The 72089-nt window shown below is 37.2% G+C and overlaps 2 pseudogenes; both read left to right on the plus strand.

Annotated features, from left to right (window-relative positions):
* Positions 1-29136: 29136 nt before the first annotated feature.
* LOC124989174 (proline-rich nuclear receptor coactivator 1-like) lies at positions 29137-30028 on the plus strand (annotated as a pseudogene).
* Positions 30029-30375: 347 nt separating this feature from the next.
* LOC124988794 (ubiquitin-conjugating enzyme E2 D4-like) lies at positions 30376-30818 on the plus strand (annotated as a pseudogene).
* The last annotated feature ends 41271 nt before the right edge of the window (positions 30819-72089 follow it).

A 72089-nucleotide genomic window follows, 5' to 3' on the forward strand; every position in this document is an offset into this window, starting at 1 on the left:
CATTACTACTCTAAAAACATAAAATGAGGGTTTGTTTTTTTTTTTTGTCCCAATCAGTTTAAGACCAGCATTTGGTTTCTGAAATAGAAAATATACAGGCTCAATATTGGCTCATTAAAGATTGTATTTTATACATATATAGTCTATAAGACTAATCTGATAGCATATATGTTTATTTACATTTGGGCAACTGGTACGTAATGATACTAACTCACCCAATAACAAATAGTAAGAGAACAGATTGTTAGCACAAGTATTTTCCACTGAATATTTGTCTAAATTTCTGTTTTTACAAGTTTATTCACTGTTTATAATCAATCTTCATGACTGAGGTACTGCCAGCTGTTATTGGGACAGACACTGGATAAGGCTATAGGCTTTCTTTTTTTATTATGAAATGTATACACAGGTAGAAGAGTGCATAAAGCATGTTTATTTACTAAATGTAAAAGGAACATTCATATACCTACAGAAAATACAACTTCCAAAAGAATGTGACCAGCTTCTTGAGAAGCATTGTTCAAAATTTAATAAATCTTTGTTATCCCCACAAAGACAGTACCATCCGTAGATTGCATTAATTTTAAAGGTAATGTAGAAAAGTAATTAAAGGTGAGTCTTGAGTGGCTCTGATTGCTACACTGTTGCTGTCACTGAAATTCCATGACCTTCACTGGAAGGGCTTGCACCTCTCAGCTTTTCTTATCTGTATGTAGTACAATTTGTACTACATAACTCCTGAGGGTTGTTGTGAAGATGAAATGGTGTACCTGTGATATAAAGCACAATGTTTGGCACATAAAACATAATAGGGTTTACCTTTCTTCTGTTTTAAATCAAAGCCCTGTTAACTGAGTGTGGGGGCACATGCCTATAATCTCAGTGACTGGAGGCTGAGGCAGGAGAACCTCAAGTTCAAGGTGACTCTTGAAAAAATACTGATACCCTGTCCCCCCCCCAAAAAAAAAAAACAAAAAACTGAGAATGTAGTTCCATAGTAAAGGACTTCTCAGTTCAAAAACTACTAATAACATATATGCATAGATTATTATATATAATTTACATTATATAAAAAAATATATATATATATATCCTGTGCTAGGAATATGAAATTAAAAATTACCTATGAAGAAAGATCAACTGAATGAAAAATTTCTTCTTACAGGACTACAAATAACACCCTTCAATATAATTTTGTGAAAACAGTTGATTTTTAAGGAGCTGATGGTAAGTGATGGATTTTTTAAAATGTTCAGTAAGTGTAAAGATGTATTTCAGTTATAGAATGAGGCATGGCAGAGTGAGACATAGATGTAATTCAGGTAGAGTGCCCCCTGCTAGATTTTGGATTAATATTAATTATAATTTACCAGTTTTTTTTTTTTTTTTTCTACTGAGGGCTTGGATCCCCTCATCATGGTTACATGTGCAACCTTAAACATGGACTTCTTCAGCACAAGGAAATGTAGCTCAGCAAACTGCAATGGAAAATCAGTGCACAAATCCACACCATGGCATTGAGGTATTTCTAAAACACCGTTTCCAGTTCAGTTTCAAGATAGCATTATGGGGACAGCCCTTTATTGTTGGAACCATGTTGCACTAGTCCCTACTCTGCACACTGCAGGAGTGATCAAACTGCATAAATTGGGAATAAAGAAATGTTAGGTTAATGAAAATATGATCATGTATCATGGGACTGGGTTTGTAGCTCAGTGGTAGAGTACCTGCCTAGCCCTTGTGAGGCACTGGATTTGATCCTCAGCACTAAATGAAAATAAATAAATATAAAAAGTATTGGGGCTGGGGAGATAGCTCAGTTGGTAAAGTGCTTGCCCTGCAGGCACAGGGCCCTGGGTTAGATCCCCAGCACCGCCAAAAAAAAAAAAGTATTCATTTACAACTAAAAAAAGATTAGATACCACTTTGGGTCAAATATCATAAATAGATTAAGCTAAAAAAAAATGTGACAGGTACAGTTTTGCCTCTCAATTTCAAGTTAGGAGGAAAATATTTTCATTTTTATCTACATACTTTTGATATTTCTATGATCAGCGGAAAATAATTAAAGGCCTACTCTGGTCACACATGAGGACACTGGAGATAAAGTAATTTAATAAGTAACTCAATAATAACTAAAATGACTCTAAAATAATAAGAAATGACTCTTGTATTGATACATGCTAATATCTTATATTGCCACAAAATGAACTCAATGTGGTATGTAAAATATTATGTAAAGATGTTTTTTACTTATTTAATTAATATACATTGGAATTCACCTTAGGTGTACCTTTAAATGTATACAGTGAAACATTTTAAAAATAATTTGTTTTCATTGTCTAGTAAATAATAGTAATAGTATTCATGCTATTAAAAACAAACTTGGTACATTTGAAGAATTAGGAAAAAGAAAATTCTTGAATCTACCACTGTGAATATCTTTTGAAATTCTACTAGTTTTTTATGTGTCCTTGTTCAGTTCCTTAACCATTATCATCAGAGTACATAAACTTCATTTTTAAAAATAATGTTTACAAATAATAACAGAGATGAGAGGAAGAGAGTTGTATTTGGGGGGGCAGGGACCTGGAAAAATATCATTATTTTCAGCTATCAATTTTTCATTTATAACCTTTATATTTCATTGCACAAATATCTCTGTTTATGTAAAGTGTTCAGTAGGTTTGTCTGATATCTTGATTTTCATAAGTAACAAGTTAAAATGGGTAACTTCTTTATATCACATTTTCCCACTGAAGAATAATCCTAGAAGAAATACATATTACACTTAACCATTTCATAGAAGCCAACACTATATTGATTGTTTGACCACCTAGAAAAATGAGTGGATTAGTGCATTTAATGACATCCTTACTTTTGTCTATTTAACTAATATAAGTCACATGAAGTAAAAGACATTTGGATTCATTTTACTTTAAATTTATGAGTGCTCATTATCTATATGACAATTTTGGCACCATGTACATGACTTATAAACAGAAGCATGTATGCAGATGTAAGATACAATACACAGGTATGCACACATGTATGTAAATCTGAGAGAAAACAAAAATTAAAGAACAATTTTAAAATTTTAAAAAATTTCAATGGCACCTATGTTTTTACCTTAATTATGTTAACAGTTTCAAGGTGATAACTCCAAGTGGACAAATCATGGAAAACTTAAAAACATTTCCATAACCAAAGTATGGAATTGTCCTGAGGTAATAAAATATTTTATTATTCAGTTCCTTGAAGCCTATTTATAGTGACAGGTGGTTCATAACAAGTGAATGTTTACTTGATAGTAAAATAAATGTAAATGATATATCTGGATTCAGGAGAGAAATAGTGATTTAGATCAACAATTGAATCTGATTTTAAAACAGAGATAAAGAAGCACAAAATTGGAAAATTCTTCATGGAAACTAGTATGGGGAGAACAGCAATGGCCAGATTATAAAGTGACTTCCAGATTATAATAGAGAAATAAAATAAATGCCGTTTGTAGATTTAGAAAACTGACAAAAGTTGTTTCTACACCTGACACAAGAAAATTGATGAGAAACTAAAAATAAGTGCTGGGATGTAGCTCAGTGATAGAATGTTTTCCTACCATACATGATATTCTGGGTTTTATCACCAGCACTGCAAAAGAAAACCTAAACTATGAATAAGTGACAATGTTTTACTAAGCTCACCAGACAAAAAATATTAGAAGATAGTCAAAAAGCTTGTACTAGAGGACACAGGAACCTAAAAATGATATATGTCCCAAATAATTTATCCCTGAAAACTGTGTTAAATTAGTAAAATTAAACCAATATTTTTGCATCATTTCCTGAAATACATGTGTGGGTTAGTGAATGTGAAAGTGAAATCCTTGAGTTTGCAGATATAGTGTCCCCACCATCATGCATACTTTTCCTCAGGAATCTCAGAAGTATGGAGGAGATGGGGTGGAAGCCTGATAATGCTTTCCACCTAAAGCTCATGTGGAGATACCACAATTCACTGCTGGAACTCAAGATAGTTCTCACATTAGACCTATAGAACAAAAGACATAAAGTGCAATAAAATAATATATAAGCCTGGGACATAGAAAAAAACACTACAGTTGAGATCATGGAAATGAAGTTCCTGAATCTCTGCACACTTCATTTTACCCATAAATCAAATCTGCAACATACAAGACTGTTTAAAATACACTTCAGCTAGTGTAAAGAGCAGGAGCAAAGTTCTCCCAAAATGGATGAAGGGATTGCATCCAATCCCTTGGACTAGCTACAGTACTGCATATGCAATCGGTATATCTCTAAATTCAACATCCCTGATACACATTGGCATAGAGCACGGTGAAATGTGAGAGAGACAGCAGTTCTGTAAAGAACAAAGGGAAGATATAGAAAATCTGGAAGAAAACATACATATCATGCAAGGAGTTTAGAATTTTCTAGTGCTCAGATTTCATTCCAGTGACAAATGTTAATCCCAACTTTATTCTTGTCTAGGATGACACAACCCCATACTTTTAGGCTTAGAGAATACTGTCCATCGGTACTGCGAATTTTAGTTGTTGAACGCAATATTTTGCAATATATATAAAAAGTATTAATAAATTATGTCAGACACATGTCTTCTTCAGGCTTCTGTAATTATATGTAGTATAAAGATAATAAATTTAACATATACATCAGAAAATATTATATATATATATATATATTGTCATTTTAATAGAACCTACTGTTTAATCCTTAAAAGTTTCAGAAAAGCAAGCAAATCACTTATACAAAGAAGGCACTGATGGCTTATTCCTTAATGGTAGCAAAAATGTGAAAATTAAAAAAAAATGTGAAGTAGGTTTCAACTGACTGAATACAGATGAGAAAGAAGACTCTTAAAAAAGAAAAAAGGAGTCCTCTTTATCATCTGAACTCAGGGATACTTTGTCAATAAGCCAAATCCTCAGCTGCTGGGGTCCAGCCCTAACAGGAGTCCATGGGTTCCACACAGGTAACGGGGCGGGTAATGGATGGAGAATGAAAGACACAGACTCTAGTTCTGGTGAAATCACTCCCACTTTATTCTGGGGAAGGCTGGGTTTATATACATTTTTCTTCAGGCTATAATGGCAGTCTTGTGGTTAATGAAATAAAGAAGTTTCCAAAGCATAGGCAGAAATTGTTCTTAACAAGGAACCAAAAAATTATGAGAAAACAGTAACCTTACAGATTATCCTTACCTAATCACAATTATTTTAAGAATATCTAAGTCAATGAGCTAATACAATGTTTATTTCCTTAATATCTAAACTCTATGTGACCTAAGACTATTCTTATTACTCTCATGGTTAAAGCGATAGACAAGTAATCTCATGTGACCATCTCTACTAGGTCCATTTGGTTAATATCTAAATTGCTGAGTTAAGGGCTACAGGAGGGCAGAGGTCGCAGTGGTTCTCGTGGCCAAGTTTTTTTACTGAATAGATTACATTGTCTTATGTAGCTCTTTTTTCCAGAACAGGGCATTTTGCACCAACGTTTATTATAGGGGTGACCTATTCTTTGTAGGAAAGAAGGAATGTTGTGAAACCTTATTCTTTTACCCCACCACCACACATAAACAAAACCATCATTAGGATTTAACCAGCCTGTTGGAGACAAAGGCAGATCTATAACTGTTTTCTCCAGAGGCTTTCAGGGACTCATTGCACGGTTGCAAAATTATTTTTAACTTTGTTAGTGGTAAAGACCCATTATCTTTCAGATTGTAGGTAATATTTTCTGGAATTTTTGTTGTATTCCCCGCATCCCCTTAAGCAATCCGTTCAGACTGAAATGAGTAATATATTATCAGAAAAATACAGCAGAAAAAATACCATGCTCCAGAGCAAAACATCCGACAACTCCCTTTAGGATGAGCCTTTGCAAACATCCTCCAGAGGATCTTTGTCAAGCACTGGATGGAATTCCAGACGCCCCCGCACTCAGCCCTTTTTTATTTTGAGGCAGGGTCTCACCAAATTGAAACCCTTGATAAATACCAAGAGACATGGCATCTATGGGGAGTAGTGTCTAATCACATGGTATTGAATGTACTCTTTGCAACATTCATTCAAAAGAGACGGGAAACACATAAAAGCAGTAACAACAAACACCAATTAGATGGGAGAATATGAATTCCAGAGTTCTCATGTGTAAAAATCAAAAGAAATTTCTGATCTCATGATATGTAGAGAATACAATGATGGTTACCTGAGTGCAGGGAGTAGAAAAGTGAAATTCAAAGGGAGTAAGATGTATCTAAAAAAATTAGCTGTGGGGATCTATTACATATTAGTATGACTACAGCTGTTAATAATATTGTAACATAAGTACAGGTATTCTTGATGTTTTAACCAAAGCAATGAAAGTATTTGTGGCAAAGCATATGTAACTTATTGATTTGATTACATTATAACAAAATTACTTTATTATATAATTAATGATGTATATGATTATATATTATTTAAACATGTAAATTATATAAATTTATTATAAATATGATATACAATGTATAATATGTTCATGTATGGAAAATTAACTCTTCCAAAATTATAATTTCCCAAATTTCTTAATTTGAACCTGGTTTTAACACATTGTATAATGAACCTTGAAATACAATTTATACTTGCTTCAATAAAATTTCAACCCACACACAAATGGTTAAAAATAAATCTGTATGATGACATGGATTGACCAAAGTGAAAATGCTAACGTCCTAAAACTGGTAATAAAGAACAATTGTTTTCTTCCCTGTAACAATATATAACTCCTTATTTGAAGTTTGTGAAACATTGTTTATATGATCTGGTTAGATATGCCAAGAAAGGTATTAGTGACATTTAGAGGTATTCAAAAACTAGTCTGGAAATATTGGTTCACAGTGAACATGTTATACATTTTATTTTATTAGCATACTTCGTTATTTCTTTCTCTAAGGAAGTCATTTAAAGTTTATTGCTTCAACTTCTATGACATCTTGAAATTTAGTGAACCAGTTTAGGTGAAATCAATATAGGTGTTTAGGTGAAATCAATATAGGTGTCACAAATCTTGATTCTTTTTGAGTTTCTATGAAATTTTTAAAAAAATCACAAAACAATGGTAGGTATTGAAGAGACGCTCCTTAACTGGGAGAAAAACAAAGGTCGTTTTGTGATGAACTAATTGCACCATTAAGGAGAATGAACATTCAGGAAAAATGAATGACATTAACACTTCATACAGAGGGAGGCATTCTTTTCCAATCTGCACAAGTGACTTTGAATTTAAAAGAAAGTTTTGTACTTCTAAAATATCTCCAATTTCTCATTGAATCTTCAATTTTCATCTACACAGGCCTTACAACTACTTTTAGACAAATTAAATTTATTTCAAACTGACAAAGCAAACATATAGGGGTAAACACACAAAAATATGGTGTTGCATGAGTAACAAGGAAGTAGAGAATGAATTGGCACGCTGAGATTTTAAGTCAGGAACCATGATATTTTGGAGAAATTAGTTTTTAAAAAGGTATTCAAGGTTTCTAGTTTCCTAGAAATTCTTGAGCAATCATGAAATTCTCCTTCAGTTAAATAATTTCCTGTTCTCCTAAAGAGAACATAAGGCATAAGGAAACATGCATTCACATACACACACACACAATTGCTACTTCCATGGTTCTTACCCCTAAAATTTACAATAAAGTTCACAACATTTGCATAAACAAATTATTTTAAATCAAATCCAACATTTGTGAAATGAAGGGGTGTCAACAAAACACCTATGATTATAGGATAAATTTTTGAAGTAGTAATTTAAGATTCATAAATTTGGGTTTATTATATTTATAAAGTTCTTATAGCTGTATTAATTTCCCAGTAAGTACAAAAAGGGGAAATGACTAAAGTATAATTTATGGAAATAATAATCTCCATGTAATTTAAGTTTAATTTCACTGCCTTAAAGATTAAGAAAAATGTCATTACAAAATTTATCCAACAGTATCTTTACACTATCTTTTACCTAGAACCTTTAATCATATGTGATTTAATACCTGACAGTTAATACTTTCAGAAACATTCACTGTTACTTGGTAACAAAATCATACATAATATCAACAAGGTAGTTCGAATTCAATTGTGATGTCTTCCTTCAGAGAAAAATGTAGATTAATATGGCTGGGAACTTGACTGCTAAAATTTTCCTAACATACATGAGGCCCTGTGATCAATTTCCAGCACTGAAACAACAAAAATACTCATTAATGAATCCTTTTGATATACTTATCTAGATAGAATTAAATATTCTTCATTTTTAAAGAGATTGTGTTTATTAATTTTTGACTTATGACAAAAAACTTCTCAGTGATGAGCAACCTGCACTATAATATCTGAGGATCACTTTATTTCTATTACATCAACTAATGAGGTCAGTTAAAAGAAATGCCACATTCTCCTTATTTGTAGAAATTCTCTGAAAATTTTCCCAATTTTTTTTTTTTTTTTTTTTTTTTTTTTTTTTTTTTTGTGTGGTGCTGGGGATTGAACCCAGGGCCTTGTGCTTGCAAGGCAAGCACTCTACCAACTGAGCTATCTCCCCAGCCCACATTTCCCAATTTTTGTGACTTGTTCTCAATTAAAAATATTTTGCTGTTATGTGATGCACATGTTAGACAACAATCTTTCTACAGACATTATACACATGAAGTGATGATACAGTATGAATTTTCTGGTCATAAATAAACTCCTTGATACATCATAATTTTTAGAGTTTGCTCTGTGAATTTCCTAGTGTTTAGTGAAGTTTGTGCAGTTGCTAAGTATTTTGCTAGATACTTGAAAATTGACTTCACTCTATGAATCTAGGATTGACTAAGATGTGAATAATGATTAGAGGCATTGCCCCACTCCTTACATTTTTGTGGTCTCTTTCCAGTATTAATCCTTTAGTGTTTACTAAGATGTGAGCTTCAACCCTAGTCATTGCAACATTGTTTGCATTTGAGGGTCTAAATCCAGTAGGAATTTTATGGTGTTGAGTAATCATTGGACAATACACAAAGGATTTCAAACTCAGTGAATTTATAGGAATTTTCTTTAATATGGATGTCATTGTTGAGTAAAAAGTTGAGCAATGACTAAAAACATTGACATAATCTTTAAATTTATAGGGCTTCTCTTGAGTGTGAATTCTATGGTGATTAATAGGTATGAGGTTCCATTAAAATCTTAACCACAATTTTTTTACATTTAAAAGGATTTCTCAATGCTATGATATCTCTAGTATTTATAAAATGTTAAACTTTGTATTAAAGTATTGCTGCATTTTAAAAAACAAATATAGGGCTTCTTTCCAGTATCAGTTTTTCAGTGATCAATAAGCTATGAACTTCTAATAAAAGTATTGCCACATTCATTTGATTTCTAAGGCTTATTTTCAATTAAATTCTGTGGTGCTTGATGACTAAACATTAATTCAAAATTTTTTCATTGTTTACATTTATAGTGCTTCTCTCCAATATAAATCCTGTGCTATTACTAAGGGTTGAACAATTCTTTGCCATATTCCTTATTCTTTGTATGGTCTCTGTTTAGTATGAACCCTCTGGTCATTAGTAAGGGTACAGATTTGAATAAAAGTGTTGCCATATTCTTTATACATGTAGAGTTTCTTTACAGTAACAATTCTCTGGTGAACAACAAAAAGTTTTGAGCTATGGCAGAATAAAACCTTTGCCATGTTTTTTGTTTGTTTTTTTATATTTCTAAGGCTTCCTTCTCCAAAACAAAATCTGTGGTGACCAATAAGTATTGGTATAATACTAAAAGCTTTGTATCATTCTTTCCATTTGTAAGATTTCTCTCTAGTATGAATTCTTTGGTGAACAATAAGGTTTGAGCATGTATGAAAATCTCTGCCACATTCTTTACATTTGTATGGCTTCTCTCCAGTATGAATTCTCTGGTGAACAATCAAGCTTGAGCTTTGAGTAAAAGCTTTTCTACATTCTTTACATTTGTATGGCTTCTCTCCTGTGTGAATTCTCTGGTGAATAGTCAAGCCTGTGCTTTGAGTAAAACCTCTGCCACATTCTTTACATTTGTATGGCTTCTCTCCAGTATGAATTTTCTGGTGGTGGATAAGGCCAGAGTTTGATGGAAAATCTTTGCCACATTCTTTACATTTGTATGGCTTCTCTCCAGTATGAATTCTCTGGTGAACAATCAAGCTTGAGCTTTGAGTAAAAGCTTTTCTACATTCTTTACATTTGTATGGCTTCTCTCCTGTGTGAATTCTCTGGTGAATAGTCAAGCCTGTGCTTTGAGTAAAACCTCTGCCACATTCTTTACATTTGTATGGCTTCTCTCCAGTATGAATTTTCTGGTGGTGGATAAGGCCAGAGTTTGATGGAAAATCTTTGCCACATTCTTTACATTTGTATGGCTTCTCTCCAGTATGAATTCTCTGGTGAACAATCAAGCTTGAGCTTTGAGTAAAAGCTTTTCTACATTCTTTACATTTGAATGGCTTCTCTCCAGTATGAATTCTCTGGTGAACAATCAAGCTTGAGCTTTGAGTAAAAGCTTTTCTACATTCTTTACATTTGTATGGCTTCTCTCCTGTGTGAATTCTCTGGTGAATAGTCAAGCCTGTGCTTTGAGTAAAACCTCTGCCACATTCTTTACATTTGTATGGCTTCTCTCCAGTATGAATTTTCTGGTGGTGGATAAGGCCAGAGTTTGATGGAAAATCTTTGCCACATTCTTTACATTTGTATGGCTTCTCTCCAGTATGAATTCTCTGGTGAACAATCAAGCTTGAGCTTTGAGTAAAAGCTTTTCTACATTCTTTACATTTGTATGGCTTCTCTCCTGTGTGAATTCTCTGGTGAATAGTCAAGCCTGTGCTTTGAGTAAAACCTCTGCCACATTCTTTACATTTGTATGGCTTCTCTCCAGTATGAATTTTCTGGTGGTGGATAAGGCCAGAGTTTGATGGAAAATCTTTGCCACATTCTTTACATTTGTATGGCTTCTCTCCAGTGTGAATTCTCTGGTGAACAATAAAGTGTGAGTTGTGATTAAAAGCTTTGCCACATTCTTTACATTTGTATGGCTTCTCTCCAGTGTGAATTCTCTGGTGAACAATAAAGTGTGAGTTGTGATTAAAAGCTTTGCCACATTCTTTACATTTGTATTGCTTCTCTCCAGAACGAATTCTCTCATGTTCAGTAAGGCTTGAAATTTTATTTAAAGCTTTCTTGTACTCTTTACATTTAAAATTCTTATCTTGTATATGGATGCCTGAATGGATATATTGAGAGCACTGGTAAAAGACTTTCTCACCTTCATTATCTTTGTAAAGATTCTTTCTAAAATGGGCACACTCATGTTTTCTAGGATTTCAAAAAAGAAATTTTTATCAGTTTCACAGAGTTCATTATGCTTTTAACCATTATAAATATACTGGCAATTACTTAGGGATCTATAAAGGTCTCTAAATATGTATATCCAAATTTTGATTAAGCAATGGTGAGAAAGAACAGATCTTCCCACATGTATTAAAAGACTTATTTTAGCACATGTATGAACTGTTTGTAAACTGCAGAATTTTTCTAAAGTAACAATCAAATTAGTTACAGTAATAATTTTGTTCTTCATTTTAAAAATTGTCTGCACAAAAATTTGAGTGAATATTTAAACTGATGCTACATTTCAAAATTTTTACTTATTAACTGAGGCATGGAACAGACTCCATTGAACATTTTCCAAATTTCCTTATAGAGGAAATATATGTTACCAAAAATGCTGTGGAGATATTTTTAAAAATACTTATAGATTCTCAAAAGTGACTGGCATAAACTACATTGTTTTCTGAGAAGTGATTTGCTCTTGATACTTGATGACATTAAAATTTTCATTATGGATGCTCATCACATATTTCCTATATTCATTTGGCAATTTTTTGACCTTTGCTCTCTCCCACAATTTTCCATTTTTTCTCAAAAGTAAATTTTAAATGCCATAGTTTCCATACCTTCTCTTTCTCATCTTTTGGGATAAATATTTTATTCCCTGCTCTGGAGAAAATTCTTTGGTTTCATGAGATGACATAACTGAAAGAAATCAAAATAACAAATTATTCCACTTACTAGAATGGGGTACATATACCTTGAAAATATACTAAATTATGCCAAGGTGGGAATGTCAGCAGGAAGTCAGTACAGCAAACCCAAGGCCATCATTATTTCAGAAATATATTAATTTTACAATAATATACTGACAAAATATTTTGTGAGAAATTCCAAAACCATATTAAGATTTCACAGTACCACAAGTAAGCACAACAGTAAGGAAAGTAATACAATACATGGACAGAAAACGTATTACTTCTAACAACCACAATCATTTCTACTCCACAAGAAAGCATTGTACAATTAGAAAAAACTACTAGTCCCCATTTCTCTGTCATTAGAAAAAGGGAAGAGGGAAATGTACACTTTCACTTTCTTGGGAACTTTTTGACAATTGATATTCAACAGGAGTTAAAAAAAATATCTGTGGGTCCCTAAGACGAAGCATGGACAATTAAAATGGGAGGAATACATACACACTTCTAGAGAAAACACATCATGAAAAGAAATTTGAGAGGCAATAGCAATCTAACTCAGTCAATATCATTATTACCTGGATAAAGTCAAACCCTAGAGATCAACAAAAATAACTTACTGTTTAGTGTACTTAATTTTTGTTATTTATTAATTGATCATTTTCAATTTTTTAAATCTTTATCATCAACATCATAATGTTTTAAAGTATACATACTTTAAATGGTGGAATGACAAATGTTAATTCTTTAACACATGCATTATTTTATATTTTTAATATCTGTGTTCTTAGAGTGTTACGCCCATTCTCATAGCACTTATTAAAGGCACAATTTGCTATCCAGACATGGTGGTACACATCACTAACACCAGTGATTTGGGAGACTTAGGCAGGAGAATTGTCCTTTCAAGTCCAGCCTCAGTGACATAGCAAAACACTATCAAAAAATTAAAAACATTAGGGATTTAGCTTAGTGACAAATTACCATTGGAAGAAATCCCCAATACCTAAAAACAAAAAAAGAAAGAGAAAAAGTACCATACTAACCATGTAGAATGCTTGACCATCTTAAACCCATTAAAGTTTGCAGACTTTGACTAATTTACCACAAGACCACCCAAATCATAGCCCCTGAGTTCAACATTTTCAGAATCTACAAATTACTCAAATATTGCAGCACATTTATTATTATCTTATTTTTGTTCTTTTTTCCCTTTTTTAGGGGGCTACTTGGGATTGAACACATGGTTATTTTATCACAGAACTATGTTCCCAGCAAGATATATAAATATATAAATATATACTTATATATATATATACACACACGTATATAAGTATATATGATATATATATATGAATTGACAAGAAACTGAGAGTTGTAATTATAGAACACCAAATATCATTTGAAAGATGTTGTAAACTACATAAGAACAAAGAAAAGTGAATGAAAAATTTTAAAAAGCAACAAAAAAAGCAGAAATTATGTACTTAAAATATTTTGTAAGAAATAATGTCTGAGAAATTAGAAATATAAGGGGGAAAGATATCAATGTTAGAACTCTTCAAGAGAAATGTTTGAGAGGTTCAAGAAAATTATAACATCTAGCTCCTAGAAAAAAGAACATAATCATCAATATACAGTTGTTGAAAAGCTGGTAATTCTAGCAACTAGGAAGACTGAGGCAGGAGAAATACAAATATGAAATGAGCTTCAACAACATAGCAAGAACCTGTTTTAAAATCAAAGTAAAAATAGGAAGCTGGGGCTGTAGCTTAAAATTATAGTACCACTAAGTTCAAAACCCAGAATATATACAAATATCTACATGTATTTATATAATAAAATTTAGATAAATTCTATGAATAATCACCTAAACAGAATAAAGAAACAAGACACAAGTCACAAACAAAACAAGTGTAGTATTTATGAGAATGTGAAAGCATATATGATTTTATTGAAAATAGGCACATAGTTCATATGTATTTTAATTTCTATTAATATTGTCCAAAAGAGGGAAGTAATGAAAATTTCCATTCAATCCTAATATGTAAATAAAAAGATAAAAAAGCCTTACTCATGATGTAAGGAAATCTGCACAATATGGAGGCTACTTTAAACTATGGAACTCAGAAAAGAGCACAAGACTGAGAAAAAAAATTTACCCACAAAATTTTGAATGACCATGAGTATATTATTTTAAAAATCCTTTTTAAATAAGTAAATCAACATGGCAAGATATGAAAAAAGTGATGCATCACAGACACCACTAAAATCCAGAGGATTATCAGAACCTATTTTGAAAATTTATGCTACAATAAACTGGAAAATCTGGATGATGTTAACAAATTTTTAGATAAATATGATCTTGTGAAAAATGAATCAAGAAGATATAGAAAGCAGAAACAGACCAATATCAAGTAATGGAATTCAAACAGCAATTAAAAACTTTCCTAAAAATAAAAGCATACAACCTGGTGGATAGATTCTCAGCTAAGTTCTAACAGATCTTTACAAAAAAACTTACACCAATTTTCTTCAATTATTCCACGAAACTGGAAGGGAAAGAACACTCCCAAATACTTTTTGTGAAGCTAGTGTAGTGCTGATATGGAAACCAGACAAGAAAACTATAGACCAATTTCTTGCTTCAAGAAAACTATAGACCAATTCCAGGAAGATGGTGGAATAGAGGAGGTTGCTTTCCTGGCTTTTACAGGGTGTGAAACCAGGAAAGCAGATAGACAGCTTTTCAGCAAGGTGAGTGGAAAAAACAATAAAAAGGGGGCTTTAATGGGAATTTATACTGGAAATTCAAAGCAAATTAGAAACTCTGGAGGTTGGATATGATAAAATAGGAGGAAATTCCCAGCAACACTGCTACGGCAACGGGCAGCAGCCAGAGTGGTACCCCTGCAATCAAAGTGAAGGGATAAGGGAACAAAAAGAACCTGCATTTTTTAGAAGACCTGTGGCAGTATTTGGGTACAGAGAGGTAAGAGATCAGAGACACTGACAGACTAAACTGAAAGACAGGCTGTACATTCTCCTTTTGTGGAAGATGGGCCACATCTCTCCTGACAGCCCATGGACAGGAACAGAAACTATTTTGCAACCACATCCTGGGGACCAGGCAGCTGTTGGGGCTGATTCTTGACAAACCCAAGCCGGTCGCAAAGTTCAGGCCTGGCCAACCCACATTGCATAACATAGAGAATGCTCAATGACCAGGAAAGGGCCAGAAATGGAGAGGGGTTCACATAGAGAAATACAGGTAATGGAAACCCAACCCCCTCCAATCTGGCCACACAAGACCAGGGATACTACTACGTGACCAGCCTGGAATTCAAAAGGGTGGGGGCGGGAGTGAGTGAGTTTGGAGGTGGAACCTGAGAGACTAGAAAATGCAGGATCTACAGGTGACAAAAGGGACAAAGGATTGGCTTCTGCACAAATGGAACCAAGGATCTCCCATTGTGGAATGGCCACTGCTGGGCCCTGGAGGTGTGCTGATTTAAAATCTTTCCCCAAATCACCATTCAATGAAGAACCTGGAGCATACCTAGGTCTTAACCCTGCCTGCAGGATCTCCACTTGAAGGATCTCCTCTGACACTCCAGTATTCTACCCCGAGAGTGGAGCAAACATGAAACTCCAAGTCACCCCACCTAACACTGCTGAGAAGGGAAGCCAAGAATTTTTGCACTCCAATAGAAACAATTCTTAAACTTTTTATTGAGAATTTTTTAATTTTCACTGTTTAATTGTGTGCTGAATGGATCATATACATGTGAACATATATATATTTGTCTCTTTTTTTTCTAATTTCTAGCATTTTTTGGAAGGCATTTATCTTCAATGACTCAGTCTTGATGGGTACAATGATTGATTAGTGTGTTTTCATTTTGTTTTGTATTTTTATATTTATCTTACTTTTTAAAAATTTTATTACATATATCCATATTTTTTTTCTTTTTCTCTTACTTGGACATTTTCCCTGATTCTCTTTCTTTTCCCCTAAGAGCCAAACTGTTTTTCTCTCCTTACTCTTCCTTTAATTTTTTACTTATATTTTCTCTCCTCCTTCCTCACAATGATCTTACACATCTTACATTTCTACTGTTCTCTCCAGTTCACCACTCAAAATTGTAAACCTTTTGCAAACTTTCTGTCTTTACTGTGGGCAATAACTGATGGCATCATTTCTGTGTATTGTGACAATTAACATTGTAAATGTCATAGCAGGATATTTGGTTTAATGCTGTATATTCTTTGCACTGGTTATTGTTTTCATCTGTCTCCCCCTAAATTGTGAGGCACTGGAAATATTCAGGGACATTATAAATCCACAGATAAAAATGTTACTGCCTCAGATCCATACTGTTAGATGGGTAGACACAAAAACATGAAAGAGCAAAGGAAAACAGTGTCCCAAACAAACAAAAAATACTTTAATAACAGAATCCATCAACACCACTGTGGAAGAAGTGTCAGAGACATTTAGAATGTATGTGGACAAAGGAACTGAACAGGAACTTCACAGAAGCAGATATACAAATGGTCAACAAATGTTTGAAAAAATGTTCAACATCTCTAACAATTAGATAAATGAAAATTAAAACAACAGAGATTTTATCTCACTCCAGTAAGAATGACAGCAATCGAGAATACTTTAACAATCAAGAATACTAGCAACAATATATGTTGGTGAGTTGGTAGATAAAATGGTATACTCATGCATTGCTGGTGGGCTACAAATTGGTGCAACTCAGGAAAGCAGTATGAAGATTCCTTTAAAAACTAGGAATGGAACTACCATTTCACCTAGTTATCCCACTCCTTGATTTTATACCCAAGGGCTTTAAAATGAGCATACTGCAGTGATGCAGCCACATCAACATTCATAGCTGCTCCATTCGCAATAACTAGATTGTGGAACCAACCTAGATGCCCCTCAACAGATGAATGGATAAAGAAACTATGGTATATATACACAATAGAATGTTACTACTCAGCTTTACAGGAGAATAAAATTATGGCATACTACTTTAAACACTCAGGAAAAAGAAAAAAGTAGATAAAAATTTAATTAATGTAAAGTAAGGTTAATTATTTTCCCTGAAGTCCAATTCAGTCTTCCCCCATTGGATACATTTTCTTATCTCTGAAGTCCTGCCAATACAACACATTTTACAATGAATAAAAACAGCCTGAAATAAATGAACAAAAAATTTTTCAAGGTGACAGACTCGGGGAAGAACAATTTAATCTCCATGATAATAAACTACAACACCTGAAGATAACACCTGGGACATTCTCCGATCCCTATTTTTATTCACTGAAGAACTATTTGTGTTCTTTCACACACTCATGGGAATGGATTTTTCTCATACTTTAGGATAATTTTCCTCCCTTCACAAATCAGAGAAAATCCGGAGGGGAGAATAACTTCTGTACCCCCAACCACAAGACCAGAACAAAATTATGGGCCATCACAGAATCTCCAGGAAATGGAGGTTTTGGGGAAAAAATCTTCACATCCCAAGGGGTTACCTAGGCAGACAAAAGGGTTAATAGAAGATCCCTCTAAGGACTAGGACAACCAGCTTTTCCCCTGAAAAATCATGTCATACTTCTATCTGTTCTCTAGGAAGAGATGACCAGAGGCTGATTAATCTTCACAAAAATCTAAGAGAAGGGGCCCCTCGGGCACCATGTTTCATCCCTGGCAGTTCTAAAATCCAGCAAAGGGAAAAAAAACTGAATAGTGGATGATAAAACACCACCTTGTATAGTTTCCATTTTAGTCATCTTTTCATTTATGTGACAAAAATATCTCATAAGAGAGAAAGAAGCATTTATTTTGTTTTATACTTTCAGAGGATTCAGAACATGATCGACTGGCTCAATGCAGAAATATCATGGAAGAAGAGCATGCAGAAAAATTGCTCAGCTCATAGCAACCAAGGAGCAGAGAAAAAGGGAGGAAGGGGCTGGGGAGAAAACAAACCTGTGTGCTGCACCCCCAGTGACCTACTTCCTCCAACTAGGTCCCACCTCCCTAAGTAGTCCATTTAGCTATTAATGGAATACTCCAGTGAAGATGGCAGAGTTATTATGATCCGGTCAAAAGTCCAATCTCAACCTTGCTCCATCAGGGACCATGCTACAACATAAATGATTTGGGGGATATGTGTGATCAAATCCCTAAGCTTCCAAAGATACTCTGATAAGATTCCTGTGTCTAGAGAAGAAAAAATGAGGAGAGGCACTAAGATTTTATAGCAGAGTAAAATGATTATTCTATGCTTTTCTTTCATATGAAATGTTAAGCTCCTGAAAACAAATATTTTCAGAAGTATCATTCATAGAGAAGTTCAAGTGTGGCGTCAGGCTCAGTGTGACTTGGGGAAAGTAGTTTATAATCCTATGATCTGGAAGGGAAAATTAATCCTGGAAATTTGGTGAGGGAGCTCAAAATTTTAGAATTTTTCAGTCCTGTGAGCAGCTAGAATGAGGAAAAAGAATTGTAGATTTGAGACCCTTTTCCTCATACTCTGAAAAACTCAGGGGAAAAAAATGTGACCCCTGGGGAAAAAGAATGAGGTCCTTGGAGAACCCAGCTTCTCAGGCTCAGGAATCAGATTCACCCTAATTAGGTTTTTCCCTGACGACACTACACAAACTGTGAAGACATGGAGATGTCCAGGGATGGCACGCCAAAGGGACACCATGCTCACTACTAGCCAGCTAGTAGTGGCTAATGTTCCACTCCATGCTCTGGAGGGAAAATATGGCCAACTTACACCAGCAGTGCACTTAGACACAACGGGGATCTGATCATAGGCAGGATCCAGTCACACCACAGCTAATTCCTTCTTGTTCCATCAAGCTGTCTTCACCATCTCAGGATCCCCATCTCAGCACATTTTCCATTTCCCAGCATTCTACTATCCCCAAACTTTTCCTAGGGATCTTCCCAAACTTTCAATTCACAGGGTAACATAGGCCCCAACAAAGCCATCTGGTCACATAAGCAGAACACTAAAGAGATCTGGAGCCATGGTAAATAAAATCCTATGAGCTGTGGAAGGGCTCCCCCTCCTTTGTGAATATATGCCTGACTGGATGGTCAAAACCCAGCATGCACAACTGGACAGAGTTTCAAGACTCACCCTCTCAGGCCCAGAATGAAAAGAAATGCAGTAATGACCCTGGCTGAAAGATGTCAGAATGACAGATTATGGGCTGCAGAGCTTTTTAGGAATTTTTCTGCTTAGAAGGGGTCTCTGCATTTTGACAAAAGTTCACTTTAAAATTTCACAACAGGTACAATTCTCTTCCTCCCCTTCCTTCAGAAGACTATTCCTGGACATGGAGTCAACATAGCAAGGCGATTTCTCAGAATGGCCATAGTCAGTCCTGGCTAAACGAGAAAGGAATGAGCCAGGTGTGAGTAGGATGAGACTAATGAATGCATGACCGATACATTTGATACTTCATTCATTTTCATGAAAGAAAAACCAAAGATTTCAAAAAGAGAATAAAATTATATGATTAAACATATGTAAAAACTGAAATTATACAGCAGCAATATTTTTAAGAAGGAGGTTAGAAGGAAAGAAAATGAGATGAAATGCCACATAGGAAAAAAAAATCTCAATATTCTTAGTTATCAATAAAAGATAATACATAATCACCTGGGAGAAAGGATAAATGTTCATAATCAACAGACACATGAATTCTTAGATGGATAATTTATACATTTCATTGACATTTACTAGTAAATTTGAAGTTGTACCTAATATACAACCCATTGGTTTTTTTCCCAATGTATAATAACTTTATGAAACATTAGCACTGGGGGACAAATAAGAATTACACTATAGGACTGGGGATACAGCATTGGTAGAGTGCTTGCCTTGAATGCACAAAGCCCTGGGTTCAATCCCCAACACCACACACACAAAAAAAATTACACTGTCAACATCAAAGAAAAAAATGTAAACTGCTTTATAAGCAGTAAAATTGGGGCATAATAGAGACCCAGAGAGCAGAAAGTATTCAACAGATGAAAGAATAGTAGGGGTTAAAAAAATGAAAATATTTTAGTATAATCCTAATGGATGAATAACAATAACAATAAGTTATTAAATATTCAAAAGAAGCACAACCAAAGAAAGCAATGACACTTAAGAAATAAATGGCAAAATTATAAATAATAAAAAAAGAGTCACAAGACTATGGTCATCTCTGTGTGCAGAAGGTATATAAGATCACACCAGAAGTGCTAACAACCCACATACTTATTTGAATGGCAATTCCAAAGTTGTCTAGATTCTCCTTTTTTAAACATACCCAAAACAACTTTTTAAAAAGAATTTTAATATTTTATTACAATGATTAATTTTGCTTCTTCAGACCACATCATCACAACAACTCAGAATTTCAAACAATAAAAGCAAAATCTTACACTCAAACTATAGAACAAATACTTAAATACTTGGGCAAACTCAACTTACATGACACCAAGATTTTATAAAAGAAACAATAGGAAAGAAAATGAGGTGAGTAGACTGTTAAACCCACAGTTCATAAGGAAATTGACACATTAGGTTAAACATACCCAAATTTGGGACCCATTCTCCCTGTGAAGCTGTATGGATCAATTCTAAGTAGTGAGCAAAGGAATACTGAGCAGATAAAGAATTCTACAAATTCTATGCACCATAAATACTTCCCTCATTACTGTGGAAATACTTCATCTTCCAAGGCCTTGATTCTCACTAGTGAACAAACACATACCTAGAGTTATTTTATGGTGCTAATCTGTGAGTCCTTTTTCTGCAACAATTTTTTTTGGGGGGGGGGTATTAGGGATTTAACCCAGGGGCCCCCTATCACTTAGCCACATCCTCAGCACTTTTGATTTTTTATTTTGAGACAGGCTGTTGCTAAATCACTGAGGGCCTCACTAAATTACGGAGACTGGTCTCAAACTTGGAACACTTCTGCCTCATGAACCACTGGAATTACAGACGTGGATCACCATACCTGACTCTGCAACGACTTTTAATACCAATTCTGTGAATCTGCAGAAAAATAACCAATGTTTCAATAGCTAGATGTCTAATAACTTAAGTCTGATAACAATATATCCACAAGTTTAATGTTCACTCCTGTAGAATTTTACTGACTTGAGGTCCTACATGCAAGCTCCAGAATAACATCTATACTTATGTGTTTCCTATAAATTGGGGGTCCTCACAACTATGTACTCAAGTTACATAATTTGATAAAATAACCCACAGAATAAAGAAAAAACACTACAATTATGTATACTTATTAAATATATAACTCAGGAAGATGACAATAGAAAATACGTGTGGAGTATGGAAAGTGGCAGAGGAAAATTGGCCATGTAGGCAATACTAAGAAATATCATTTCAAGGTATTTCCCCAATTTCTGTGCTCTGTTACAACAGCAAAGAACCCCCTTCCCATCATGACTTAGATGATCATTCTTATTTTAACTACAGTGATTCAGACACTTGCTACACATATTCCCATTTTTTCTGTTGAATATGATTAGCTGAACACTTTTATATTCAGTGTTCAGAATGAAATATTTGTTAACCAAACGTGGCTTAAGTTTTTCCCCTATGTACAACTCTTCAAACATTGACCCATCTCATCTCCACCTATACCAATATACATGCCCTTTTTCAAAAAACTCCTAAGTGTAGGCTGGCTTCAGGGTAAGGTATTCCTTCATCTTGAATTTTCATTTATTTTTGTGGTGCTGGAACATTCTATCAGTGAACTACATCCCAAGCCCCATTTATATATATATAAATTTATATATATATATAAATTTATATATATATAAATTTATATATATATATAAATTTATATATATAATTTATATGAATATAAATAAATATTATATATAAATATAATTTATATAAAGTACACATACAAATTACATATACTTATATATGAATTTATTAATATAATTTATATATATTGTTTATATATACATATATATATAAATTGAAACTAGATCCCTATCTTACTCTGCCTAAAAGTCAACACAAAATGGATCAAAGCCCAAGAATATGAACAGAATCTTTACAACAGCTAAAACCAGAAAAACAAGGGGAAACACTTCAGCATATAAGTCTAAGCAGTGACTTCCTCAGTAAGATTTCCAAAGCTGAACAATTAATGAAGAGTCAATAATTGGAATGGCACCAAGATTAAAATCTTCTGTATGTCAAGGGAAAAAACTACTGCCGGGGTGCAGCTCTAGCAGCGGTCGGGGGTCCTAGGTGGATGGGAGGTGTCGGTGCCGTGGAGAAGCAGCAGAGACACCGAGTGTTCTGAGGCTGAATCTGGTTTATTCAAAATCTTTGAGCATTAATATACTGTAACACTTAGCTCAAAAAGCACATCTAAGGAAATGATTTGCAGAAGCAGAAAGTTTTTAGACATAAGTTTTCAGACATTGAGATTGTATCATAGTTACAGAGAAGTTTCAAAATTATATCATAGTTAGCTATTTTTAACAGTATTTTTGCTTACGAGTACATTCTATAATTACTAACAAATGAAATCAGCCTTTAGGCAATACTAGTTCCTTATGCTAATTATTCTCTGGTTAATAGCAGACTAAAATTATATTTTGACCTTTAAGGTATTAGACATAAATAGGTAGAAATCATATCTATGGTTAATCTATATCATTTTCATTACGTAAAGGCAGGTAAAGACAGCACTTTCTGAACCACTATTGATTTGTCTAATGAGAGCTCTTTTTTGTTTTTTTTTTTTGTCTTTAAGCACCATCTAGGACCAGAATGTCCTACCTTTTCATAAACCCAAGTGTTTGAGCATTAACCTATCTACCATTTTTTCTAATTATCCACCGTCCTTCATCATTATATACACCTGTATAAGGGAAAGGAGGATGGTGGTGGTGGCCAGGTGTTTTTATTCGCATCCATGCCTCGAGGATGATACCATAATTTTCCTTTTATTCTATATGCAACATTTGGAGGTTCCTGTACTGTGGGGACCATGGGTTTTTGTTTTTGACTATCTGGAGCCACATGAGGACTGGCTGGTGTTGTTATTTGTGGTGTTGATAAAGCTGCCTGTCCTAGCTGATCCATAAATATACCATTACTTATATTAGGGGGCGTATCTCTTCCGATTTCACATAACAGAGATCCATTACATTTTATTTTGTGTACCAATACAGTAATATTTCCCTGGGGATTATATGCCGTTTTTTCAAAGAGACTTGTGATTATTAACAGTATTCTAAGAAAAGCAATCACACATAGGAGTATGCCACATCTATGATTTCCAGGAGGGTGATAGCCATGCAACATCCTCTGTTCCAACAGAACTGTGTCATAGAATGGTGGGAAACAGACGTGGCATTAAGCAGCTGGAATGGTGGGAAATAGACATGGCATTAAGCTGCTCATATGGTGATCAGGAAGCAGAGAGACAGACTCCACTTGCCACATACAAATATATACCCTCAAGCCATGTCCTCAGTAAACCACTTCCTCCAGCCACATCCCACCTGCCTCTAGTTACCACTCAGTGATCCCATCAGGGATTAATTCACCGATTAGGTTAAGGTTATAACCCAATCATTTGTCCTCCAAAACTTCTTGCTTTGCTTCACGCTTGAGCTTTGGGGAGGGACACCACATCTAAACCAGAACAAAAACTAAGACTGTAGAAGACCCAAGCTATTTCCAGTACCCCTTACTTGATGAAGTGAAAAGTCAAAGACTGTGAAGGAAACCTGAGAAAGCACCAACACCTACCAGCCAGAATGTGGAGGATGGGGCCTAAATCTTGACAAAACCACATTCACTCATTGCAAGAGATGATAGAAAAGCCAACCAACAAAATGCCCAGGGAAGAAGCTAGAAAGACAGCAGTCAATCTCCAAAATTAAAAACAAGAGTGATCAGAAAATTTATTGCAGTAGAAAACCTTCTGTGCAAATCAGGGTTCTTAGTTCCAAATAATAAAATGTCTGCCCACCAGAGTCATAAGGAAATAACATTAACACCAAAGTTGTCAGAAATAACTTAAAGCAAAGAAAACATCTCAGTTTCTATCTAGCATGAAGGGAATAGTTCAAGGTACATCACATAGTTCACATCGAAAAGAAGCTGGTAGTAAGGAATACAAACCACAATAAACCTACATATCAATCAGAATTTGAAAGCTGCCTGATCAAGCTGTTGCTGACACTCAGAAAAGTCAGTGGATCGTCCATCATGTTTGCCAGCAGCTTTGTTCAATGCTTTGATAACTACCACTTAATGCTGATCACATTATCATGATGGAAATTTGATCATATAGAAGATTTAAGTTGCAAAAAAGTCTGATATTCTACTGCTGCTAACGAAAAAATAATTATACACTTAGTGGAATAAAATAACAAGAAATTATTCTCTTGCAGTTATGGATGACTTAAGTACAGAATCCTCAGCATCAGTACGAATGGAAGGGCCACACTACCTCTAAAGGTTCTAAGAGAACTGTTCTTTGCATCTTCTCAAATCTTATGACTTCTTACATCCCTTAGCTTGAAACAAAGACAGACAAGCCCCCTCTCATATGGAAGATAATGGTAACCCAGCAGGGAGCAATTCTCAAACTCCACAGGATCTGAGAACCATATTATATAAGGAAGATCTTCCAATAAGCTTGTTCTTTCACACATTATTTGCAAAGATTGATAAAGTCAGTTTATTGCCCAGAATGACTGAGGTGGGGGTCTCTGGCCCTGCAAACTAGAGCAGGTGGTAGAAGAGTCACAAAAGTGAGTTGGGGACAGGACATTATAGGACATAGCCTATAAAATCATGAAAAGAAAAAACTCAGAGAGCACCAAACCCACATAAACTCATTTGAAAGAATCCAATTCAGATGAAGAATAGGCGACAGGAACATCCAGATAGAGGGAGTTGGCTGTGTTTATTTTTTACTGAATTGCTTAACACTTCCCACAATTATAGAGATCTGGATCACCCCAATTACTGGTTTCTTTGTCTTTTGAATGTTATTATTACCTTTCACCTACAATGCATAGGTTACACCAAACTTGCCCTCACATTTATGTATTTATCATTATCTCTTTTTCTCTATATAAAGATATATGCATGTGCATGTTTTTCCCATATTTGCAAGATTCTGCCCTGAACATTTCTGTGATAGCAACTCATCAAAATATATTCTTGTCCTTTCAGATCAGTACATCTAAATGTTCCATTCCATACAGTTGGGAAAGATGGAACCATTGCAAGGTCCTCCTCATTTGACTAATTATCCCTTAGAATTAAAACCCAATTTCAGTGCCTCCAGAGGATTTATTTCTGATTTACCTTCTCATGCATGGTGCTTTAGATGGTCTGAAAGAGCTAGGGTGGTGGCGTTGACACCACCGTACCAATGAAGCATCTGGATTCCAGGTGGGACACTAGTACTATGCTTCCACTAGAAGTGATTCGTTGGTCATGACTATGGTCCTGTCAATCCATGCCTCCAATGGGCTTGGAAATATGGAGATTGGGTAGAATGTTTAGAATCATCATTTTCAACACACTTACCATAAACCCATCTCTTAAAAGGAGATGTACACGTTCCAAAAGCAAGAAAGAAGACCGTTCATCAGACCCTAAACAGGTGACAAAATAATCTCCTGGGAAAGAAAACAGCAACCATTCATTAAATTGGTTTAAAATTGATGTTAATCAGTAATACATTCCTGTACTGGGAGTGATGTAAATGCAACTTCAATTTCTCCAGACAGGATGGATTACTTGAAAGGGAGTATAAAACAAAAGAGGTGACAAGTGTCACCTTTGATGACACTTTCAGCATCAAGATGTAAACAATTTAAAAGAAGTAGTGGGTTGGTCTATGGAAAACTCATCTGAGTTAATTAACTGCTGCTTTGGGAAGTAGGCTCCTGCCCTCCAATATATAGAAGGGAGACAGGAGTCCTATCTTAAGGTGTAAATGGGAACAAGCAGGAGATTCCATACAGCTTTTAGTTTACCCAGATGTCTACTTTAATGGGTGCTTGGGATTATGACCAGATGATAGATTCTTGAGCTGTTTCAAACAATGTAAGAGTTTTGATCAAGTATTCATAAACCAAGGTTAGGACCTAAAATAAAGCAGGCTTTGCAAAGGGGAAAACATTCAAATGACAAGTAATTTTATAAATAACCATAAATCAAAACAGTTCTTGTGGCTATGAAAATTTGTACAACTACTTTGGAAATGGTTTTGTACTACCTACTTAGGCATACCCTAGGAACTATCAATTCCACTCCTAGGTGGAAAGCGATAAACAATCAGACCCATTCACATGGCTCTCTCTCTTTTGGGAGTTGCACTGAGTTACCATCTTCTTTCTCCCAGACCTTATTTCTGCCCCCAAAGACACTGCCCCTCTACCTTCATGCTGCCATTGTTCCATGTTCAGACCTGCTGGATCCAAACTGCCAAGCTGGTACTGTTTTCTCTCTACCCATTGCTCTTTTGTTCCCTAACCCCACCTATCCCACCAAACACTTTTTATCAGTAGCCACTCCTACTTACTTTACACCCACCAGTCTCACATCCTGCCCCATTCCTCTCTTGCCCGGGCTCTGGATCACTTTCAGATTCCCACCTCCACTCAGACATCGCTAGGCCAGGGTAGGTCAGGGGTGGAGATTATATATGCAGGTTATTAGAAGTCAGTAGCATTAGAATAAAGTTATAAAAAGTGAGATGCATTTAAAGCTGAGGTTAAAAAGGAAACATACAGACTTCAATAATTAAACTAAAGGGTCTAAAATTCATTAGCTAATCATCAATCTCAATAGTTTGGAAAAGGCAATTTTATAAAAAGGAGAGTAGAGGAAAAAAATCCTAAGTAAAAGTGAAAAATTTAAGACATTCGAAATGTACATTTACACAGAGTATCATAAACTGGTGCTTTCAAAAGATGAATTAAATTGAAACAGTTTTGGAAAATTTGAGATGTAGCAATTGCATATTAATTATACATAATGAGAATATACATAATGATGATATATACGTATAAACATGCCTTATTTAATATGGGTATACATTCCAAATAATGTACTCTATTTTTTTTTTTCATTGTGCAAACATAATAGTGTGTGCTGACACCTTGATTTTTTATTACATGCTTAGGTTGTATGTTAGAGCTACATGAAGTTCATCGCCAATCAAAGGATCATTTTGCTACACATTGCTGTATGCTATGAAGTTATAGCAATCAGTCTATGCCTCAAAATGATATGAACAAATAGAACTGTATAATTAAACCAGAACCTTTATTTTTAAAAAATGCCATTTAGACAATGATAAAGTACACAGCTTGCACTGTGGTGAGTACAAAAATGACATCCTTTCCAAATAAAATTGCTGGGACAGGGGATATTTGTAGGATTAAAAAAAAGGTATTGGGCTGGGGATATGGCTCAGTTGGTAGATATGGCTCAGTTGGTAGAGTGCCTGCCTTGCAAGCACAAGGCCCTAGGTTCAATCCCCAGGACGGCAAAAAAAAAAAAAAAAAAAAAAAAAAAAAATGTAGCCAGCCACAGTGACACAGGCCTGTACTCTCAGAGGATTGGGAGACAAAGGCAGGAGGATCATGAGTGCAAAACCAGACTCAGCAACTTATCAAGGCCCAAAGCAACTTAGTGAGGCCCTGTCTCAAAATAAAATATAAAAATGACTGGGGATTTGTCTGTTGCTCAGTGGTTAAGCACCCTTGGGTTCAGTGCCCAAAGTCTGTATGTGTTTGTGTATGTCAGTATATATGTGTGTGTATGCATATATTATATATGTATTTCAAAAGTTATTATATAAAGGGATTTGTAGTGTGAATGTCAGAGTACATGCCTGTAATACCATCTATTTGGGAGGCTAAGGTAGGAGGTTTGAGATTTGAAGGTCAGCCTAGGCAACTTAATGACAACCTGCCTCAAAATAAAATTTAAGAAACAGCTGGGGATGCAGCTCAGTGAAAGGGCACCCTTGGTTTCAATCTTAAGAGCCACCAAAGAGGGGGCTTAATTTTTTTGAAAGTTACACAAAATATGTTAAAAAATTTCATAAAACTGGGCAACATTAAAATAAAAAAATTATTGATTAAATGATACCATTAAAGGTACAAAGAGAAGTGACAGAGTGGGAGAACTTAGGACCTCGCATATAACTAAGCATTTTTAATAAAAAAGGAAAAGATAAAAACACCAAAAGAAAAGCAGTCAAGAGAATCGAATAACCACTTCATAAAGGAGATGGCTAAATGTTCAAAAATCAAATCTCGACATCTTACAAATTAGAGAAATAGAAAATAAAATATCAGATATATGAAATTACACAAAATTGATGAAAATATGAAACCAATAAATGCTCATGAACGAAAGATGGAATGTAAATTGCTGTTATGTATTTGTGACAACCATTTAGCTATTATATATATATATGAGATACTCATGTACTCATGGCTTGGGAGGCTGAGGCAGGAAGATTGTGAGTTCAAAGGCAGTCTCAGCAATTTAGCAAGACCCTAAGCAACTTAGTAAAACTGTCTCTAAATAAAAACAGCTGGAGATGTGGCTCAGTGGTTAAGTGCCCCTGGTTTTGGTCCCTGGTACCAAGCGCGCGCGCGCGCGCGCGCGCACACACACACACACACACACACACACACACACACACACACACACAACTATACTCCACCAGTGGCATACACCTATAGAAATTACTGTGCTTGTCACTGCCTTCACTTCCCTTCTCTTCTCCAGCCGAGCTGCCTGCCTTCTAGCACTATGACTGTCGCTGGAATGCCCGCCGGTCCTCCGGGAGGAATCTGCCCTGGGCCTGGGGAGCCCGGAGCTGAAGCCTCCCGCCCTCTGGTCTCACCTGCCTTCTGCCTTGAACGTTCCTGTCGTCTCTCCCGCAGCGGGTGCAGCTCGTCCTCGGCGGCTGTCTTGCTTGGCTTTTCCACCCGCGGTTACTTTGGGGCCCTCCGGATGGTGACCACGGCACCGCCGCCTTTACCCCATCCCAGACCCGCGGGCACTGCCCCCAACCCTTTTCCTCCAGCCTCGCGCTCCAGCAGCTCTGCGCAATTGTAGCCTGGCCGCTGCAGGAAGCACCCCAAAGAAGCAGCAAGAAAAGGAGGTGTGGGCCAGCTACCCAGTCGCTTCTACCAGTACCAGCAGCACCGGCTGACCTGGAGTGCGGCCAGAGACCACGACTGGCCGCAGCAGAGCGCAGGAGGTCCCGCCCGGCCACCAGTCCCGATCCAGCAGCGGCAACCCGAACTAAGGAAGGGAACCCTGTCTCTGGGCCTCTGCGGCCCATGGCACTCGGCCAACCCCCGCTGAGAAAGGTCGTTTTAAAACCATAGATGAGCAAATTGACTTTTCCCATGGCCAGCTTGTTCATGGTGTACGTTTGTGCGAACAACCAAAGATAAACGACAGAAAAACAAATATCGCTTGCCACTAACCAAGATCACCTCTGCAAAAAGGAATGAAATAACTTTTGGCAGGATTCTGTTTCACTTGGTAGAATTCGGAAGCAGGAAAAAAAAGTCTTTTTAAAATACCGAGAACATTAAAAATATGCTTTTGAAGAAATCAGCATTTCTAACTGAAGTGAGCCAAACGGAAAATTATGCTGGGGCAAAGTTTAGTGATCCACCTCCGCCTAGTGTTCTTCCAAAACCTCCTGGTCATTGGATGGGAAGCACTGTTGAAAATTCCAACCCAAATAGGGAGCTCATGGCAGTACACTTAAAAACACTCCTAAAAGTTCAAACTTAGATTTCAGATTTCAGTATGTATGTAACACATAGTTTTCCCCAAACCTCGGGACTCAAAGAAAATTGGTACAGAAATGGAAATTTGCCTTGTTGCAACCTACAGGTGCAAAAGATGAGCTTAAAAAAGTTACATACATTACTTATTTTTATGTGATGCTGCTGAGGATTGAACCTAGTACCTCACACGTGCTAGGCAAGTGCTCTGCCACTGAGCTACAGCCCCAGCCCACAATTTTTTTATTTTTTTATTTTTTGCGGTGCTGGGGATTGACCCCAACACCACAAAAAAAAAAAAAAAAAAAAAAAAAAGGTCACGTACCGCTGCGGGCCGCCGGGACCCAAGCAGGGGAAAGGATGGCGCTGAAGCGAATTCAGAAGGAACTGACCGACTTGCAGAGGGATCCTCCTGCCCAGTGTTCGGCAGGACCTGTGGGTGATGATTTGTTCCAGTGGCAGGCCACCATCATGGGCCCGAATGACAGTCCTTACCAAGGAAGTGTTTTTCTTCCTGACCATCCACTTTCCGACATATTACCCTTTCCTTTCAAGCCCCCAAAGGTCGCTTTCACAACCAAAATCTATCACACCAATATCAACAGCAATGGCAGCATCTGCCTGGACAGTCTGTGGTCACAGTGGTCTCCAGTACTAACTGTGTCCAAAGTTCTCTTGTCCATCTGTGACCCCAACCCTGATGACCCTTTGGTGCCAGAAATAGCCCACACCTACAAGGCCACAGAGAGAAGTACAACAGACTAGCAAGAGAGTGGACACGGAAATATACTATGTAAGTGCCTCAGAGGTTTCGTGGGAGACATTATTCAATAGAAGCTGGCCAGGCAGAGAGGTCTTCCTGTGAAACTCTGAGCTGTCAGCTGAGCCACTCACAGAGTGCCACCTGTTCTTCACACACACATGGGCCACCCACTTCCTTTGACTGCAGCATGTTGGTGCCACTTTCAGCCATGGTGGCTTTGACAATGTCACATCTTTGCTGCCTAATCAGCAACCATCATAACTATGATCCACAACCTTTCTGGTTACACTGGAATGGATCTGTCTGCCCAAACTCATCTGCTTATCTCTGGGAGGCCAGTCCCTGCTGCCTCCCCTGCCTGGCCTCAAGTGGTGCTGCTGCTCACTATGGTACCACATGGGGGCCTGGCCTGGCCCCTCACCACATGCCCTTTGCCTTTAGAACTCAGTGTTGTCCTGGGTGCCCAGGACAGAGTGGGCTCCCTTGCATCCTGTCTGCCACAGAATCACATCCCATGGAGTCTGAGTGCATCCTGGAGGCTCCCAGGAATGGGACACCATCACTGGAAAGTGGAGGTCTCATTCTGTGGCTTCTGCCGTCTTCCTCTGCAGTGCCACACGCTGCATTTCTCTCCTCACACCAAGAAGCCGAAAGTGGAAAATGTCAGGATATAAAGCACATAACAACGCCCCTCATGAGAGATGACTGTCTTTTTTAGGAGCAAGAGCAAAATTATGAAACCATAGTGAGATTTGGGTTATGCTTTTCTATGTGATGAGATTTTTCCCTACCCCCACCTCCTCCCACCAGGATCCTATACAAAGTCCAAGTGAAGCCATTTGCAGACTAGAACACAGGGGTAGAGACTCAAATGTAAATAATAACGCAATTTTCTTATAAGTCTAAATTTTAAAAAAAGGTTACAAACAGCTCATATTATATTTTATATTTTGTAAATACTGTATACCTGTATAATGTGTGTATTGTTCACACTTGAGAGGTACATTATAGTTTTGTTATGAAAGTATGTATTTTGACTTGCCAGTGTGTTAGGTGTTTTGTACAAATACAGTGGAGAAATTTTAAGTATATGCTAAGGCACATGAAGACTGATTTATTTGCACAAGGTATTGAGAAATAGCTCTCAAATCTCAAAGTGAAGATCCACATGTGAAGTTTACTAATGCACTAAAGGAGTTTAAATCTGTGGCACAATCTGTAAATATGGGTTTTGTCTGTGTTTCCCAAAATTGATTTCTGCCTTCTGTCCATGATTACTGGAAAACTCTTCCCATTTTTGCCAAATTTAATTTTGGAGTTTTGATATATAAGCCATTATTCAATTTTAAAATGCCTCTAATTTTAATGCAAACAAAATTGGTTGCAATCAAATTTTAAAGTAGTAATGATAATCTGTCCCCCCTTAAAAAAAAAAAAGAAAGAAAGAAAGAAATTGCTGTACTTGTGAGCCATGATAGAATATAGGACAATCTAATTTGCTGTGTCCTTTAGTCCTTACAATTGAACTTTCCAGTAATTTTAACTCAAGTCCAGTTCCACTTTCATAATCCTGCTGTGCCAGGACAAAGGAGTTGGCTGGAATGTTTGGAATGTTTCCACAGGTCATGTTAATGAGTTGGTATTTACACTTGAAAAAACTCAACTGAGGACTCATTACATTAAAAAAGCCTTAACTGGAACCGATTAACTATATTATCCTCTTTTTTTCCCCAAATTGTCAACTAATTTTTCTCAGCTTTTTTTTCATGCCAAAGACTCTCAAGCATAAAGCAAAATCTTTAAAAAGTGCCATCCAACTGGGCATGGTGGCACATGCCTGAAATCCCAGCAACTTGAGAGTCTGAGGCAGGAGGATCAAGAGTTCAAAGCCAACCTCAGCAACCGCAAAGTGCTAAGTAACTCAGTGAGACCCTGTCTCTAAATAAAATATAAAATAGGGCTGGGGATGTGGCTCAGTGATTGAGTGCCCCTGAGTTCAATCTCCAGTATCCCCGTCCCGCCCCCCCAAAAAAAGTGCTATCCAGTTCTTGGAGAAAAAGTGTTGTATATAATGCTTCAATTTGAAATGAAACATGAGAAAAAATAATTGATAATGTGAAAAGGGGAACCCTGGTTTTGGAAATGTGAACAGGGAGCTGAAAATTTAGGGATTTATTCTCAGACCTATGAAGATCTAGGCTGGAGTCCTGGATTTCAGATTTCAGATCTGGTTTTGAGATACTGCTTCCCCTACATTTAGAAAGCTCAGGAGGAACAAGGCACAGGGGCCCCTAAAAATCACAGCTTCTTTCATGCAGAAACACAACACATGGAATCGGGGTTCTCCCGTGATGATTATCTCAGTCTTCACCACACAGTCTGGGGAGATACCGGGCTAGTGGCACATTGATGCCTATAAAGGGAAAAGGATACCCAGGATCTCAACTGCTGGTCTAAATCCCACTAACTGGTCAGGGGGAGTTGAAGGCCGAGTTGCCAGAGAGAGGCCTTCTGGCCGGCAGACTGGAGAGGACCATGGGAGCCCCAGCCACGATCTCCAGTTCCCACCATTGCCAATCCCACTGGCTTCACACAGCCTCCCCACCCAGTCTCAAAATGCCAGTGCAAACTTACCACTTCCTGGCTTTCAGGGTGCCCAGCGTTCTCCTGCGGTTTTTTTCAGCACCCGAGCAGCACAGAAACTTGGGGCTCCTGAGAATAGCAGAGTGAGTATAGAAACAGATTCAAAGCATGGTGAGCTCCAGACACAAGGGCGAATCAGTTTGAGAAGGCATGCCCCCTCTTCACTGGTTGTGGATGGAATGGACCGGTCTCATCCAAGTGCCTGATTGGACAGGGCTTCAGGTACAGCCTCCAGACTGAGCCTTATTGATCCGCTTCTGAGTGACAGTAGATTGCATCCAACTGAGGAACGAATGAAGTCAGAATGACAGGTTCTTGACTGCTCCTTTGTTGTTGTTGCAAAATTAGGGATGGGATCTACCGGCACTTTATGGCTAAGCCCCATCCCCGCTCATTTATATTTATTTATATATATATATATATATATATATATATATATATATGATAAATATATATATAAAATATAAATATATACAATATAAATATATATAAAATATAAATATAAAATATACTATATATCTATTTTTTAATCTTAGGACAGGGTCACAAATTCTCCTTGAAAATAGCTTTTCAACTTGGAGTAGAGCCACCATTTGACCCAGCTATCCTACTCCTCTACTTAAAATCAGCATACTACAGAGATACACCCACTTCAATGTTCATAGCTGCTCAATTCACAATAGCCAGATTGTGGAACCAATCTAGAGGCCCTTCAACTGATGAATGGATAAAGAAACTGTGGTATATATATGGAATATTACTCAGCTATAAAGAATAATAAAATTATGGTATTTGCAGGTAAATGGATGAAATTGGAGAATATCATGCTAAGTGAGATAAGCCAATCTCAAAAAACCAAAGGACGAATGATCTCGCTGATAAGTGGATGATGACACATAATGGGGAGTGGGAGGGGGGCAAGAATGGAGGAAGGAGGGACTGTATAGAGGGAAAAGAGGGGTAGGAGAGGTGGGGGGGAGGAAAAAATAACAGAATGAATCAAACACCATTACCCTATGTAAATGTATGATTACGCAAATGGTATGCCGTTACTCCATGTACAAACAGAAACATCATGTATCCCATTTGTTTACAATAAAAATAAATTTAAAAAAATAAAAATAAAATAAAATAAAGTTATCGTTAAAAAAGAAAAGAAAATAGCTTTTCAAGTAACTGATATTACAGGCATGTACCACAGCATCTGGAATCTTTTTTTTTTTTTTTTTGAGTTGCCGTGAATTTCATTCAGTGTCTCAAGATGAAGTTATTTTAAGTCAAAGTTCCCTCCAATATTGGCATCTACCCCAGGCAGCAGTGCATTTACATTTATCACTGTATGTAATGTTAAATCAATTAGCGAATATATATTTGTGTATAGTTTTATGAATAGAAATGATACGATGACGATTACTTTAAAATTTCATTTAACTTTTCTGCTTTTTGATCTCACGGGAAAGCAGTTTGAGCTTTCAACTTGTAAACAATTTCCTGAGGCAATAATATTGCCCCCACCAAAAAAAAAAAAAAATGCGAGGCTCAAATGTAATTTTTAATTTTGTAGTATTCACACCAAAAAGTAAAAAGGACAGCTTAAATCAACTTGTAATAACTTAAGCCAATATATCCTGAATATTATCATTGCTTGATAATATAAAATTACTAATAAATATATGTAATTTTGGAACTTCATCTTAAAATTCACTTTACACCTGATGTCTCAGACATCTCAGTTCACTGCAGCCACAGCCCATGTTTGAGAGTTATGAATACACTGAGCTCAGAAAGGTGAAAAGTCTAGACCATTCATTTTAATGCCATAGGTGATGAAATACACTTCCTGAATAATATTCTCCTCAGGGCCAAAGAGCAGGAGACAGAGTGCACTTTGAGAGGGCTGGCACCTCCAACCCAGAAGGGTACACAAGTAGACACTTTCCCACGAGATGCTAGGCACAGATCCATTCCTGTTTCAGATATCACACTGCAACCAAAAAAGATTGGTGTCCCAGGAGGTGGAGGTGTCCCAATTCTTCAGATATGTCAGCAGCTCAGACTCTAGAGTGCAAACACATTAAAGAAAAACTTTTTTTGCAATTTGGCCCTGAGCCTAATGGCAGGGTTGTAATGTCTGTTTCCCTCTTCGGTATGGGGTACTGTGAGAACATTAGCACAAATCAAATGCACATATGTCTACACATATTTCTGTATGATTCAATATGATCTATCAAGAGATTCAACTTAAATTTAAATTAAGAAAAATGAAATGACTACCTATAAGGCACCTGCTGTTTTCCAGATAATTTCTGTACAACATGTGATTGAATCTTGGCATATAGCCTCTACTGAGTATATTAGTTATCTATCACTGAATAACAAGTCACTCTAAAAGTTACTAGCTCATGTTTGGGCTGGTTATCAATTTAGCTCAACTCAACTGGGGTCTTTCTGTTGCATGTAATTAGCTGATGTTTGATAATGTTTCTGAACTTCAGAGGGTGATCTGGCTGTCAAAAAAAAAAATCCTGATTCTCCTCCCCATGATATATCGTATTCCCAATAATCCAGTGTAGGCATATTCTCGTGGAGACGGCAGGTTCTGAAAGCATAAAGCATTCAAAATCTTTTGAGCCAGACAAGGTAGTGCATGTCTATAATCCCAGTAGCTTGGGAGGCTAAACAGAAGCATCACAAGTTCAAAGCCAGCCTCAGCAATTTAGCATGGCCTGAAGCAACTTAGTAAGCTCTGTCTCAGAATAAAAAAGCAGGGTGGGAATGTCTCTAAGGGGTTAAAGAACCCCTGGGTTCAATCCCTGGTACCAAACACAAAACAAAAAAACCTTTTGAGGTTAAGCACCGAATACTCTTCCATAGTCACAGCTTTATATTAGTCATAGAAAATAAGAAGAGCACAGACCCAAGGTTTGGAAAACACATTCTGCATTTTGACTAGATTAGGAGTAAAAGCACATTGTCAACTTTATATATACAGATAAGGCTAAAGAATTGCTGACATTTTGGCACTTGGTCTCATTCTGCCTTTTGTAATAGATTAAGTTTATATAGCTGTTTGGTGTAAAAGAACAAACTCTCACAACTATTAAATAGTTTTACTGTGATTCAGTATCAACTCTGTCTGACTCCAAAGCCAAAACTCACCTCCTCCAGACCACATGTATCATACATAATCTTTCCTTATTCTCTCTTGAGTTAGTAATACTTATTCAAAAAGCAGGATTTGTGTTTATCTGGTGCTTTTCTTCAATGGGAAGAATATCTTTAAGAGAGTGCTTTTGAAACTTCTAGGAAGGACATGAAATAAATTTGGAGAATGGATGATGTCTGATTTTAAGAAGTCAGACCTTTAAACAATGATGTATCTTTAATTTCTCATCAAAGGAGAAATTTGAAAACAAATATGATGAACTCCACAAGCATGGTGGATAAAACTACATACTATGGAAACTGAAAGGAGGAAATTTCACTTGTGTGATAAGAGTACTATAAATGAAAAATATAAAACACCACTTAAGAAAATGAAGAAGATCAGAGAATAAGACAATATTTTTAAACTAGCCACCAATCAGTCCACTAAATCTTCCTTATGAGAATACTGTCTGGGGGTATATCTACAAAAGAACATGATAGTTCATGCAACTTGCTTTAAAGTAAAAGATTTGTATTAGCCTCAAACTACAAATAGATTCCAGGACTATTTAATGTGCTCATAGAACATACTGTCAAAATCAATTGCAAGTAATTGATCTAAATATGTTAATAGAGAATTATCTCAAGGTTGAACTGTAGCAATAATAATAATAATAATAATAATAATCTACAAATAGATTCCAGGACTATTTTCTATGTTGATAGATAGAACATATACTCAAAAAAATCTACAAATAGATTCCAGGACTATTTTCTACTTTGATAGAACATACTCTCAAAATCAAGTAATGGCAAGTAGTTAATCTAAGTATGTTAATAGAGAATTATCTCAAGTCTGAACTATAGCAAAAAAAATCATGAAAGAATTCAGAACAATACATTAATTAATTCTTGATTTTACTTCTTGTGCTTTAGGAGTCTGATTAAGGAAGTCAGATCCTAGGCTGACATGGTGAAGATTTGGGCCTACTTTTTCTACTATTATACATAGGGTTTCCATTCTAATTTCTAAGTCTTTGATTAACTTTGAATCGAGTTTCATGCAGAGTGATAGATAGGGGTTTAGTTTCATTTTGTTACATGCAGCTTTCCAATTTTCCCAGCACCATTTGTTTTTTTTTTTTTTTTGGGTGCTGGGGATCGAACCTAGGGCCTTGTGCTTACAAGGCAAGCACTCTACCAACTGAGCTAATTCCCCAGCCCCACCATTTGTTGAATAGGCTATCTTTTCTCCAATGAATGTTTTTGGTGCCTTTGTCTAGTATGAAAGAACTGCATTTATGTGGGTTTGTCACTGTGTCTTCTATTCTGTACCATTTGTCTACATGTCTGTTTTGGTGCCAATACCATGCTGTTTTTGTTACTATGACTCTGTAGTATTGTTTAAGGTCTGATATTGTGATGCCTCCTGCTTTACCCTTCTTGCAAGGATTGTTTTGGCTATTCTTATTTTTCCAAAGAATTTCATGATTTCTTTTTCTAGTTCTATAAAGAATGTCATTGGGGCGGGCCAAGATGGCGGACTAGAGGGCAGCTGCATTTCACGCTGCTCCAGGACGCAAGATTCAAAAGAGGAGATAGTGAGAGACTTGGGACCAACTCAAAGCTGCCGGGTGAGTCTCTCCTGTTGGGGAGGCGTCCCGGATGGGGCAGTAGCCCCGGAACGCAGGGAATTTGTGAAGTGGAGTTGCTCGGCGAGACGCCCCTCCCCCCACTGGAGCGGTAAACACGGACAACTGGGATCATCATAGAGGAGGCGGCTCAGCATAGCGCTTGGACTCGAGCAGCCGCTGGGGCTCCGGGCGGCTGCCTGGGGAGGAGCTGCGTGGCAAGCTGTTTGGACCCAGAGTGACCGCTTCCAAACACCGAGGGATTCCCCGGAGGAGGAGGAGAGGCCCGGCGGGTCGCTTGGGTCTAGGAGTGACTGCATCAGAGCCACGGGCGGTTGCCAGAGGAGGAGCTGCGTGGTGAGCTGTTTGAACTCAGAGTGGGCGCTCCTGAGTGCCGGGAGGTTGCCCGGAGGAGGAGGAGGAGCGCGGAGTGTTGCTTGACCTGGGAGTGGCTGCATTAGAGCTGCGGGCGGTTGCCAAAGGAGGAGCTGCGTGAAGAGCTGTTTGAACTCGGAGCAGCTGCTCCAGAACACTGGTGGCCTGCCTGGAGGAGGAGAGCGGTGGGACGCTTAGCCTGGGAGTGACTGCATCAGAACCACAGGCGGTTGCCAGAGGAGGAGGCGAGTGGTGAGCTGATTGGACTAAAAGCAACCGCTCCTGAACACCGGTGGCCTGCCTGGAGGAGGAGCGTGGTGAGTCACCTGGTCTCGGAGCCACCGTTCCTGAACACCTGGGGGGCTACCCCAAGGAGGAGGAGGAGGAACAGGGCGGGTCACTTGGACTTGGAGTGACTGCCTAGGGCTACGGGTGGTTGGCGGAAGGAGGAGACCCGAAGTGAGTTGTTTGGATTCCTAGTGACTGCGTCAGAAACCGGGCGGCTGTCCGGAGGAGGAAGTGTGTGGCGGGTCTCTGTGTCTCGGAGCTATTGTACGGGGCTCCAGGTGGTGGCTCAGGGGAGGGGCTGCATAGCCAGGCGATTGGTGCAGAGCAGGGTCCCAGGAGCTAGGTGGCTTCTTGCTGGAAGAGCCGCACAGAGACACGCCTAGGGGCGGAGCGAAGTTTCCAGGGCTGCGGGCAGATTCTCTGGGAGAGGCAGCCTAAGGAGACTCGCCTGCGAAGGGTGAGGCTCCCAGGCCCAGGACGTAGGTCTGGGCCCCTGGGATCGCTGCAGAAGAAGACAGCCCAGCCCAGGAGGTAGTTGTAGATTGAGGGGAACCTCTAGGAGGGCAACTGACTAGCGAGACGTCCCCACCGAGTGACTCTTCCCGGCCGGGGGAGGTTTTCCCACAGGGACGGTAAAGCCAGAGACATAGGCACAAACAGGCCTTGCCTCAGCCCACAGTCTACTTCCCCATTGGATGACCATTGGTCAACAAGTGGAGGCACCTCCGCCCACTAGCAGGGAATATATGCCACCTGAGGGTTACCACACCTAGAGAGGCAGCTTCTTCGTGGAGCTCTGCATTATCAACCTCCTCCAAGACTTCAGGCTACTGAAGGATAAGAGGGGATATACTAGCAATCTTCAGGGACATTATAAGTTGATAGAGGAAATCTGCAATATCTTAATGACCCACTGATCCCTGAACAATATGAGAAAACAAGGGAAGAAAATGCCCCAAACAAATCTAGATGTTACATCAATAAAATCCAACGACAGCATGGCAGAAGAAATGACAGAAAGGGAGTTCAGAATGTACATAATTAAAATGATTAGGGAAGCAAACGATGAGATGAAAGAGCAAATGCAGGCATTGAACGATCGCACCAATCGACAGTTAACAGAGCAAATTCAGGAAGCAAAAGATCATTTCAATAAAGAGTTAGAGATAGTGAAAAAAAACCAAACAGAAATCCTTGAAATGAAGGAAACAATAAACCAAATTAAGAACTCCATAGAAAGCATAACCAATAGGATAGAACAGCTGGAAGACAGAACTTCAGATATTGAAGACAAAATATTTAACCTCGAAAACAAAGTTGAACAAACAGAGAAGATGGTGAGAAATCATGAACAGAATCTCCAAGAACTATGGGATATCATGAAAAGGCCAAATTTGAGAATTATTGGGATTGAGGAAGGTTTAGAGAAACAAACCAAAGGAATGAACAATCTATTTGAAGAAATAATATCAGAAAATTTCCCAAATCTGAAGAATGAAATGGAAAATCAAGTCCAAGAGGCTTATAGGACTCCAAATACACAAAATTACAACAGACCCACACCAAGGCACATTATAATGAAAATACCTAACATACAAAATAAAGAGAGAATTTTAAAGGCTGTGAGAGAAAAGAACCAAATTACATTCAGGGGGAAGCCAATACGGATATCACCAGATTTTTCAATCCAGACCCTAAAAGCTAAAAGGGCCTGGAACAACATTTTTCAAGCTCTGAAAGAAAATGGATGCCAACCAAGAATCTTATACCCAGCAAAACTTACCTTCAAATTTGACGATGAAATAAGATCATTCCACGATAAACAAAAGCTAAAAGAATTTACAAAAAGAAAGCCAGCATTACAGAACATTCTCAGCAAAATATTTCATGAGGAAGAGATAAAAAACAAAGAAGCAAATCAGCAAAGGGAGGAATTATCCTAAAGGAACTGTCAAATAAAGGAGGAACCAAGATGTGTCAAATATTTAAATATGAACCAAATGACTGGGAATACAAATCATATCTCAATAATAACTCTGAATGTTAATGGCCTGAATTCATCAATCAAAAGACATAGACTGGCAGATTGGATTACAAAGAAAGATCCAACAATATGTTGCCTGCAAGAGACTCACCTCATAGAAAGAGATACCCATAGACTAAAGGTGAAAGGATGGGGAAAAACATACCATGCACATGGGCTCAGCAAAAAAGCTGGAGTATCCATCCTCATTTCAGATAATGTGGACTTCAAGCCAATGTTAGTTAGAAGGGATAAAGAAGGACATTTCATACTGCTTAAGGGAAGCATAAATCAGCAAGATATAACAATCATAAACATCTATGCCCCAAACAGTGGCTCATCCATGTATGTTAAACAAATCCTTCTCAATTTTAGAAACCAAATAGACCATAACACAATAATACTAGGTGATTTTAACACGCCTCTTTCACCACTGGACAGATCTTCCAAACAAAAATTGAACAAAGAAACCATAGATCTCAATAACACAATCAATAATTTAGACTTAACAGACATTTATAGAATATACCATCCAACCAAGAGCGAATACACTTTCTTCTCAGCAGCACATGGATCCTTCTCTAAAATAGACCATATATTATGCCACAAAGCTAATGTCAGCAAATACAAGAAGATAGAGACACTACCTTGTATTCTATCAGATCATAATGGATTGAAGTTACAAATTAATGAAAGAGTAAAAAACAGAAACTACTCCAACACCTGGAGATTAAACAATATGCTACTATATGATGAATGGATAACAGAAGATATTAGGAAGGAAATTAAAAAATTCTTAGAGGTAAACGAGAACAAAGAAACAACATATCAAAATCTCTGGGACACTATGAAAGCGGTACTTAGAGGAAGATTTATTTCATGGAGCGCATTTAATAAAAGAAGTAAAACTCAAAAAATAAATGACCTAACACTACAGCTCAAAGCCCTAGAAAAAGAAGAACAGACCAACACCAAAAGTAGTAGAAGACAGGAAATAGTCAAACTGAGAGCTGAAATCAACGAAATTGAAACGAAAGAAACAATACAAAAAATTGACAAAATAAATAGTTGGTTCTTCGAAAAAATAAACAAAATTGATAAACCTTTAGCCACACTAACAAAGAGAAGATGAGAGAAAACCCAAATCACTAAAATTCGGAATGAACAAGGAAATATCACAACAGACACGACCGAAATACAAAACATAATTAGAAGCTATTTTGAAAACCTATACTCCAACAAAATAGAAAATTTCGAAGACATCAACAGGTTTCTAGAGACATATGAATTGCCTAAACTGAACGAGGAGGACATACACAATTTAAATAGACCAATTTCAAGTAATGAAATAGAAGAAGTCATCAAAAGCCTACCAACAAAGAAAAGTCCAGGACCAGATGGGTTCTCAGCCGAGTTCTACAAAACTTTTAAAGAAGAACTCCTTCCAATACTTCTCAAAGTCTTCCAGAAAATAGAAGAGGAGGGAACTCTCCCAAACTCATTCTATGAAGCCAATATTACCCTGATTCCTAAACCAGACAGAGACACATCAAGGAAAGAAAATTTCAGACCAATATCCTTAATGAACATCGACGCAAAAATTCTAAACAAAATTTTAGCAAATCGCATACAAAAACATATTAAAAAGATAGTGCACCATGATCAAGTGGGTTTCATCCCAGGGATGCAAGGTTGGTTCAACATCAGAAAATCAATAAATGTCATTCACCATATCAATAGACTTAAAGTCAAGAATCACATGATTATTTCGATAGATGCAGAAAAAGCATTTGATAAAATACAGCACCCCTTCATGCTCAAAACACTAGAAAAAATAGGGATAGTGGGAATATTCCTTAACATTGTAAAGGCCATCTACGCTAAACCCATTGCTAATATCATTCTAAATGGTGAAAAACTGAAAGCATTCCCTCTAAAAACTGGAACAAGGCAGGGATGCCCTCTTTCACCACTTCTATTCAATATCGTCCTTGAAACTCTAGCCAGAGCAATTAGACAGACCAAAGAAATTAAAGGGATACGAATAGGAAAAGAAGAACTCAAACTATCCCTATTTGCTGATGATATGATTATATACTTAGAGGAACCAGGAAATTCCACCAGAAAACTTTTAGATCTCATAAGTGAATTCAGTAAAGTAGTGGGATATAAGATCAATGCACATAAATCGAAGGCATTTTTATATATAAGCGATGAATCTTCAGAAAGAGAAATTAGGAAAACTACCCCATTCACAATAGCTTCGAAAAAAATAAAGTATTTGGGAATCAATCTCACAAAAGAGGTGAAAGACCTCTACAATGAGAACTACAGAACACTAAAGAAAGAAATTCAAGAAAATCTTAGAAGATGGAAAGATCTCCCATGTTCTTGGATAGGAAGAATTAATATTGTCAAAATGGCCATACTACCAAAAGTGCTATACAGATTCAATGCAATTCCAATTAAAATCCCAATGATGTACCTTACAGAAATAGAGCAAGCAATTATGAAATTCATCTGGAAGAATAAAAAACCCAGAATAGCTAAAGCAATCCTTGGCAGAAAGAGTGAAGCAGGGGGTATCGCAATACCAGATCTTCAACTCTACTACAAAGCAATAGTAACAAAAACGGCATGGTATTGGTTCCAAAATAGAAAGGTGGATCAATGGTACAGAATAGAGGACACGGACACAAACCCAAATAAATACAATTTTCTCATACTAGACAAAGGGGCCAAAAATATGCAATGGAGAAAAGATAGCCTCTTCAACAAATGGTGCTGGGAGAATTGGAAATCCATATGCAACAGAATGAAACTAAACCCATATCTCTCACCATGCACGAAACTAAACTCAAAATGGATTAAGGATCTCGGAATCAGACCAGAGACCTTGCATCTTATAGAAGAAAAAGTAGGTCCAGAGCTTCAACATGTCGGCTTAGGACCAGACTTCCTCAACAGGACTCCCATAGCACAAGAAATAAAAGCAAGAATTAATAACTGGGATAGATTCAAACTAAAAAGCTTTCTCTCAGCAAAGGAAACTATCAGCAATGCAAAGAAAGAGCCTACAGAGTGGGAGAAAATCTTTGCCAATCATACTTCAGATAGAGCGCTAATCTCCAGAATCTATAAAGAACTCAAAAAACTCTGCACCAAGAATGTAAATAATCCAGTCGACAAATGGGCTAAGGAAATGAATAGACACTTCACAGAAGAAGATATACAAGCAAGCAACAAACATATGGAAAAATGTTCAACATCTCTAGTAATAAGAGAAATGCAAATCAAAACCACCCTAAGATTCCATCTCACCCCAATTAGAATGGCAATTATCAAGAATACAACCAACAACAGGTGTTGGCGAGGATGTGGGGAGAAAGGTACACTCTTACATTGCTGGTGGGGCTGCAAATTAGTGCAGCCACTCTGGAAAGCAGTGTGGAGATTCCTTAGAAAACTTGGAATGGAAACACCATTTGACCCAGCTATCCCACTCCTTGGCCTATACCCAAAGGACTTAAAATCAGCATATTACAGAGATACAGCCACATCAATGTTCATAGCTGCTCAGTTCACAATAGCCAGATTGTGGAACCAACCTAGATGTCCTTCAATTGATGAATGGATAAAGAAAATGTGGTATATATATACAATGGAATATTACTCAGCCATAAAGAACGATAAAATTATGGCATTTGCAGGCAAATGGATGAAACTGGAGAATATCATGCTAAGTGAGATAAGCCAATCTCAAAAAACCAAAGGAAGAATGATATCGCTAATAAGTGGATGATGACACATAATGGGGGGTTGGAAGGGTTAGTGTTGGGGTTGGAGTTGGGTTTTGGGAGGGGGGGCAGGAATGGAGGAAGGAAGGACTGTATAGATGGAGGGGAAGGGTGGGAGGGGAGGGGGGGAAGGGGAAAAATGGCAGAATGAATCAAACAACCTTACCCTATGTAGATTTATGATTACACAAATGGTATGCCTTTACGCCATGTACAGACAGAGAAACAACATGTATCCCATTTGTTTACAATTTTATAATAAAAAAAAAAAATGGAAAAAAAAAAAAAAGAATGTCATTGGGATTTTTATAGGAATTCCATTAAATCTGTGTAACACTTTTGGCAGTATGACCATTTGACAATATTAATTCTGTCTATCCAGGAGCAAGGGAGGTCTTTCTATTGTCTAAGGTCTTCCTCAATTTCTTCCTTTAGTGTTATGTAGTTTTTACTGTAGAAGTCTTTCACCTCTTTTGTTAGATTGATTTCCAAGTATTTTATTTTTTTCTGAGGCTATTGTGAATGGGGTAGTTTTCCTAATTTCTCTTTCAGTAGATTCATCACTGATGTATAGCAGTGCATTTGATTTAAGTGTGTTGATTTTATAACCTGGTACTTTGCTGAATTCATTTATTCTAGAAGTTTTCTGATGAAATTTTTTGGATCTTCTAAATATAGAATCATGTCATTGGCAAATAGTGATAGTTTGATGTGGGAAACATCCTTATTTAGCAGAATCAGACTAGGTTGAGCCATGTGACACAGAGGCCTGGCTTCTAGAAACTGCCAGGAAGCATGTGGCACTGCATGGGAGTGGTTACCTGCCTCCTTCTGGAATAGTCCCCCTAAGAGAATGGCTCCCCTAACTCCACCTATCTTGTCCATCACAGAAGAAGCTCCTCCTAGTCATGTCACCCTTTACCTGTATGTTATAAATAAAAGAGAGTTGGGTGACTTATTGTTAGAGGCCAGAGCTGATATGGCCAGACCCATCATGCTCCCTTCTCATTTAAAAAGAGTATCGGCTCTTATGTGTTTATTGAGCAGATAAGTTTCTGGGTAATTGAGTGATATACAGCCAACATCCTCCTCCAGCAATTAACCCTTTTCTCCTCCATGAGGGACATGGCAGAGAGGACCCCCACATTTGGTGCCCAAACAGGGACTGTTCAAGAGGATTTTAGAAGAAAGAAGAAAGGTAAGGATGTTGGCCCCTTCCCATGGGAAGTGCACACATATGAATAAGTTTAGTAGTAAGATAGGAAAGGGAATTTAATTGTGTGATGTTAAGCCTGAAGAATTTGCTATCTATGGAAAGAGAAATAAAAATAGATCTATTCAGCTATATTCAATACTTAGCCAGAGTGAAAATTCAGTGGAAAGAATTCAACTCCTACAATCCTTGAAATGCAAATGGAGACGTGGTCGCTTTGAATACTGCAGACTCAATCAGGCAGGTCTGCCTGCGTCTCTGTGTATGAGACTGAGAAGTAACATGGCTTAGATAGGTGCAAAAGTTTAGAATCCTGAGAAAACATCCTGATCAGGGATTCAGAGAAACTAACTTAAGCAGGGGAAATTAATCTGTGAGCTTCCTTGTTTAAATATGTGTGTTCCCACCAAGGCTTCCAGCCCTCCAGAAACAGCATGGTTTCTGCTCCCTGGGGGGAAGGATGGAAGCCTTCAGGACATGGCTGCTACCTGCTCAGGCAGAGCCAGCCCTTCAGGGTCAAGCTCTTGATGAGGTTGGGAGCACAATGGCAGGCTACGGGAATTTAGTTTGCACTGTAATAGAAACTTGCTTTTATTTGGTCTAAGATGTTGATTTGTGGCTTTTGGAAGATTTGAGCATGAGTCTTAGAAATTCCACTAAGAGCTTTGGATCTAAGAGTCAGAAATGCTCATTCTCCAGGATGTTTTTTCTGGGGAATTGTTGGTTAATGAAAAAGAACAGGATTCAGAAACCAGCCTCAAGCACGTTTCTGTGGACAGAGAGAGACCTAACAGTGGGGATAAAGTTTCTATTCAGAGGACTGGAAGGCATTTGGATGTAGAAGAGAATGAGCTAGAATGGGACTTCTGTAATTTACATTTAAAAGGCCCTACTCTAGTGTCTCCCCTTTCCCCTAGAGAAGTCAGGAGACCAAAAATTCCTACCGATGTTAATATGGCAGAGAAGGAATTAGCAAAATTCGGGTTATACCTCATTTTTGAGCAAAATGATTCTCAAAGTTCTGAGGGGACAAAAAGAAATCATGTGTTTATTCCTTTGACAACATTAAGGGAGTTAAAATCTGCATGCTCTAGATATGGAACAAACATGCCATTCCTACTAAGCTTCTTAAAATTAATATGTAATGAGACCCTACCTCTCCTACTAGCTAGCTCCTGCCTTTCCGAAGATGAGTATTTAACATGAAAATCCAATTGGATAAAGCATTGTTCAGATCAGGCAGAAATTAATAGATTGAATGGAGTTCAAATTACCTGAGAGATGCTTACCTGCTCAGGACAATTTGCTGATTTGGGACAACAATTGACTTATGATTTACAAACTTATGCTCAAACAAGTGCATATGCACAAAGAACATGGAGAGAATTACCTGCCCAGGGAGAGAAAACTCTAAACTCCAACCAAATTTGGCAGGAACCAGAGGAAAATTTTTCAGACTTTGTAACAACTAACCTGGACAGTGTTATCTCAAGAATTTGGAGATAGCCCTCACCTGTTTGGACAAACCCTAGCCAAGGACTTAACAATATTCAGAGATAAAACATTTGTAATTGTTCTCCGGTATGTAGATAACATCTTTCATGTGCTACTACACAGGAGAAACATTAAGGCCATTACAGAAACTTCCTAGGGATAACTGGGTACTGCAAGCCTTGGATTCCTGGGAATAGGGAATTAGCTAAGACTCTTTATAGCCTCCTTAAAAAACTCCACACCGAGAAATGACTGCCCTGATGTGAGAACAAAATCATACTAAAATATCTAAAAGGGGCGCCTGTTCTCCTTACCTAAGGAACAAGATTTAACTTGTTTGTCACTGAGAGAAAAATAACCCTAAAAATATTCACCCGGAATTGCTGGATAGACAGTCATGGACAAGTCAGGTCAATAGTTAATGGCATATCTCCATAAGGAGCTTAGCATAGTAGCTTCATTCTCAAAAGTAATGGAAAATAAGGTCTCATAATTTTCTTTGACATCCAAACCTGTCCTGAAAATATCTTTGGCATCAAGTTTTTGCTGGGACCACTGATTTCTCTTTTAGTTCCTTACAGGTCTCAGTGAAGGCTTATATTGCAATGTAAATGGAGAACACTGCAGGCTCACCACTCAGATCCAAGAAAATAAAAATTAAAAAAAGGGAAAGAAAACATTTTCTGAAGTTCATAAAAGATGTTCTAATTGTACTTTTTGCTGTATTAATCTTTTGCTTTTTAGGGATGATTTTAAAGGTGAATAATCATCAGGACAAAAGCCAGCAATCTGAATTATTCTGAAGTTTTCCTTTTTATATCTTAAACTCTTAGACAAATTAAATCAATGTTTAATGCATGTTTGTTCATTGCTATGTAGCTTCACTTAAAATAAATCATAAAAATTTTCTTTTTTTGATCTATAAGTGTGTGCACACAATATATTTACATAATTTCAAAATTTATTTACAGTTCAATGAGCTTGCTCACATCTTAAAATAAAAATGGATCCATATAACCTTAATTCAGGTGAATTAATGAGATTTATTATATATTGGGTAAACAGCTAAAAATAAAAAATGTTTCTTTATACTTATTAACTCACATTTTTCCAGGTACAAAGTCTTTTTAATTAATTTACATTTTTCCAGGTGGTCAAATAAGTAATAAAATTGCTAAAGTCTATAATATTTAAGATCTATATCCCTTGATTCTAATATTTTTTTAAAATAGGAAAGAAATTATCAATATTGTCATTTACATTTATTTGATATCTTGACTTTTGCAATTAATAATAAATAAATTTAATTTGAGGTGAATAAATTAATTAACTCAGCTTTTATTACAAGAGATACTTAAATGATTTACAAGATGGGATGCTAAAAGATTGTCGATTGGAACATTGTGCACTAAATACGAAAATATCAAACTCAACTAAAATATATTTATAAACAGTAGACATATTTGTAATTTGATTAATATAAAGAAGTTCTATAAGTTCTATAATTCCTTTATTCTCTATGTTCTCATTGAGAACCAAGATACTAGCACTTAAACTATCAAGTGTAATATGTAAGTGTCTAAAATTTTTTTTTCATCTGATAAAATAGAATACTATAACACATTGAATAAATTAAAAAAACAAAATAATTTTCAAAAGCATCACATGTAAATAAATTGGCTATATATAATTGGCTTTTTATATGATTAAATTGGCTACATATAATTAACACAATCAGCTAAGGTTATTGAAAGTTTTTTATTCTTTAAATTCTACTTAAAGGGTATTTATAAATATAGATAAGATCTTTTCACAAGCCCCTATTAATTGGACCTTCTAACTAAAGGATGGAAAAAATACTTAAAATATTAATTTCTCATTCTAATAAAATAATTTCTTATGCCGATTGAATTTTTATTATTTAAAAAAAGGCTACTTTCAAAGACATTATACTTTATACATTTTGGTTAAACAATAACTATTATTTTAAAATACTGACATGTTCCAAATTTCAAATATCTCTTTTAAAGCCAAATTTGACTAATATGAAAACATCAATGGCTATATTTTAATTAATCATGGTAATTAGTACTTATTATGTTAATTATATTCTTGTTTTCCAAAGAAATTTAAAATATTAGGTTTACAGTGACATGTTATTAAACTGATGCTCCCCAAACTAAAACTTTTTCAATAATTGTCTCTTACAATCTTATATAATATTTTAAAATTAAATAAATACAAGTTGTACACTTTATATATTACTCTCTATACTGAGAAGTAAACTTAGCTATATTTTTAGAAGACATTCAGGAGATACTGGCTTATTTAAAGTCTAACAATATGGGATATGGAAGTATTTTACCACCTTCCTCCAAGAGGGGATTGGAAGCTCTTGGTTGTCTGTTTCATGTTTCAGATGTGATATTAGATTAGGCTGCTTAATTTATATTAAATCAATGAATTATATAAAGAAGTTTTATAAAATAATATTCAGACAAAGAGACTAAAGATGGTTTTAAGACTAAGATACCTTTCCTAGATTTTGTCAAGAGACCCACTTAGGAAAAATTAAGTACACATAAATTCTTTTTTTCTTGATGTTCTGACAACTATTACTAACATTTACTAAATCTTCTAAACTCCTTTCCATACATAAGCTCAGAGATATACATATTTTTTACATATGCAATTATACTATTCATTTTAAAGCTTATAACATTGTTTTAGATTGCACATAATTAGTATTCTTTTACAACATTACTTTTAATGACAGATTTTTGTCATATAGTTCATTTATCCAAAACCCTATGTTGGACATTTGGATTATTTTTACTACTTTAAAAACAAGGTTATTAAAGATATTCATACAACTATATCTTTATACATAAAGATTACCTTTCCATTGATCCCTTAAAATACAATTGTTAGATCAATGACATAAATTCTAAGATTTTTAAATAAATTATTAAATCACTATCCTGACAGATGCTACCAATTCTAATATAATAGCTCAATTTAATTTAGAATAATAAGGCCATTACCTATAAAACAAACAGGTCATCAATTTTTAATGTCTGTAACTGACTGCATTTTATAGTTTTGTAACTCAGCCCGCTATTTAAAAGACACAAAATCAAACCCTATATTTGGTGTAAACTGGGCCTCCTTTTATAGCAATGCCCTTTTCAACTTAACAGCATTGACTTTAACAATATGTAACTTTTACTAATCTTCTGGTCAAATAGAAATATTTATTAAGTCACTTCTTAAGGTTTAAATATTTGTACAATGCTAGGCCACTGTCTACAATTTAAGGTTAATAATGCTCCAGTTTATAGCAATCTTTTTCTATAATAAAAAAATAAAAAGTGGGAAACAGATCCCTAGTAAACCTACTTAATTTCAAAAAATATTTTCTAAAAATTATGATATTAGGAGTTTCACCACTGCTGAATAACACGTGGAGCAATAGAATGTATCAGATTTTACAATAAGGAGATCTTAAATCTCCAGCCACAATATTTATATGCTCTATTGCGCTCTCAGGTAAGTGAAATATATGGGATATATGTTGGGTCCATTTCCCAGATCCACCTTTAGTACATCCAACGATGTGGACTAGAGAATCAATCCCAATATTTACTGATGATATTCCTAGGATGGGAGGTTTTACAGATACTCACATTACACCCATCCATGTGATTGAATTTAACTATACTGGCTGCAATGGAAACTTATCTATATGCTGGGCCCATGATACACTCTCTGGCTGTCTAGATGTAACTTTTAAGAAAAAGACATCATAAAGAATACCTAGGCCAGCCAATGATACTGGCCCTTGGAACTCAGGATTGTATGTTCAGTTATTAAAATGGGACTTTTTCATATAAATCCAGTTATTTCTATGAAATATACACCAATGTCTTACTGCCTTAATTGTTCTACAATAGAATTTGACACTTTTCCTAAATGGATAAAATATACAAGTATCTTGCCAATACTACATATTATCTCTAAAGGTGGTGGATATGTTTTTGGATTGACCTTAAAAATTGATGAAAGATAGTTATATCAAAATATTTTCCTCTATAAGAGTCAAAGTCAGAAAGGCCTAATGTGGTAACATTACCACTAAATGTTTCACTTTTACTTCTTGAAAAGAATTTATAAGCAACCAGGTTTAATCTAAATCTTTAATACTATGAATGCTCTAAGGAACTAGGCAAATAATTGAGTTGTTTCAAACTATTTCAGTATATAAAAATAAGATTAAATATACAATCATTCTGATTTTTGAAACTCCATGTAATTTGAACTATTCCCTATTATTTGGATATTACTTTGCACTACTGGTAATCATGTAATAAAGACCAAGGTAGAATCTAACAAACTGATATTACACTAGAAAGATGAATAATTCACATTTATATTCTAACAGTTTTTTTTTTGATGATAATTTGATTCCTATATATTTTAATATAGTCTTCTAGGTTTCTATCTGTTCCCACATTCATTATATCTAGGGGCATGATTCCTTCTGTTAAGAATGCTATGGCCCCTGAAAGTTAAGTATTAATAAAATGCTTCAACAGCTACTATTACAAATATCAGTAACGAGTCTTTTGCTCTCCAATTTAAAAAAAGGCTTAAATGCCATAATGACTGTAACCATGTATGTTGTTACAAGTAAATGTCATACTTCCCAATGGGACTAGAGATAATTTAGAATCAGCTAATGGATATTTAACACAGCAGTAATAATAGCCTGGATTTTGTAAAATCATATCACTACATCCAGGATATTTAAAAGATAGAATTGATCTTGTGGATTCTGCATTCCTGGTTGATCACATATTTCCTAAAATGAATGGTATTGGAATAATATGTTTGCTACTAATTCTTCTTGTATCATGACAATAGGTTGCCATACCCTCAGAACCAAGAGCTGGGACCTCGGAGCAGCTCTCAGAACCAAGTTCGGGAGCCTCAACATAACTGCCCATCATTTGCATTTTAAAATATTAAAAAAGGGGGAGATGTGGAAGCCATCCTTATTCAGCAGAATCAGACTAGGTTGAGCCATGGGACACAGAGGCCTGGCTTCTTGGAACTGCCAGGAGTTTAACAAAGGCCCTGAAGTAATTTTACAAAAAACTCATGACCACATATTTCACTGAAGCTTACTAGCTACTACCTAATTCAGGGACTGAAAGAATTAAGAAAATGAATAAAGAGAAAAGAGAAAGTGGAGGATGGAAAGGGATTTGTAAGGAACCATAAGAGTGAATGAATATGCCGGGAAATATCAGGGTAGAAAAGCAAATAGAAATTTTAGAATCCTTGTTTCAGAGAACTGAAGGACAATGACACAGAGAATAGAACAGTAAAGGAGAAGGGACTTCAGACTGAGTGGGAAGAGAAAAGGAGTGTATTTGTTTTTTAAAATGATATAGTTTACAGTGGTGTAGGTAGATGGAAAAGCAATGCTAGAAGATTAATTAAACTTTAAGGTGGTGGTTTTGGGAATCATGGCTGAGCATTGAGTCAAATGGTGGGACTGGTGATTAGTGAAAAAAAACACATATATATATTTTGGTGAGTAGAGCTGATGTCTGTGTGTTAATTGTAAGAGTGGTAAAAACACTTTGGAAGAGATTTTGCTCAACCTGCCTGCCCCTATCTCTAGACTTGTGTCCTCTGCTCAGGATTGCTTGCATGGTGGGTCCCTACCCCTGGCTATTGCTGATCCTGTGATCATGCAAGTGCCAGCCCCACTCAATTTCAAAACAGTGTGGAATACTCCCCCTGCATCATCAATTTTTAGCACCGGAGAATTGTTTTGGTCATTAGCCACAGATGGTGGTATGCATTTATACACATACACACAATAAAATCTTTAATTTTCACTCTTCTGTCTTTAAAAATAAAATACTATATGAAATACATTTCTCTCTATAGACATACCCTCATTTATGCTACATGTACCCACTGAAAGCTTGTTTATATCTTATCTTTGATTCTTTTCTGTAATTCTGTAATAACCTCTTTCAATCAAGTTTTCATACCCAGCCTCATCTCAGCATTTAAAGTCTTTTGTGACCTCAAGATTTCTAGATTTAGTATTAAACTTTTCATCCTCATTTCTCTTTTCCTGTCAGCAGCATATTCTATCTCCCACTATTATCTTTTTCTTAGGGTTTGTTTGTTTGTTTGTTTTTGTACAGGGATTGAACCCACGTGTGCTTAACCACTGAGCCACATCCACAGCACTTTTTTATTTTTTATTTTGAAACAGGATCTCACTAGTTTGCTTACAGCCTTGTTAACTTGCTGAGACTAGCTTCGAATCTGCAATCTTCCTGCCTAAGTCTCCTGAGCTGCGGGAATTACAGGTATATGCCACCACTTCTAGCATTTTTCTTAGTTTCACCGTAACTCTATCTTTAAAAATTTATTTTCTTTAACTTTCTTACCTCCTCCCTGGTCACTCATTTCCTTCTTGACAGTGCTGGTGTCTCACACATGCTGATAACCTGAATTTGGTGCTGTCCCAAAGTCTATCCTTAAACCTCTTCTCAACCCTGTCCACTGCCTGATTATCTCACTTTTGACTTTGGTACCATTCAGATCTTCAGTTTCCCTGGAGACCTGTCCCATGAATCCTAGAATCCCATGTCCAGTTGTCTCCTCAACTCTGTGCTTGGAAGTCTGAGTCTCTGCCTTCATAGTCCATGTGTGCAGACCTGTTATCCCCAAAATAGTTCTCCAACAGTCTTCAACATCTCAATTATGGTGAACCTGTGCCTTGGAAGCCTAACTGGACACCGCCAAATACATTTAAATTATACAATATTTTATGATATATGTAAATTTTTAACTTAAAAGAGAAAGAAAATTGCATTTCTTCAGACAGGATAGAACACTCATCAATCAATTCCATACTTCTTGTAAGGTGTAAAAGGAAAATATGAAAGGACAAGGGCTCCACCTGCTATGCTTTCCACAGTGTCTCTGCCCTTATTGTCCCTCCTTCCTCAATTCCAGCCACACAAGCCTCATTTCTTTTCTGAAGCCAAGGTTGCTCCTGCCACAGGACCTTTAAGAGTTCTGTACCACTGCCTAGAATTCTGTGTTCCCTGGGATGCAGGAGACCAACAGGCTTGCTGCCTTATGTCTTTTTTCTAACATCAGAATCACTTATGTTTCCTTATCATAAACTAAAAGTCAGAAGGTCTAGGAATGAGGTGTTCCAAGTCCTGAAAGAAAACAACTGTCAACAAAGATTGATATTTCCAGCAAAATATCCTTCAAAATCAATGCAGAAGTAAGTCTTCCAAAATATGCAGAAACTAAAAGAATTAATGACTACTAAATCAACACTACAGAAGGTAGTTAAAGAAATACTCCATACAGAAAAAAATAAAAAAGAAACCCTGATACTGTAACAAGAACAAGGACAGGCAGTGTTGATAGATGATCGTATCAGATCCTGTGGGGAAGATGGAAGCTGATACAAAGGGAATGGAATGCTAATACCTTCAGGTCACCCTCCTCCTCATCTGTGACCAAAGTTACTTGCCTCTGGAGGATTGTTTCTCCCATCAGGGAACTGTTAATGAGTATTCCTGGGTGGCTCCCTTCTTGCTTTTCTAGGCAGACAATGGAAAATTGGGAGAAATAAACCAGATTGCCCCCTTCCCACCTTTTTGCTCCTTGGGTGGGCTAGAAGAAGGGGGTATGAGAAGTAAGAAACATGGAAACTATAAGAGGACAAGAATCACCCCTTCCTGTGGATACCAGATACGGGTCCCCTTCTCCCTCTGGAGAAGTCTGTCTCTGTTCTATCCTTTAAATAAAACTTGCATTCTACAATGGCCTTGGCATTTCTTGGGTGTTCAATCTTCACACTGGAGACTCAATTCTGATTGTCATTGCCAGTATCAAGACTACAAATGAGCAACTGAGACAAATAGTTCTGAGACCATTCTTCCACCACTGATTAAGACTGGAGTGGCAGGTGTTAGTGATAATATTCATTTAGCTTTTTAATCTTTCTGGGCAGACTTGATGACCTTGCCAGTTCCAGCAGCCCTCTTGTCCTCTGCTTTGATGACACCCACTGCAATTGTCTGCCTCACATCAGGAACAGCAAAACCAGAGGAGGATTGTCACAGAAGTTCTCCACACACACGGGCTTTCCTAGAACCATATCAATGATGGCAGTATTACCAAATTTAAAACATTTAGGACCATCTTCCAGCTTCTTACCAGAATGGCAATCTTTTCTTTTAGCTCAGCAAGTATTTGTCTCAATTGGCCATTTAAGTTTAATGGTAAAAGACTGGTTAATGATAACAATGCAAAATAAAACCTGAGGAGAATGTTTTGTGGACCATTGTGTGTGTGTGTGTGTGTGTGTGTGTGTGTGTGTGTTTGTGTGTGTGTGTGGCAGTTTTACACTATTAGTTTTCAAAATCAGTACTTTTTAATGGAAACAACTTGACCAAAAGTCTGTCACAGAATTTTGAGACCCATTAAAACAAAAGTTTAATGAGAAAAAAAAAATTAAAAATGAACAAATTGTATTTGAAGAGTAGCTAGGAAAATGACAAACAGAACAAAATTAATCATTAGACATAAATCAGAATGACAGGAAGTAATAAATCTCTCTATATAACAATGAAGGTAAATTTTCTCAATTCTACAATTAAAAGACACAGCATGGCCGAATTGATTAAAAAACAAACCCAAGTATATGTTTTTTGCAAGGGAAACACAGTCAGAGAGACAAGGGCTAAAATAAAATGACAGAAAATGATACACTATGCAAATGAAAACCCAAAACAAGCAGGAGTGGCTACTCTAACATCTGACAAAGCAGACTTAAAGTCAAAATAAATCAAAAAAGAAAAAAGTTCACTTCATACTGGTAAAAGGGAACAATCCAACAAGGAGATATAAAAGTTATAAATATTTATGCCCCGAACATGACTGTGTATAATTACATTTCTATTCAAATTGAGGCCTCAGATAGACTGCAGTACAATAATACTGAGTGATTTTAACATACATCTGTCATGATTAAATAGTCCATTCAGACATAAACTCAGTAAAGACTATTTGGACCTGAAAAATATTACAAACAAAATGGAATTAAAAGATATCTATAGAACATTTTATCCAACAAGAACTGAATATACTTTCTTCTCCGTGGCAAGTGGAACCATCTCCCAAACAGACCATATTTTCGGTCACAAAGCAACTCTTAGAAAATACAAAATAATTAATATAATTCCTTGTATCTTATTAGATCATAATAAAATAAAATTAGAAAGCAACAAAACAAAACCCTACAAAAGCTATATAAATATATGGAAATTGAACAATACACTTTTGATGAATAAATAATAAAAGAAATCAAGGGAGAAATTTAAAAATTTTAAATTCTTTTTTTTTTTTGCGGTACTGGGAATTGAACTCAGGACCTTGTGCTTGTGAGGCAAGCACTCTACCAGCTGCGCTATCTCCCCAGACCCCCCAAAAAATTTAAAATTCTTAGACTCAAATGAGAATAATGATACAATGTATCAGAACCTCTGGGATACCATGAAGGCAGTTCTAAGACTACATAACAAAATCAGAAATATCCCAAATAAACAACCTAATGATGCATCCCAAGATCCTTGAAATAGAAGGAACCAATTCCAAAACCAGTGAAGGAAGGAAATAATTAAGATCAGTCATGAAATCAATGAACATGATAATTTTTAAAAAATACAAAGAATCAATGAAACAAATAATTGATTCTTTAAAAAGACACCCAAGATTAATAAGCCCCTAGCCAAACCAAACAAAAGAAAGAGGGAAGACCCACATTATTAAAATTGAGATTAAAAAGGAAAAATTATCACAGATATCAAGGAAATCTAGCAGATCATTTGGGACTATTCTGAAAACTAATACCTCAATAAATTGGAAAAACCTAGAAGAAATGGATACATTTCTAGACAAATATAATCTTCCAAAACTGAATCAAGAGTACAATGAAAACCTAAGTAGAATAACTTATAATGACATAGGACCAGTAATTTAAAAACCTTACAACAAAAAAATAACAGGATCAGATGGATTTTCAGCTGAATTCTGCTTACCTTTAAAGAATAAATAATGCCAATACTCCTTAAATTATTGCATGAAACAGAAATAAATGGATTACTTCCTAATTCACTCTGTGAAGTCAATATTTATCCTCATATCAACACCACATAAGGACATATCAAGGATATAAAACTACAGAAAAATATCTCTAATGAATTTAGATGCAAAAATACTAGTAAAATATTAGCAAGTAATGTTCAACAATGTATTAAGAAGATTGTTCCTCAGAGCTGGGGCTGGGTCTCAGTTGCAGAGTGCCTGCCTTGTACATGTGAGGAACTGGGTTTGAGCCTCAGCACTGCATACAAAAATACACAAAAAAAATAAAGTCTTGCTGTCTACCTATAACCACAAAAAAATTTAAAAAAGAGATTGTACCTCATTAACAAGTTGATTTTATTCCAGAGATATAAAAATAGTTTAATATAAACAAATCAATTAATGTAATTTATCACAGAAATTGATATAGGGACAAAAATTACTTAGTCATCTCAATAGAGGCAGAGAAGGTCTTGACAAAATTCAGCACCTATTTATGATTAAGAAGAGTCAGGTGTAGTGGTGCATTATGGCTGTAGTCCCAGTGGTTTGGGAGACTTAGGAGGATCATGGGTTCAAAGCCAGCCTCAGCAAAAGTGAGGTTCTAAGCAACTCAGTGAGACCCTGTCTTTAAGTAAAATACAAAAAAGGGTTGGGGATGTTGCTCAGTGGTCGAGTGCCCCTGAGTTCAATCCCTGGTACATGCTCCACCAAAACAAGAAGAATCAAGGGAGAGAAGGAGCCTACCTCGACATAGTAAATGTTCTAAGTGAAAACCCCCAAGCCAACCTCATAGTAAATGGGAAAAACTGAAATCATTTCCTTTAAAACCTGGGACAAACAATGGTGTCCACGCTCATCATTCTTATTTAATATAATGCTAGAAATTCTTGTCAGAGCATTTAGGCAAGAGAATGGAATTTAAAATAGTAAAGGAATAAGTCAAACTATCACTGATTGCAGATGATATGATCCTGTATATAGAAGATCCCAAAAGTTTCATCAAAAGACTGCTAGTGCTAATAAATAAATTCAGCACAGTATCAATTTATAAAAGTAACATATAAAAATCAATAGCCTTCCTATTCACCAAAAATTATTCTGCTGAGAAAGAAATTAGAAAAACTATTTTACTTACCATAGTCTCAGAAAAATTACATATAAATAAATCTAACCAAAAAAGTGAAAGATTTGTACAGTGAAAATTATAGAATATTGAAGAAAGAAATTGAAGAAGATTTCAGAAGATAGAAAAACCTCCCACATTCATGGATAGGCATAATTAATATCATATTTAAAATAGCCATGCTCCCAAAAACAGTATACAGATTCAATGAAATCCTCCATCAAAATACCTATGACATTCTTCATGGAAATAAAAAAAAGTCCTAAAATTTATTTGGAAGAATAAAAGACCCAGAATAGACAAAGCAATCCCCAGCCAAAAAAATCAGTGCTGGAGGCATCACAATCTCTGACTTTAAATTATTTTTTAGAGCTATAGTAATAAAAATTTCATGTTACTGGAATAAAAAGACACAGAGGCCAATGGTTGGGAAGACACCAGGACAAACTCATATATCTATAATCATCAGATCCTTGACAAAGGTGCCAAAACAGAGATTGGAGAAAGACAGCCTTTTTAACAAATGATGCTGGGAAAACCAGCATAGAAGAATGGAACTAGAGCTTTGTCTCTCACCCTGAACAGAAAATCAACTGAACTATGCAACTCCTAGAAGAAAATATAGGGTTAACACTCCAGCATATAGGTTCAGGCAATGACTTTCTCAGTAAGACCCCTAAAGCTCAGGAAATAATGCCAAGAGTTAATAAACTGGTTGGCAACAAATTAAAAAAAAACTTCTACACAACAAAGGAAACAATTAGAAATGTGACGAGAGAACCTAAAAATTTGAGAAAATCTTTGCTAGCTATTGCTCTGACAGAGGATTAATATCTAGAATATTTAAAGAACTCAAAAAACATCCTAAACTCAAATAACTCCATTTAATAAATGAATAAATTAACACTTCTGAAAAGAATACAAATGGACAACAAAGTATGAAAAAAGTGTTCAACACATTAGCAATTAGGAAGTGCACATGAAAACCCCACTGAGATTTCAACTCACCCTAGTCAGATTGGTAGCCATCAAGAATACAAATAATAATAAATGCTGGGAAGAATATGGAGAAAATGAACACTTTTATACTCTTAATGGGATTGCTAATAGTACAACCACCACGAAAATCAGCATGGAGTTTCCTCAAAAGACTAGGCATGGCACCATCATATGACCAAGATTTACCACTCTTCCATATTTCTCCTATAGAATTAGTCATCGATTAGAACAAATGAAAAATTAATTAAAAAATTAAAGTCATTACACTACAATGACACATGCATACTTACATTTAGAGCAACACAATTCACAATAGCTAAACTATGCAACCTGCTTAAATGTCCATCAACAGAGGAATGGTTAAAGAAAATGTGATAGTATACACAATGCAGTTTTATTCAGCCTTAAAGAAGAATAAAATTGTCATTTGCAGGAAAATGGGTGGAACTTGAGATAGTATGTTAAGTGAAATCGAACTTAGAAGGTCAAGGGTTTTATGTTTTCTTTCATATGTGGAAGCTACAGAGAAAAAAGGAAAAGGAAGATGGGAGGAGCAGATATCTCATGGAAATCAAAAGGAGATCAGCAGAGGAAAGGAACTAGGGGTTGGAAAGTAGAGAAAGAGAAGGGAAGTGCTGGAGAGTGATAATGGCCAAATTATATCATTATACTGTGTACACATGCAAATATGTACCAATAAATTTCATCATTATGTACCATTAAAAAATCCACCAACGAAATCTGTCAAAAAAATTATTTCTAGGAGTTTCAGGTATGATGCAGTAATAAAGTGCATGCTTATCATACTCAAAGCCTTGACTTGCATCTATAGAACCACCCAAAATGCCTACCAAAAAGCCAAAACACAAAACACAATTTTAACCTCAAAGAATGAATGAGTAAATGCCAGTCTGTGGGTAAGAATGAAAAAAAAAATAGAATAAGGCATTAGACAGCTGAGATTAAACCTGGGAGATAAGCAGAGCCTTTACTTAAATATCATTTATTGTGAGACTTTATATAACAAATTTAAAACTTCAACTTCTTGTCTTGTGTTTTTTTTTTCCTGATTTTTTTTTGTCACAGCACACATAATTATCAGATATGACACATACCTTATTTGTATGTCTATGTCCATTAGAATGTAAATTCTGGAACTGGGGTTGTAGCTCATTAATAGAGCACCTTCCTACCACAAGCAAGGCACTGGGTTCTATCCTCAGCACCACATAAAAATAAACTTATTGAGTCCATTTGTAACTTAAAAATACATATTAAAAAAAGAGAAATAAAAAGAATATAAATTCCTTTCTCAAATCACAGGAGTCTTTTAGTAGAAAGAGAATGGTGTGTAATCTTCACTCAGTTTGTTGAACATAATTGCTTAGAATAAGACAAGTTGAATAAAAGGATAAATGGAGATATGGAGATAAATGCTAGAATAGATAAATCAATTGTAGTACTGGTAACTAAACCCAGGGCTTCATTTCCTGCTATCAGACCAAAATGAGTATTAGCCCCAGTAAAGAAGCTAATTCTAAACCTGCTCTGGAACTATTGTCTGAAGTAGAGTCAATCCAATCACTTTCCCAGACTCAATCTTCTGTTCCAGTTTTACAACCACAATACTGGAGACTCTGATATCAACTATAGCACAAACACCAGGGACAGAGCCAGCCCAGTGTCACTTTCAACATCAGCTTCTAAGCTCTAACCAGGGCAAGCTCCCATGCCAGAGCCTTATTACCCTGTCTTTGATGGCAACTATTTAATTTTAATTCTTTTCATCTCTAAGATTAAATTTTTACATAAATCAAAATTTAACTTTGTAATCAGTTTAAATTATTTTAAGTGTACTAATCGAGGTCATTAACTACATCCACAAAGCTGTGCTGTCACCAGTTATATCTCCAGCACCAACTCTGCAAAAATCTCAAGGGCAAGATCAAGCTGGAGAAACTGATAGAATTTGCTTTTATGCCAGCTGCTGCAAAACCTATACAAAGAGTTCTCATCTCAAGGTACACCTGTGCACCCACACCAGTGAGAAACCTTATACTGTGAATAGGAAGACTCTGGGTGGACATTGGTGTGATCTGACCAACTGACCAGGCACTACCGCAAACACACAGGGCAACTTCCATTCCAGTGCCAGAAGTGTGACCGGTCTTTTTCCGGGTCGAACCACCTGGCCTTACACATAGAGTCACTTTTAAATCCCAAACAGTGAACCCACCACCAGAGGAGAATTCAGTCTTTTTTTTTTAACTTTTCACGCTGTCTTCCCACAGGGGAGGAGCCCAGCCTGCAAGTGCTACAATCATGGTCAAGTTCTCAACAGGTCAGCTTGTGAACATATGGATAATCAGACAGAGCAAAGAACAGATGGAGTCTGTGATAGGATCTTCTATCATTCCTTCTAAATACAACTTGAATATGCCTGAACTTACAAAACACCAAGGTGTGACTGGAAGTTTGACTATCAGGGTATAGATTAGATCCAAGAATTGGGGGTGGAGGGAAAGAAGACCAGAATTTCCTTGCATTGTGTTTCCATGCACTATTAAGCATAAAGATCACCTTGTATTGTCTTTGCCTTCTGAAATCCATTATTATGATGTTAGAAGAAGAGGAAGAAATCCAGGTACAGAAAATGTGTTTTAATAGCATATGCAATGGTGCTTGGTAAGTCTTGGTTTTAAAGGTACCAAATGAGGAAGCCAAAGTTCTCAAACTGCTTCACACTTTGAAAGAAAAATATTTTTGTTTTCTGATCTACATGTATGACCTAAGTCAGGTAAATACAGCTGGTTTGCTTTTACAATTTTAGGCAGACAGTCATGTACTGTGGTTTCAGAGGTGCAATAATTTCTACAATAGTTTATTCCCAAGTATGCCTTAAGTGGAACAAATGTGTTTTATTCTATATAGTCCCTTGCCTTAATAAATATGTATATACATTAAAAAAAAAAAAAGGAAAACAGTGATATAATGTGTTATGGTTTGGATGTGAGGTGTCCCTCAAAAGCTCACATATGAAACACTAGAAAACATAAGGATAGTAGGAATATACCTCAACATTGTAAAGGCTATCTATGCTAAACCCATGACCAAAATCATTCTTTTTTTTTTTTTTTTTTTTTTTGTGGTGCTGGGGATTTGAACCCGGGGCCTTGTGCTTGTGAGGCAAGCACTCTACCAACTGAGCTATATCCCCAGTCCCCAAAATCATTCTTAATGGAGAAAAACTGAAAGCATTCCTTTTAAAAACTGGAACAAGACAGAGATGCCCTCTTTCACCACTTCTATTCAACATTGTCCTTGAAACACTAGTCAGAGCAATTAGACAGACCAAAGAATTAAAGGGATATGAATAGGAAAAGAAGAACTCAAACTATCCCTATTTGCCTACGAATGATTCTATATTTAGAAGATCCCAAGAACTCCACCAGAAAATTTCTGGAACTAATAAACAAATTCAGCAAAGTAGCAGGATATAAAACTAACACAAATAAATCTATTGCATTTCTGTTCATAAGTGATGAATCTTCTGAAAGACAAATTAGGAAAACTACTTCATTCACAATAACCTCAAAGAAAATAAAATACTTGGGAATCAATCTAACAAAAGGGGTAAAAGACCTCTACAATGAAAACTACAGAACACTGAAGAAACGAATTAGAGAAAACCTTAGAAGATGGAAAGATCTTTCATGTTCCTGGATAGGCAGAATTAATATTGTCAAAATGGCCATTCTACCGAAGATGCTATACAGATTCAATGCAATTCCAATTAAAATACCAGTGAAATTCCTCATAGAAATAGAGAAAGCAATCATGAACTTCATCTGGAAGAATATGAGACCTCGAATAGCCAAAACAATCCTGAGCAGGAAAAGTGAAGCAGGTGGTATCACAATACCAAACCTTAAACTATACTACAGAGCAATAGTAACAAAAATGGCATAGTATTGGGACAAAAATAGACAGGCAGACCAATGGTACAGAATAGAATCCACAGAGAAGAATCCACATAAATATAGTCACCTTATACTAGACAAAGGTGCCAAAAACATACACTGGAGAAAAAATAGCCTGTTCAACAAATGGTGCTGGCAAAACTGGAAATCCATGTGCAGTAAAATGAAATTAAATCCTTACCTTTCACCATGCACAAAACTCAACTCAAAATGGATCAAGGATGTAGGAATTAGACCTGAGACTCTTCACCAAATAGAAGAAAAAGTAGGCCTGAATCTTCAACATGTTGGCTTAGGACCAGACTTCCTTAACAAGACTTCCAAAGTGCAAGAAATCAAAGCAAGAATCAATAAATGGGATGGATTCAAACTAAAAAGGTTTTCTCAGCAAAGGAAACAATAATGTGAAAAGAGAGCCTACAGAGTGGGAGAAAATCTTCATACACACTTCACATAAAGTATGAATTTCCAAAATATATGAAGAATTTAAAAACTTTACACCAAAAATACACAGAACCCAAACAATAAAAGGGCTAAGGAACTGGGCAGACACTTCACAGAAGAAGATATAGGCAGTCAACAAATATATGAAAAAGTGCTCATCATCTCTAGTAATCAGAGAAATGCAAATCAAAACAACCCTAAGATTTCATTTCACTCCAATTAGAATGGCTATTTTCAAGAACACAAGTAATAAGTGTTGGCGTGGATGTGGGGGGAAAGGCACACTCATACATTGCTGGCGGAGTTGCAAATTGGTGCAGTCATCTGGAAAGCAGTGTGGAGATTCCTCAGAAAACTTGGAATGGACCCACCATTTGACCCAGCTATCCCACTCCTCACTTTATACCCAAAGGACTTAAAATCAGCATGCTACAGTGTTACCACCTCCATGTTCATAGTTGCTCAATTCACAATAGCTAGATTGTGGAACCAACCTAGGTGCCCCTCAATTGATGAATGGATAAAGAAACTGTGGTATATACACACAGTGGAATATTACTCAGACATAAAGAAGAATAAAATTATGGCATTTACTGGTAAATGGATGGAGTTGGAGAATATCATGCTAAGTGAAATAAGCCAATCCCAAAAAACAAAAGGCTGATTGTTTTTCTGATAAGTGAATGTTGATACATAATGGGGGGGGGTATGCCGGGGGGCAAGAAGAGAATGGAAGAACTTTGGATTTTGTAAAGGGAAATGGGGCGGGAGGGGTTTGGGGAAGGAAAGATAGTGGACTGAGACATATTATTACCCTATGTCTATGTATGATTACACGAATAGTGTGAATCTACATTGTGTACAACCATAGAAATGAAAAGTTGTACCTCATTTGTGTACAATGAATCAAAATGCAGTCTATAAAAATTTTTTAAAACGAGAAAAAAGAAGGTTCAGAAAAGAAATGATTGGGTTTTGAGGGTCTTAACCTAATCAGTGAATTAATCCCTGATGGGATTGACTGAGTGGTGACTGGAGGCTGGTAGTGGTTCATCTGGGGTGTGGTTAAGGGGTATATATTTTGTATCTGGAGAGCAGAGTCACTTTCTCTTTTTCTCTCTCTGCTTCCTGGTCACTAAAAAAACTGCTTCCCTCCAACACCCTCTCCCATCATGATGTTCAGCCTCACCTTGAGCCCCAAGGAATGGAGCTGGCCTTCTATGGACTAAGACCTCTGAAACCATAAGCCCTCACATAAACCTTTCCTCCTTTACAGTTTGTTGGGTCATTTAGTCTCAACAGCAACATAGCTAACTAAAACAGAATGAAAACCAGTCACAGAGCTAGAGGCATTTGTCATTCGTTGGAGTGGTCACTGAACTAGAGTCAGTACAAACCCATTTCTAGCTGCAAGTCAGAAACTAGAATCAGTTCTGAGGTAGCAGCAGAGCCCATGACAGCGTGGGATCATTTATCCCCCATGAAGCTGCAGCTAGTTCTGAGCCTGGGCATTCCAACTAGAATAAGCTTTATTTATGAAGTTGCCTCTGGACCTGGGTCATGGTGCACACCCAGCCCTCTTCTTTCTTTGAGGCCCTTCCCATCTTAATGCTGGGGAACAGGAAGGGCTGCCAGAGATGAGAGGCGAGGAAGGCTGCCGCACTTGGGAAGCAGGAGTGAGCAAGCACTGTTGCTGTCGCCCACACTCTTAGCTGCGATCTTGGGACTCAGAAGCAGACAGGAGCAGACAAAGGCCCTCAATAGTTAGGAGTAGGGCTAGACTTGAACCCAAGAAATGCTAGTTCTTTTCCCACCTCCCCAGTTGCCTTCCTAGTGGACACTTAAAGCATCAAAAAGGCAAGTAATTTTCTTTTCCGGGGGTCTTTACAACCAGGTTAGACTTCCTACGAGAATAAAACAGCCTGTTGCCACTTTATGAGCTCTTCTCCTCCTGATTTGTATTGGGACCTGTGACCAGAGCTCGGCCACCCCCAGGTCTCAGGGCTGTGGGAAAATGGTCAGCCTGCCCTGCACAGGGAGGAGGACCAGTAAAATTCTAAAGGACTTTCCTGCTACAGTATCATGGCTATTGCTCCATCTAGTCAAAGCCTCTGGCTGCATATTGCTTCCTGGACACTGCATTAGCCTTAGCATTCTGGCATCTGGGACTCTGATGGAACCCAGAGAAGCTGGCAGGAAAGGGCATCCATGTCATCTAATGGTCTCAAGGGGCAACTGTACGGATCTGCACACCAGAACCCAGGCAGAATCTTCCTAATAAGGAAAATGTGGTCCTCCCAATTATGGTCACGGCTCAGTGGCTCGGCTTTCAGAGCTTCTTAAACAACAGATTAGCTACTGCTAGCAGCTTGGGAGGAGAAGTGAAGGTCAAAATGTTTACAGGTTTTGAATATTAGGCTTGGCTGTGGTTGAGGGTCTTAAAGGAGACACTGCAACAGGATTCCCTGAACTCCTGGGCACTGAACTGCATGCACAGTCCCTTGGATCTCAGGGGTCTGTCTACCTTGGCTGGAACTGACCAACTCTGGATGCCTGTCTGCCAGTATTGTCAGTCAGTGAGACTTTGTGCAAAGTGGTGAAAGGATTGTGTTCTTGGAGGAAAGATCAAAAGAGGGCATAAGTGATCAGCCCCATGCATGCACCTGGAGGGAGCATGGAAATTAGGATTCCTGAGCCACCCGAGTCTGATACTTTTGGTCTGGGGTGTGACCTGAGAATTTGCATTTTATCAAGTTCTCTGGTGAAACTGATATTGGTCTGGGACCCATTCTTTGAAATTCTTGCTCAACTAAAGTATAACATAGGCTAGACTGCTTCTTACTAAATGATAGCGGTCAGAGAGATGTGAGTGGTGGGAACATGAAGTTAAGGGAATAATTCTGTAAAGTGGGCCCACTGTGCTGACCTCCATAGGTTTTCTTTTTCAAGAAGCAATTTATCTGCATCCCTGCCTGGGCAGGATAGATCACATTCCTCCGCAAAGGAATGTGACATATTTCTCCTGTTATCTGCAGGAGAAAAGCAGACCTGAAATAATGGATAATAAGAGGAACCCAAGTTACCCTGAGAGGGAGACTTTTGTGACTCTTTCCATAGACCAGATCTCAGAACACAGGGAGGTAAAGATAATTCCACCTAACTGTAAAATCTGTAAGAAATTTTGATTAAGAGTCTAATTAGGGCTGGGGATATAGCTCAGTTGGTAGAGTGCTTGCTTTGCAAGCACAAGGCCCTGGGTTCAATCCCCAGCACCACAAAAAAAAAAAAAAAAAAAAAAAGAGTCTAATTTGAACAAGTTAGCATGGGCCAAAGTGACCTAGAGTTGTCATGGCAGTGAGTACTTGACTCTCTGATGTCATCCACCTGTCAGTCAAAAGTCAAGAGGTAGACCTGGGTGGGACTCTGGAAATTTCTCTGGGATCCCCAATAAAAGGAGTGCAGGAGAGAGACACTGTCCCTCTCCTGAGAGGATCACCTCTCTCCCTTGAGTGTCCCCTTTCTCTTGTCCTATATCTTTAATAACCTCATGCCTGTTACTCTGAGTGACATGTCTGAAATCTTTCTGACTTGACCACAACAATCGGGGTTTGAAGGTGGGTCTTCATGCTGCCTCAGTTTCCCAGAAATCACCAGCCCTGTTTCACTAAATATTTGACGATTTCTCATAATCCGCATTGATCTTGCTCCAGCTACACTGTAAAGCTTTCCAGGGCCTCAGTTCCTGCTTTTTCAGGAAAAGACCAAGGGAGAAATTGTAAGGTAGAGCTGAACACTGGGACTGTCTTTCTCCTTCTCACACTGTAGTGGGCAGGTCCACCAGGAGATTAAGTTGGGTCTATTTCCTGTGCAGCAAAGGTCTTTGGTCCCCACTGCAGCATCCAAATGGCCAGGATGTGCATCACTCACAGTCCCCATGTCAAGATTTTAGATGTCTCCACAAGATGGACCTAAATTTCTATTACTTTTACACAGATTTGCATGAGAAGCATTTCATGCTAGAGATTTACCAACACAAATAGGAAGGCTCTGCGCTGTACAACTAGCATGATTTCATAAGAGGATCATTTCCAGCCTGCGATCTCTAGCACATGGAGCTCTGGCGGATGCTGGTTCCAATAAGACCACTGTGCGTTCAGTCAATCAGAAGCGAGCAGTGTTCTGAGCTCCTCCCTCCCATCCTGTTCAGCCTAATGAAACCACAAGTACATTTGGCCAATCAGAAATAATTGTTGCTCTGAAGCCCACCATTGGGGATCCACGACATGGCTGTACCTGTTCTATTCACCCAGGAAATGTGACTCAGTTGATGTGGTTTTAAATAGGCATTGTAGATCTAGTAAAAAATAATTTGCCTGTAACTACAAACAAATTTTTGTTACAAATGTATGTCCAGTGACAAAAATGTAGACATAATACAGAAAAAAAAAGCACTTTCGGAGTTTATTTACCCACTAGAAACAATAGGCTCAGTGCCCTAAGTCCCATGTAAATGTTTTATTTTGAAATCCAAAGAAAAATAAACAAATACAATCTCTTCTGGATTATACACATCTTCAGACCAGCTCAGTACCAAAACCTTGTTCTGCAGGGAGGGGCCTATGAAGGCAAACAAGTCCCTGGGACTCTCATAAGCCATGTTCCAACACATGGGCAGAATTAAGGTCATTCTCAAGGTTTGAATGGACTCAATCCCCACCCCTCACATTTTTTACTGATGCATTATAGTTGTACATAACGCTGGGGTTTGTTGTTACATATTTATATGTGCACACAATATTGAAAGCAAAAATAACTGAAATGGGGAACAGACCACAAAAGATCAGCAAGCTTTCTTTATTAAGCAATGGAATGGCACACTTTCAGGAGAGAAAATGGTGGTCGAATATGGAAGGGGTCTGATTTTTATAGTATTTAAGTAAAATTTGGATCATAACAAGTGAGATTCGAATCATTTGCAGAATGTGTCAGTTGGGCAGTCAGGGGAACAGTTGTGTAAATTCAAAGCCCAAATCAGGGAAACAGTTGCAAAAGTTTGAAACCCACTGTTGCTAGAAAAATGTTGAAAGTCCAGAGCCTGGAGCCGAAGGGTTGCCTTTCCCGCCCAATTCCGTGGCACACTCTTCTCCTTTCTCCCTGGGGCTTGTTATTCCCCTTTTGTCCCGACCCGCGGGACATCAACACGGGACCGCAAACCTGAGAGAGAAGGAATGAAGGGACAAGAGACGCAGGGAGAGGCAGCAAGACAGGAATTCTGATCAAGCTGCAAATTTTTATTGTTCACACAGGGGTATTTATACTGAGGGAAGGAGGGGTGTGACAAGGTGCAGGCTGGTTGGCTGTGTTCTTCTGCTGGGTTCCTGATAGGGTGCAAATTCGCGCCGGCCGGGAGGTGAGGTTCGCGCCGGCCGGATTTGCGCCGGCGGGAAGGGAGGGGCGCTGCTGCTTATTGTAAAGATCAGAATGTTCTCAGAATAAGAACTTCTTGGTCCCTGACATTTCCCCCTTTCTTATATAAAATTATTGACCATTTTTCGATAGCCATATTTTAAGGGGGTGATAGAGGCTATGCGCTGAGGCGGGGGCGCGGCTTGCCCGAACAGGTACAGAGCTGGAGTGACAATCCCTCGGGAACTGCGCCTGTCTTAGGTTGTCCATGGCAGAGCAGCATCCTTACCCGTCATTGGATAATGAGGCTCTAGCCCTCATTTCCTGTCTTAGGTTGGTATGAGCTCTCACGAATCTTACCCGTCATTGGCTGTCCAGTTCAGCTCACAGGGGTGATGGTCTTTTAAGATCATCATCACGATCCATCATCTCCAGTCGATGGTAATGAACCTGAATAGGTTTCGCCTGTATAGCCTCAATTTGAGCTTTAAGAAAAGCCATGATCTTGTTGAATATCAAAGGACCTATAGATACAATAAGCAGCAAGCAAAGGAGGGGACCTAAGAAGGGAAGAAGATAGGGAAGGAGTCCACTGAATCCAGTCCATAGTGGATTATCAGCCAGTGCTTGTCGGCGTTTTTCTGAGTCTTCCTGCAGCTGTTTGATCTTGTCCTTAACAATTCCTGACTTGTTGGCATAGAAACAGCATTTTTCCTGCAAAGACAGACAAATGCCTCCCTGTTCGGCAGTTAGAAGGTCTAAACCTCTCCTATTTTGTAGGACCACTTCTGCTAAGGAATCCACCTGATCTTGAAGATCTTGTATGGTGCTTGAGAGTATCTGTACATCAGAAATCAATTGTCTGGATAATTTTGTATATTGAGTAAGAGAGACCCCCAAACCAGCAGTACCTGAGGCCACTGCTGTAGAGGTTGTGCAAGAACAGGGTCTGTCATTCAGGGGATTTTTCGCATAGATTGTTAGCTGCATCTATAAGAGAGGAAGATTCATCCTCAGGGGGAAGGTTTCCGTCCCTGGGTTGTGGTAAATCATTGACCTGTTTGACCAGGCGTTCTGGTAACCATCTTGGGGCTGCTTGTTCTTGATCTAAAATACAAGCTGAGCCTCGTCCCCAAATGAGGACGGGATCTGGGCCTTTCCATTTATTTGTTAAAGGATCGCGCCACATAACAGATGGGCGAGCAGAACTAGAAGAGGGATGCCAATGTCTGTCTGCGGTCGAATGTCCTTCATTGTCTAGGGTAAGAAAGTTAAGAGCAAATAATGCATGATTAAGGCGATCCCTGGGAGTGGTAAATGCAAGGGAAGAGGCCTTAAGGCGGGTAAGCCAGGTTTTTAAGGTGAGGTGTGCACGTTCCACAATGCCTTGACCTTGAGGGTTATATGGAATTCCAGTAGTATGAGAGATTTGAAGAGTGGCACAAAACTGTTTGAACTTGGTACTGGTATATGCAGGGCCATTATCTGTCTTAATATGTGCTGGCTTTCCCATTATGGAAAAGGCTGAGACAAGATGAGAAATGACATCCTTGGTAGCTTCTCCGCAATGCGGTGATGCAAAAATAAAGCCACTAAAGGTATCTATGGAAACATGTATGTACTTTGTTTTCCCAAATTCAGGAAAGTGAGTAACATCCATCTGCCAAATCTGATTGGGCAGTAATCCTCGAGGGTTAACACCCAGATGTTGAATAGGAAGGGAGACAACGCAAGCAGGACACGCTTTTACAATTTCCCTTGCTTGTTGCCTGGTAATTTTACAAAGTAGCCGAAGGCTCTGAGAATTTAAGTGGTGAAGTTTGTGTAAATCTGTGGCCTCTCGGATGGATCCAATAAGAACTGGGAAAAGGGACCGAGTGGCTGCATCAGCCTGAGCATTACCCCGTGATAGGGGACCGGGAAGATCAGAATGTGCTCTAATGTGTCCTAAGAAAAATGGATGTTTTCTAGCCTGAATTAGTCGTTGAAGCTGGTTAAACAAAAAGGCTGCGTTGGAGGAAGCCTTAATGGCGGGTGAAATCTCCAATAGGGGCACAGAATGGGCAATGTAAGCACTGTCTGTATAAATATTAATAGGTTTATCAAAAAATGTCATAAAGACTTGTGTTATAGCAAACAATTCTACAAGCTGTGCTGATGGATAGGCAGTGTCAAAGGTGGTGGGCTGATTATCAACAACAAAGGCTGCACGGCCATTGCTGGAGCCATCTGTAAAAACAGTAAGGGCTTGTGGAATAGGAGCCTTCCGAGTAACCCGAGGAAAAATAAATGGATGTAACTGAGCAAAATGCAAAAGGGGGTCATTGGGAAGGTGGTTATCGATTATTCCCAAAAAGCCTGATAGAGCAATACCCCATTCATCCTTCGTCTGTAGCAAAAATTGGGTTTGATCCTTAGTGTATGGAATCAGAATGCTATCAGGGTCTTTGCCAAAATGTTGTCGAGAAAGCAAGCGACCTTTAATAATGATAGAAGCTACCTGAGCAGGATAGACAGCAATAACTTTAGAGGATGTGGC

This window comes from Sciurus carolinensis, chromosome 7, assembly GCF_902686445.1.
Source record: "Sciurus carolinensis chromosome 7, mSciCar1.2, whole genome shotgun sequence".
NCBI lineage: Eukaryota > Metazoa > Chordata > Mammalia > Rodentia > Sciuridae > Sciurus > Sciurus carolinensis.